Below are 72,089 nucleotides of genomic sequence, written 5' to 3'. Positions count from 1 at the left end.
AGATATTTTCACTAAGCCCCTATATGAAGCAAGGTTCCGGGAGTTAAGGCATGAGCTAAATATCATTGATTCAAGTAATGTGGATTGAAACTAGGCACTTTGCACCTCACTATGCATTAGATCTTGTTCTAGGTGTAGGCATGGACATAGGGGGAGTGTTGTTCTCTCAATGAACTTTCCATCCCCACATTATGCATAAATCGATCAAGTCTTTCACTTTGGCCATTACTAAATGGCACTTGTGCTTCAAAGACGAGCGTTGGTCATGAACCCAAGGATAATTCTTCGCGGTGTCATACCTTTGCCTCAAACATAGGTGGCCTCGGCCACCGCCCCCACCTTTCTCTCATATGAAAGAAAGGATACAAAATGACTAGTGAGTATACCTTGTTGGTGCTATCTTTTTATTACACTGACTAGTCGTTGCCCACGTCTTTTCCACGAAATCCTATGTCTCGTTGTGTCATTTTGAGCGATACTACCGCCAGGACCCCAACGGTACTACCGCCAGGGGTAGAGGTACTACCGCCAGGACCCCAGTCTATCACGACTTGACTAGGGCTTTTTAGGGCTGTCACAAGGGGAGCGGTACTACCGCCAGGACCCCAGCGGTACTACCGCGAGGGGCAGTGGTACTGCCGCTAGGTCGGCGGTACTACCGCTAGGACCCCGGCGGTACTACCGCTGGCCCGTACCCCTTGGGCTATATAAAGGAGGGGGAGCCCATTTTTTCTGCCCTCTTTCTTCTTCCTCATGGCTCTTCCTTCCTCTACCCCGAACTCCCCCCATTTGGATCTCTATCTGCGGAGCCCTTCTCTCCCTTGAGTTGGAGGGTTTGCTCCACTCCTCCTTCCTCCATCAAGTTCCATGGACACCGGTAAAGCTCCGCACTTTATTCTCTTGATTGGTGTTTCCTTGTTCTAGGGTTAGGAGCTTGGTGATTTGGATCCATGGTTATGGTTTGTGCTTTGTTTTTGGATGGAACGAAGGAGATATCCAAGGGGAGTTTAGGTTCTATGATTCATTGCTTTTATCTTGACATGCCCTAAGTTCTTCATGTTTTAGATCGTACTTCTTCTCATATTTCTCATTGGATTAGATATAAATCTTGAATCCCCTTGACTAGGCATGACTCTATCTAGATGTTCTTGAGGTTCACATGTGATTAGGGCTATGGTGTTTCTTGTAGTGATTTTATACAGTAGCCGTGGACCTCGTGAATCAACTCTAGTCGTTCTTATGGGTCTTTGTATATTCAGATCTGAAAGTCAACCCCCTAGCGGTACTACCGCCAGGGATAGCGGTACTACCGCTAGGACCACAGCGGTACTACCGCCAAGGGTAGTGGTACTACTGGAGGAGGATATTTTTCGTTGTGTTTGGCAATGTGAGTTTATTCTTATGCTTCTTTTTGACCATTGCCTTGACTCCTCCTGTTGCTCTTTTTCGGTGTGTGTCTTGTGTATCACAGGTAGTGCTCGTCGCTCGAATCCCCCACGGGACACCCAACCGAAGCAGTATTGCAGTTCAGAGGCTCCAGAGGGCTCCGCCACTTCCGGTCTGAATCCCAAAACGAGGTCTTTCAAGAAGACGGCTTCCAAGAACAAGGGGATCAACGTTCGCACTATGCCCCCTAAGGATTTTTTGTTGTTCCGCAACCGCAATCACTATCTGGAAGACAAGGCTCAGATCAAGAACATCAAGCATGTTTGGTCACGGGATCACTGCATGATCGATCGCGGCATCATCAAGCCATTCAAGAAGATTTTTGTCCCAGTACAATGGATTGACCTTGCTCACCTTCAGCGGAACCAGGATTACTTTGGTGAGGCTCTCTCCTTGATTGGTAAGCTTGGCCTTAAAGAGATCATCACCTTCAGGCAAGACTTTGACCCAGATGTTGTGGCCCAATTCTATGTCACTATTCACTTTGCACCTGATAACGTGCGCACCATGACTTGGATGACCGGTACTCAGAAGATGACGGGTTCCTGGTCAGAATTCATGCAGCTTCTCAAAGTCGACTTTCAGGGGGACGAATCTCCTCTTGGGATGCGTCCTCATGCTCCGTCTTCATCTACTAACACCCCCAAGGACATGCTGCAACAACTTTATGTGAAGAAAGGTGTGCTCCCCAAGCATCTGGATATCATGCATCGGATCTTCCGCAACACTCTCTTTCCTCGCATTGGCAACTTTGATGAGGTGCATGGTCATCTAGCTGAGATGCTTCTTCTCTGTGAGGAGGCTAAGTCTAAGGAAACTGCCCCTCTCGATATTGCCCACGTGATGTTCAATGAGCTCTGGAACTGCATCATGAACCGCAAGGTTCCCATCTACGGGCCCTACTTGTTTGCCTATATTCGCAAGAGGTGGCATGAAGTCTATCTGATAGATGAATTCCCTATTCAGGTTGATTTGTCTGTGCATGATCCTATCAAGCTCCGTATCAAAGACAAATGGGCCAACCCATCAACTTCGTCTCAACACATGGACACGGACACAGAGACTTCTACTGGCGGAGGTCCCGCTTCTCAGTCCCGCTCTTCTGATATGCTATCTTGGGCAGTGAAACTGAAGGATAAAATGAAGACTCTCTTCTGTATACAGGACAAGGGACAATATCAGTCTCATGTGGCCCAGAAGGAGAACCGTCATAGGCACAAGCGTGTCTTGAGGACCCTTGATGTTGATATCTCAAGCGGCTCAGAGGACGACATCACTCCAGAGTCTGATTGGATGCGGGCTCAAGGTTATCAGTGGACTGGGTCTGATGTAGAGGAGGAGGTGTCTGAGGAGGACAATGAGGAGGAGCAGGAGGATCCGGATGCCACGGACGAGTCTGGGGCTGATGAGTGACCACCTGTGTCGTTAGGTGTGCCCCTTTTTTGTGTCTTGTGCCAAAGGGGGAGAGAGTCTAGGAGCTGGATTTGCGCTTTGCTTTAGCTTTGCATATCTTTATCGTGTTTGCTTTGAACTTGGTTTGATCTTATTTGCTATCTTTGCTTTGTGTGATGTGAGACTTGGTCTAGTGTGAGACTTATTTCTATCATATGTTGTGAGTCATATGCTCTTCAATTATCTCTACCATTATCTTTATGTTCACATGCTATCTACTTTGCAAATCCGGTATTTTTATTAATCCACCAAAAAGGGGGAGATTGTTAGGGCATATTTATGCCTAAGTAATTTTGGTGATTGATGACAGTACCGTAAAGGACTAATCGTGTGCATTAAGATTTCAGATAACACATGTCAACGGCACAAGATGACTCGGCCCCCTCCATGGAACAGAAGCACGGTGTCCTCTACGATTCTCTTTCTTTGAGTCATAGGAATGCCGTACTATTAAGAGGGGACCCGTAGTGGAAAGGTTTGGGTGGAATCAATTTTGCACGCACACACTTTATCTCCTTTCCCTTTCCCTGCAACTTTGGAGTGGTTCCAGCCTCTAGTTTATCTCCTCTTGCAAAAAGGTCTCCCAGCGGTAGTACCGCTGTCCCTAGCGGTAGTACCGCTATAGCTAGCGGTAGTACCGCTAGCCCTAGCGGTAGTATCGCTGTGCTGGCGGTAGTACCGCCCCTGGTCAGCGGTAGTACCGCTCTAGAAACTTAGTACCGCCTTCCTAGCGGTTGTACTTCGTCGGACTTTTTGCGAAGACTTTCTTGGCGGTGGTTGGCCCGGTAGTGCATCTGCACTACCACGGGCCCAGCGGTAGTACCGCTGCAGCCGGCGGTAGTACCGCTGGAGTGCTAGCGGTAGTACCGCTGCAGTCGGCGGTAGTACCGCTAGGCTCGAGCTGTGAGTGGGAAAACGGTTAGATTTTCCCCCCACTATATAAAGGGTTCCTCTTGCACTAGAACCCTACCTTTGACCCTCCCAAGCTCCATTGTTGCTCCCTAAGCTCAAAAGTGCCCGATCTCTCTCCCTAGCCAATCAAACTTGTTGATTCTCTAGGGATTGGTTGAGAAGGCATAGATCTACACTTCCACCAAGAGAAAATTGATTCCCCACCAATCCCTTGCGGATCTTGTTACTCTTGGGTGTTTGAGCACCCTAGACGGTTGAGGTCACCTCGGAGCCACATTCCATTGTGGTGAAGCTTCGTGGTCTTGTTGGGAGCCTCCAAGCTTTGTGTGGAGTTTTCCCCAACCTTGTTTGTAAAGGTTCGGTCGCCGCCTTCAAGGGCACCAATAGTGGAATCACGGTACCTCGCATCGTGTGAGGGCGTGAGGAGAATAGAGTGGCCCAAGTGGCTTATTGGGGAGCATTGTGCCTCCACACCGCTCCAACGGAGACGTACTTCCTGTCAAAGGGAACGAACTTCGGTAACACATCCTCGTCTTCATTGGTTCCACTTGCGGTTATCTCTAACCTTTACATTGTGTATGCTTATGTGGTTGTTTATCTCTTACTTGTCTTAGTTATCTTCGTTGGTAGCATCATATAGGTTCACCTCTTTGTTGACATTTTAGAGAACCCTTATGTTGCTAACCCTAACTTGCTAAAATTAATTAAAAAGTGGTCGTTGCCTATTCACCCCCCCCCCCCTCTAGTCAACCATATCGATCCTTTCTCTAAGTGACTCTTCCATTGGTCCAATTAGTTTTTGCTCTAGTGCCTTATACTCCGCGTATTTTTGCTGCCTTGGTGACCATGTTCTTGAGCTGTGCATGCTGATTTTAGCTGGTCCCAAGTAGTTTTGATGCGTAATATGGCTTCTAGGCACTTGTGGGAGTAGTTGCTACGAGTTTCGTTGAGCCTTGTTCACTTTTCCTTAGAATCACTAAAAATTTCAGAAATTTTCAGAGATAGAAAAGGGAAAAGATGAGGATGTTCTTAAGAGGCTCTTCAAGCCGTGACCCCAAGGATGATGGAAGTGAGAACAAGCCCAAGTATCTGGTCCCTCGAGTCGCAGAAGTTTGAGCGTGCGAGTGACCAAGCGACGTGTTCTTACACGCCGCTGGAATTTATGAGGACTTCTATCGATTGGTGGAGAACGCAGGTCTTACCACCGTCGTTGAAGATAAGTGTCTGCAATATCTCCTCCTCACTAATATCTTCGTACAAAGCTTTAACTTATATCCTAGGAAGAATCCTCCTATGATTGAGTTCAAACTTTATGATATCCCCCAGCGCATGTCACTCCAGGATTTTTGCAATGTTTGCAAATTACCTTACGTTGGGGATATTCATGAACCTCGTCCAAGGGACTTGGAAGCTTTCATCGATACAATTGTTGTAGGAGAGGAGAGAGGGGTGTCTTGCGCTAGAGCTGCTAGCATTCATTTTCCCGTGCTTCGGTACTTCTCATTATTTGTGGAAAATGTTTGATTGGCCGTGGGAAAGCTGGGTCCCTTAGTTCCCCAGATCTTGCGGTCTTCCACGAAGCCCTTTATAATGATAAAACTTATAGCTTGGGCTCTATAGTAGCTCAACTGTTGAACACGAACCGTTCTAAGGGCATTGTCTATGGAGGTATTTATGCTACTCGTCTTGCTAGACACTTTGAGATACCTATTAGACTCGAGGAGGAAGAAGAGATTCTTCTCCCCGAGAGATATCTAGATTACGATAGCATGGTTCGCCATGACTTTCTTGATAGAGATATAAATAGAAGGATGATTTATAACCTGGTATTTAGTCAGGGTACTCGTGAGACTATTACTTTGCCTGCTCCTTCTTTGTTCAACCTTCATGCAGGCAGGTACATTATTTACCCTCGGACATCTACGCATATTGGGGCTTAGTCCAACCACAGGTGCCCGTGCCCGAGCCACCAGTGGAGTACCAGACGCCAGTTTATCAGTGGGGGCCAGAGGAGCTCACACAGCAGTGGCATCCTCAGTCCAGTCCGGAGTATCCCAGAGCTGGTTATTTCCCTCCATGGGAGTAGACCAACTTAGGCCAAAAGCATAAGCTTGGGGGATTACGTGTTTCTCACCGACTTTACATTCTTGCTTATGCTTTCACTTTGTTCGTCGGTATTCACACTTTGCCACTGTATCATCCATGCTAGTTTATTTTCTTTTTCTCGTTTTCTTTTCGTGTGTCTGTCTAGTTTGAGAAAAACCGAAAAGATTTTATTTTTCTTCTATTGCTTGTTGGGAGCTTTCCCGTGTAAATAGTTTTCTTTTTCTTTGGGTCAAGGTAGAAATTAGAGAGCACCAATTAGAGAGCACCAATTAGAGAGCACCAATACTGCGAAGGGCCTGTCTATTTATGTTCCTGTTGAGTCATCCTCCTCTTATAAAAGCACCAATTAGAGAGCACCTGTGTCGTTTTTATGCTTTGCCTTTAACTGTGTTGAGTATGACTGTGACTGGATCTTCTTTGCCACTAGTTACACTGTTTAGTCAGCCCTTGGTCTTTGAAGGTGCTCCGCATTTATGTTTTGCGGTCTCAGAAAGAGCTAGCGAGATACCATCTGTTCGTACTGCTTCATGTTGTTTTGATTGAAGTGTTGACATTTGAGGATTATTATTATTTGCTCGCTAGCTGATTATGCCATTGATATGAGTTTACCGTGAGACCAGATGTCATTTTCTTATGTGGTTTGCTTGTGATCTTGCTGAAATTCTAGTTATGAGTTAGACATACTTGCAACAACAAGATCAAGCAGAGTTCGTCAAAGTTTTTCTTTTGTCTCTTTGAGTTTGTCAACTGAATTGCTTGAGGACAAGCAAGGCTTTAAACTTGGGGGAGTTGATACGTCTCCGTCGTATCTACTTTTCCGACCTCTTTTGCCCTTGTTTTGGACTCTAATTTGCATGATTTGAATGGAACTAACACGGACTAACGTTGCTTTCACCAGAATTGTCACGGTGTTGTTTTTGTGCAGAAATAAAAGTTCTCGGAATGACCTGAAAATTTACGGAGAATTTTTCTAGAATTAATGAAAAATACGTGTGCAAAGATCCACCGGAGGAGGTGAGCCAGTGGGCCACAATCCCAGGAGGCGCGGCCACCCCCCTGGTCGCGCCTGGCAGGCTTGTGGGGCCCACGAGGCTCCACCGCCTCCAATCCCAGCTCTATATATTCCGTTCCATCCGAAAAAACAGGGAGAAGGATTCATTGCGTTTTATGATACGGAGGCGCCGCCACCTCCTGTTCTTTATCTGGAGGGCAGATCTGGAGTCCGTTCTGGGCTTCGGAGAGGGGAGATCGTCGCCATCGTCATCATCAACCTTCCTCCATCGCCAATTCCATGATGCTCTTCATCATTCGTGAGTAATCTCATCGTAGGCTTGCTGGACGGTGATGAGTTGGATGAGATCTATCATGTAGTCGAGTTAGTTTTGACGGGGATTGATCCCTAGTATCCACTATGTTCTGAGATTGATGTTGCTACTACTTTGCCATGCTTGATGCTTGTCACTAGGGCCCGAGTGCCATGATTTCAGATCTGAACCTATTATGTTGTCACCAATATATGTGTGTTTTAGATCCTATCTTGTAAGTTGTAGTAACCTACTATGTGTTATGACCCGGCAACCCCGGAGTGAAAATAGCCGGAACCACTCCCGGAGATGACCATAGTATGAGGAGTTCATGTATTCACCAAGTGTTAATGCGTTGGTCCGGTTCTTTATTACAAGGAGAACCTTAATATCCCGTATTTTCCATTAGGACCCCGCTGCCACGGGAGGGATGGACAATAGATGTCATGCAAGTTCTTTTCCCTAAGCACGTATGACTACATAGGGAATACATGCCTACATTAGATTGACGAACGGGAGCTAGTTACTTATCTATCCGTGTTATAGCTGTTACATGATGAATCACATCCGGCATAATCATCCATCACCGATCCAAGGCCTACGAGTCTTTTACTACTGGTCCTTGCTACGTTACTTTGCCGCTACTGCTGTCACTGTTGCTGCTGTTACTCTGTTGCTACTGCTGTTACTTTGCTGCTACTGGTTACTGTTGCTACTGCTGCTATCATACTACCTTGCTACTGATACTTTGCTGATGACACTAAATCTTTCAGGTGTGGTTGAATTGACAACTAAACTGCTAATACTTGAAAATATTCTTTCGCTTCCCCTTGAGTCGAATCAATAAATTTGGGTTGAATACTCTACCCACGAAAATTGTTGCGATCCCCTATACTTGTGGGTTATCAGGAACGGCTTTGAAAACTACTTGGGCAACTTTGGAAACAAGATGCTGGTCATGCTCACAGGTAATTTCCTCTCACCTAGTCAATTTCCACCAATTTCGCTAAATGAAAATGTGGCCCACTTTTCGTTTTCCCTTTGCGTACACTTCTGCCAAGACTTCGACAAGGAGACCGAAGAGATCGAACCAAATTTGGACCTTGCCAAGTCACTCGTTGGAGATGTGGTGTCCATGAATATGTTTTGTGTCGACACTCGTCTCAAAAAAGTTCAAGAATATGTCGCCCGACTGAGAGCCGCCTTGGAGAGGATTGACAAGGTGCTTTGGCCAGAAGATACCCTCCAGACCGATCTTGAATCAATGATGAGCCACCTTAACTAGATTCTGGATCGAGTGCAGGCTTGGAATAAATCTGCTGCACGCTGTGGAGCCGATGTGGCTCTTTCACTTGTTCGGGTCCATTGTAAGGAGGCTAATGAGGAAAAGCTGAAGGCACTCTAGGTGGCCAACACAAAGAAGCTTTAGTTTGAGAACTTCATGGAGACCTTCATCGATGCAGCTACCCGTAATGCTAATGGGATTTACATAGACACCTTCATCGAGTCTGCGAGTCCCGGTGCGCCTTGAAAAACTTTGATTACAGTTGAAATTTTGTCTGCTTCGGTATTCCGAGAGATGGTGTAACCGACTAAAACTTCATTCGGGCCTTAAGTCCGAGTATTTTCATTCGCGTAGACAACTTTAACTCGAGTTGGAGATCGTGAGTTTATCTGCATTTGGCTTTCCAGTCTTTTGCTTGACTAAATTTATTTGGTTTCTGAATGAACTTGACGTTCATTGCTCGGAAATTTTTTACTTAGGCGAAGACTGGTTCGCGGCTAAGTCCCCGAATGGGGGGATTGCTCTTCGCTCGGAGTGTTTTTTCTTTGAACTTAAGCGAAGACTAGTTCGCAGCTAAGTCTCTGAGTGAATAGGTTGCTATTCACTCGGCTAATTTTTAACTTAGGCGAAGAATGTTTTGCAACTAAGCCCCCGAGTGAGAGGGTTTCTCTACACTCAGAGCATTTTTAGAAACTTAGGCGAAATCTTTTTGACAGCTAAGCCCCCGAGTGAGAGGATTACTCTACACTCTGAGTGTTTTTAGAAACTTAGGCGAAATCTTGTTCGCATCTAAGTCCCCGAGTGAATAGGTTGCTATTCACTCGGCTAAGTTTTAGCTTAGGCGACTGGTTCACAGTTAAGCCCCCAAGTGAGAGGATTGCTCATCAGTCCGAGTATGTTTTAACTTAGGCGATTGGTTCGCAACTAATCCCCCGAGTGAGAGGATTTCTCATTACTCGGAGTGTTTTTACAAACTTAGGCGATATCTTGTTCGCAGCTAAGCCCCCGAGTGAGAGGATTGCTCACCACTCGGAGTATTTCTAGAAACTTAGGTGAAATATTGTTCGCAGCTAAGCTCCAGAGTGAGAGGGTTTCTCACCACTTGTAGTATGTTTTAACTTAGGTGACTAGTTCGCAGCTAAGCCCCCGAGTGAGAGGATTGCTCTGGACTCGGGGTGTTTTTAGAAGCTTAGGTGAAATCCTGTTTGCAGCTAAGCCACGGAGTGAGAGGATTGCTCTGCACTCTGAGTGTTTTTCAAATTTGAGATTGCACAATAGGAATTGGCAAAGACTGCGGGAGTCATCACTTTGATAAGAACATTGTCTAGAACACTCTTATTACATCAAATCACACAATCGTCAAGGGTAAAATCGCTGCAGCAAATCTGGGTTCCACGCAGGTGGTTCATCAATTCTCTTCTTGAGGTTGAAGAGGTGGTAGGCTCCATTGTTCAGCACCTTGGTAATGACGAAAGGTACTTCCCATGCGGGGGAGATCTTGTGGGGCCGTTGCTGATCCACTCGGCGCACCAGATCACCTTCATGTAACGACTGACTCTTAACATGTCTTGCATGAAAACGGCGCAGATCCTGTTGGTAAACTATCGGCCTAATCAGGGCCAGTTTGCTATCTTCTTCCAGAAGGTCTATACCGTCCTATCATGCCTGTTCAGCTTCAGCCTCAGAATAAAGCTCTACTGGGGGAGAATTGTGAAGAAGATCAATCGGCAAAACAGCTTCGGCTACATAAACCAAGAAGAAAGAAGTGCGTCCAGCCGACCGATTGGGTGTCGTCCTCAAGCCCCACAGAACAGATGGTAGTTTAGTAACCCAAGCTCCAGCTGCATGTTTTAGATCTCGCATGAGTCGAGGCTTCAACCCTTGAAGGATAAGGCCATTCGCTTGCTCAGCTTGACCATTAGTTTGAGGGTGCGCGAGGGACGTGTAATCAACTCGAATGCCTTGGGCGGAGCAAAAGTATCTGAATTTTTCCGAGTCGAAGTTAGAACCATTGTCTGTAATAATAATGTGGGGAACTCCATGTCCGAATGTTATTTCCTTTATGAACTTGATAGCAGTGCGTGAATCCAGCTTTTTTACGGGTTTGGCTTCAATCCACTTTGTGAACTTGTCGACTACTACAAGCATATGAGTGAATCCACTCGGGCCCGTTTGGAGAGGATCAACCATATCTAAACCCCACACAGCAAAGGCCTCACGAGTGGAATATTCTTCATGGCAGACGCAAGTTTATGTGACAAATTTTAGTAAATCTGGCATCCTTCACAATGATCCACCATTTCGTTGGCCATTTCATTAGCGTGTGGCCAGAAAAAATCAGCTCGGTATGCTTTGGCAACAATTATCCGAGAGTACGCATGATGTCCACACGTCCCCGAGTGCATTTCATCTAGAATCAAACGACCCTCTTTACGAGAGATGCACCGCTGAGCTACGCCAGTCACACTTTCTCTGTAAAGCTGTCCGTCCATTACAGTAAACGCTTTGGATCTGCGGACAATCTATCGAGATTCAACTTCATCTTCTAGGAGTTCTTGCCTCAATATATATGCAATGTATGGCACAGTCCAATCGGGTGTAATCACTAGAATCTCCATGACCAGATCAATAAATGCTGGAACATCAACCTTAGTTGTGTTGGAAGCGCTTATCGCTTGTGGGGGCTCTTCGGTGAAGGGATCTTCTTGCACTGAAGGATAATGTAAGTGTTCAATAAACACGTTGCTCGGTACAAGTTTCTGAGTAGATCCAATCTTGGCTAGGTCGTCAGCTGCTTGATTCTTCACTTGGGGAATATGATGGAGTTCCAAACCTTCAAACTTCTTCTCAAGCTTTCTCACTGTGTTGCAATACCCGGTCATGGCAGGGTTCCTGACATCCCATTCCTTCATCACTTGATTGACCACCAAATCTGAGTCACCGTATACCATCACGCGCCGGACGCCGAGTGAGATGGCCATACGTAACCCGTAGAGGAGTGCCTCGTATTCAGCTTCATTATTGGAGGAATCAAAGTGAATCTAGAGAACGTAGTTGAGCTTGTCACCTTTTGGAGATACCAAAACCACGCTGGCACCAGACCCTTTCGACATTTTAGAATCATCAAAGAACATGGTCCAATGTGACGAGTGGATTTGAGTCGGCTGTTGGTGTTCTACCCATTCGGCCATGAAATCAGCAAGCGCTTGAGACTTGATTGCCTTTTTTGCTTCAAATTTGATATCAAAATATAGGAGTTCGATGGCCCATTGGGCCACTCGACCAATCGCGTCTCTATTGTTGAGGATCTCAGACAACGGAGCATCGGTGACGACTGAGACTAAATGGTCTTGAAAATAGTGTGCCACCATCTTCGTTGATACATATATGCCATAGAGAAGCTTCTGATAATGAGGGTACCTTTGCTTCGAAGGAGTCAACACTTCAGAAATATAGTAGACTGGACGTTGGACTTTGTAAGCCTTGCCCTCTTCTTCATGCTCGACAGTTAGAACTGTGTTGACGACTTGATTTGTAGCTGCAATGTATAAGAGCAGGGGCTCTTTGTTGTGCGGAGAAGCAAGCATCGGCTGGGTGGAGAGTGGTACTTTTAGCTCGACAAATGCTGCTTCCGCCTCGTTAGACCACTTGAACACATCAGACTTATTCATGAGTCAGTATAAAGGCAATGCCTTCTCACCGAGGCAAGAAATAAACCTACTCAACGCCGCCAGGCAGTCTGTGAGCCTCTGGACATCGTGCACATGCTTAGGGCTTTTTCATTCGAATGATGGCGCCGATCTTCTCGGGGTTGACGTCGATCCCACGTTCGTAAATGAGGAAATTGAGTAACTTGCCACCGGGAACTCCAAAAGTGCACTTATCCGAATTCAACTTGATATCATATTTTCTCAGATTGGCGAATGTTTCTGCCAAGACAGTCAGCAGGTCGTAACCTTTGTGAGACTTGACTACGATATCATCCATATAGGCCTCGACATTCCGACTGATTTGATCAAGTAGGCATTTCTGAATCATATGCATGAAAGTAGCGCCAGCATTTTTCAAACCAAAAGGCATGGTGATATAGCATAAACACCCGAAAGGGGTGATGAAGGTCGTTTTCATTTCATCTAAACCAAACAGACGGATCTGATGGTAACCAGAATATGCATCAAGAAAAGATAAACGCTCGCATCCCGCAGTCGAGTCAACGATCTGATCGATCTGGGGGAGCGGAAAATGATCTTTCGGGCAGACCCTATTGATATGTTTGAAATCGATACACATGCGGAGTGACTTGTCCTTCTAGGGGACCATGACGACATTTGCGAGCCACTCTAAGTGGTAAACTTCACATATGAACTTCGCCTCCAGGAGTCGAGCCACCTCCTCGCTGATTGCTTTCCGTTTCTCTGTTGCGGACAGACGCAAATTCTCTTTGACAGACTTTGCCTTTGGATCCACTCTCAGTCGATGCTCACCCAGTTCCCTAGGTACACCCGTCATGTCAGAAGGCTTCCATGCAAAGATGTCTCAGTTCTCATGGAGGAACTGGATGAGCTCGGCTTCCTATTTGTTGTCGACTGTAGTCGAGATGTTAGTCGGGGCAGCATTGGGATCCGTCGGGTGGATGCTCACTTTTTTTACTTCACCTGCCAACTGAAAAGCAGACTCAGAAGCGGGCTTCTTGGAGCGCATACTGGATCAGTGTTCTTCTAGTATTCCTCCAGCTCAACCACACCCAGCTGTTGATCGGCGATCTTGGAGCCTTGTTGTAAGCACTCCTCAACCCTCTGTCGATTGCCTGTGACTGTGATGAAGCCCTTGGGACCAGGCATCTTCATCTTGAGATATACGTAACATGGGCGGGCCATGAAACGGGCATACGCTGGAAGACCAAGGATGGCATGATATGCACTCTGAAAATCCACAACTTCGAACGTTAGCTTCTCCTCGTGAAAGTTCTTGTCAGTGCCGAATACCACATCCAGCACAATCTGGTCGAGTGACCTAGCCTTCTTCCCACGGATGACTCCATGGAACTGCATATTGCTTTCGCTGATTCGGGACATTGGAATGTACATTCGCTTAACGGTATCTGCATACAGTATGTTCAAACCACTCCCTCCATCCATCAAAACTTTGCGAAGATGAACGCCTCCAACAACTGGGTCTACCACCAAAGCTTGTCGGCCAGGGGTAGCGACGTGAGCAGGGTGATCTGAGTGATCAAACGTTGTGGGGGTCTGAGACCACTTCAGGTATGATGGGGTGGCAGGAACTACCATGTTGACCTCTCTATTTATAACCTTCAATCGGCTTTTGCTCTCTACATCAGCAAAAATCATCAAAGTGGCATTGACTTCTGGGAAATCTTCTTTATCTTCTTCATCCTCCTTTTGAGGAGTTTTCTCACTCGACCGGTCTTCTTTGAACTGTTGGATCAACACCCTGCACTAACGAGTAGTGTGTTTGGGCAATATCAAATTGTCGTCTTCATCTTTCTTCGTATGGATTGCACACGGTAAATCCAGGACATGTGATCCCGACTGATTCTTCGACTTTTTGGGAGGAAATTGCCCTTTGGGCTTTCCTTCATTCTTTCCTTGTGCCACCAGGGCGGCCGCTTCTGCCGGAGTAGAACCATCAGCCTTGCACTTCTGCTTCCGATTGGAATTTCTGCCACCAGCATCATTGTCGACTGCCTTTCCCTTAACGCTGCGGAGGCGGTCTTCCTCTTCACCATTGGTGTACCGAGTGGCAATCTCCATCATCTTGCTCATGGACATGTCACCAGTTCGACCAAACTACAGATAAAGTTCTCTGTACCTTACCCCAACCTTGAAAGCACGGACTGCTTGATGCTCAGAAACGTTTTCCACCGTGTGATGAAGGGTGGTCCAACACTAGAAATAATCTCTCAAGGACTCATTCGGTTTCTGCACACAATGATGTAGCTCAGACAAACCAGCAGAGCGTTTGCACGTGCCTCGAATTTTTTGATGAACACTCGAGTCAGATCCTCCCAGCCCTAGAAGGAGCCAACTGATTCAGCCACGCCCTAGCCGAACCATCCAACATCAGGGACAAATGCTTCATGGCAACGTTGTCGTTTCCTCCGCCAATCTGCACTACCACTTGGTAATCATCGAGCCATGTATCAAGCTTTGATTCTCCTATAAATTTACTTATCCCAACCGACAACCTAAAGTTGGGGGGGAATATCAGTGGATCGAATAGCTCTACTGAAACACTCCGGGCCGAAGACAACAGTGTCGCGCGCTTCCACTCGGACGATTGATAACGACTTGATGGATATACTTCTTGCCCCTCGTTGGTTACCCCAACTGGAAGGTGGAGATGTAGTCAGCAGCAAGTTTCCCTTACACAAAGACTGTAAGGTTTATCGAACCACAACGACTCTGAGGATCAACAAGAAGGTGTTCGCTGCTCTGGCGCTAGCAGAAGACGTGGACCTGCACACACAACAAATAAATTTGCTCCTAACGAGTACAGAGAGTTTGTCAATCTCTCTGGCCTTGTAGTTTGCAAAGGATCAAAACACAAGTGGGAATAGTGATAGTGATTGCAACGGAAAAGTAAATAAAGCAGTAAATGATGGAGGTGTAAGCAATGGTGGTAATATGGAGCGGAGTCACATGATGTTCACTAGTGATGTCTCTCTCCCAAAAGACGATAAACAACTATGCTTGGGTAAACAAATTACAGCTGGGCAATTGATAGAATTATAAACGCACTGCAATGCTAATTATGCTACTTGAAAGTTAGAGACTCAATAGTAATGGACAGTACACAAGACAAGTAGACCGTTTATTCATCAACATCTACTTACTAATCATCCACCTTGAGATATCTATCCAGAACATCTCGCTGGTATTAAGTTGCGAGCCCCACCAAAAGTGTAAACTCAAAGAAACGGACAACTCCATTAACGAACTATGTGTAAGGTAAAGAATCCTTGCAATCGTGGTCACAAGCACCGTTTTTCTCTCCCTGGTGGCAACAGCACATCCCCTAGTCTCATGTTTTTGTCACTCAAGCTAGACATCAGGGGGCATGAACCCACAGTCATGCATAACGCTCCCTCTTGGAGTTACAATCTACTACTCAGCCAAAGCAATAAAGAGCAATGGAGAACATGCATGAATCACTAAAGAACATAATATAAAAGGATAATCAAATATATAACTCATCACAATCTGAACATAATCTCATAATCCATCGGATCCCAGCAAACCGAGCATAGCAATAGAAGGAAAATTACGTAGATGCCTTGATCATGTAGGGCAGCTCACAAGGGCTAATCATTGAAGCACAATATATGAGAGAAGACATCACATAGCTACTGGTCATGGAATCATGGCAATTGATAGAATTATAAATGTACCACAATTCTAATTATGCTACTTGAAAGTTAGAGGCTCAATAGTAATGGGCAGTACGCCAAGACAAGTAGACCGTTTATTCATCAGCATCTACTTACTAATCATCCACCTTGAGATATCTATCCAGAACATATCGCTGGTATTAAGTTCGAGCCCCACCCAAAGTGTAAACTCAAAGCAATGGACAACTGCATTAATGAACTATGCGTAAGGTAAACAATCCTTGCAATCGTGGTCACAAGCATCGTTATTTTCTCCCTGGTGGCAACAACACATCCCCTAGTCTCATGTTTTTGTCACTCAAGCTAGACATCATGGGGCATGAACCCACAATCATGCATAACGCTCCCTCTTGGAGTTACAATCTACTACTCGGCCAAAGCAATAAAGAGCAACAAAGAACATGCATGAATAACTAAAGAACATAATATAAAAGGATAATCAAATATATAACTCATCACAATCTGAACATAATCTCATAATCCATCGAATCCCAGCAAACCGAGCATAGCAATAGCAGGAAAATTACGTAGATGCCTTGATCATGTAGGGCAGCTCACAAGGGCTAATCATTGAAGCACAAGATTGGAGAGAAGACATCACATATCTACTGGTCATGGACTCATGGTCCAAGAAGGACTACTCACGCCACGTCCGGGAAGCGTCCATGGCGGTGGAGAAGCTCACTGAGGTCAATCCTCCCTCCGCCAGGGTGCCGGGAAGAGGTCTCGTGACGCTCCTGATCTCGGAAGCGTTGCGGCGGCGGAACAATGGAGAAATTCGCGATTCTGGATATGATGGAAGGGTTTCTGATCGGAGGGGTAAATATAGGCCAAAGGAGGGCGTCATAGGAGGTGAGGCCCACCTAGGCGACCTGTGGGCACGGCCAGGGGCCAGTCCGTGCCGGGAGGCTGTTTGGGCAGCCCCTGGCTCCCCTCTGGCCCATCTTCGGTGATATGGAAGCTTCCGTCACGCTGATTTTTATATATTTTTCTCGGGATTTTTGGGGCTCCGGAAATTTGGGCAAAAGCCCCTGCAAAAAATACATCAACACACAAAAACTAGCACTAGGTGCACCGATTTAGTAGTTTAGTCCAAACATGTGTGAAAAGATATGAAAGTGTAGCAAAACATATAACAATGTCACCCAAAAGATCATGGAACAAGTAGAAATTATAGATACGTTTGGGACGTATCAACATCCCCAAGCTTAATTCCTACTCGTCCTCGAGTAGGTAAATGATAACACAAATAATTTCTGTGGTGACATGCTAACACACATATAATAACTTCAAAGTAAAGCAAGTAAGATATGCAATTCAAGTCAAAACAATAACAAGCAAGAGTCTATATCTAGTATTGAAATTAGCAAAGTAAGAACACAAAGGTGCAAGAGCTCTCGTTGTCCGTGACTCGAATATCTCCAAATGATGTTTACGTGCAAGAAATGTGAGATGGTTTTAGAGCATAAAATATTTTTTAAATTGAGAACTCAATCTACTAAACTTCACACTTGGTCTCCTTCAGAATCTTATTTTGACTCATTCCGAGACCACTAGTCACGCACAAGTCAAAATGATCCTCTCCCTTTCGACTTTGAGCACTCATGCAATGGATGAGCGCAAGAAGATATGTTGGCACTTAGGATGGCAAAGATAATAATGATGGGGAAGGAAAACAACAAGGTGTGAAAGGCTCACATCAATGAGGACAACCATAGGCGAGAGAAAGCCAAATGATAGATATGATGTGAGGAGTAGGGATTGCCATGCAACGGATGCACATATGAGCTAAGGTAAGCTCTCCAATGGAACTAGTGGGGGTGCATCCAACTTGCTTGCTCATGGACACCTAGAGCTCATTTGAGGAGGCTCATCATTGGAATATACAAGCCAAGTTCTATAGTGTAAAGGTCCCCGAATTGCTATGCATGAATGATAATCTCTATGGAGTACAAATATAACAAAGAATACGAGTGTGGATATTTCAAAAGGAATAGTAGTTTTTCCCCCTTCTCTCTTTCTATTTCTTTTTTTTTCTTTTTTTGTGGCCTATTTGGATCTTTCTATTTATGTCTCATTTGTCCTCTTTGGGATCTTTTCATTTGTCCTCTTTGGGATCTTTTAATTTGTCCTCTTTGGGATCTTTTCCTCACTTAATGGCAACACTCTATGTTTTACAAGAATAAAAAGAAGATCATCACACTTTATAAGAAGTACTCACATAAATACAAATGAAAACTATCATGATGTATACAAATGTATGCCTCTGCCAGTGTAGCAGGATATGCAATGAAACTAGTGCGTCATGTAGCAATAATAAGGGCAAGGCCCAACTATCATGCGGCTCCTCGATCAAGCAAAAGCATGTATGACATGAAGATCAAGTCATGAGATGGTGGATGTTGCATGGCAATGTATCTCGGAAAGGCTATGGAAATGCCTCAATAGGTAGGTATGGTGGCTGTTTTGAGGAAAGATATAATGAGGCTGATGATGACAGAGTGTATCATGCCAAGGGTTTGGATGCACCGGCGAAGTTTGCACCAACTCTCAAGGTGAGAAAGGGCAATGCACGATACCGAAGAGGCTATCAAAATATGGTAGGTGAAAGTGCCAACAATCGAATACTCGCATTAGTCCGAAGAACTCATACACTTATTATCGGTAACTCTCTATCTAGTTAGGAAATTCACAAAGAGACAAGTACCCCGAGGAGGCGTGTTTGGGGGTTTGGTTATCCTTGCGCATCCTCGACCCATGGTAACGTGAGGGTACTTTATATATTCCAACCCCTCCAGAGGTTAGCGATCAATCTAGTAGCTAGAGTTCTCAACTAATTTTTAGGTTTTGAAAAACACATGGATTTCCTAAAATACGACACCTATCACTAATAGGCTCAAGCTCTTGGCACCAATGGTCCAAACATTACTCAAATCAATACCTCAAAACTATTGCAAGTTACTACTATACTTAAATAGCAACCTCAATTACCTACTCATGCAAAACACACAACTCAGTGTAACAAGCCAACTCTCCAAAAAAGATAAGTATGGTAAATCAAGAGAGTTCCAAAAGAAACCTAAATAAAAGCTCTTAAAAATATATAGCATGAAAACTAAGAGCTAAAAAAGACAGCAGCTATGAAAAGATAGAGAACACACAAAAAGATAAGCATGATAACCTATGTTGTATTCTAGAGTGGAATGGAGCGTGTTTCTCTCTCAAACAAGGAAGGATAGGTTCCTACTTGTTATGAACAGCAAGCAAAACTAAAACAAACTAAAAATTAAAGAGCGGGACGCTCCAAGTATAGCACATAACATATGAAGTGATAAAAATATAGCATGGAGATGGACGAACTGATGATTGTTGATGGAGAAGGGGATGCACGGGGGCATCCCCAAGCTTAGATGCTTGAGTCTCCTTGAATATTTCTTGGGGTGCATGGGGGCATCCCCAAGCTTGAGCGCTTGACACTCCTGGATCTTCTTTCATCATCTTCCATCGCATAATTGAAAACTCCCTTCATACAAAACTCATCATAAGCTGATTAGAGCGGTTAGTACCCATGATAAAATAATTTATTCCCTACTGGAAATAAAGATTTTCATGAAAAGCTACTGTTTCTTATGATTGCCCAAAGGTTTTTGCAAAGGAAAAGCAAGCTTAAGCTTTGCAAAACAATGAAAACACAAAACATGGCAGAATCTGTGAAAAAACAGAACAGCGGGTAGTAAACAATTTTTTCGGGGCACTTCTGAAACTCAAATCAAAAAACTCAAAACAGATGCTAGAAACACAATTATATAGAGCATACTGTCAAAACAATTCAGATCAAAAAAATGATCTGGTGATTTTTGGTGAATTTTTCCGTCAAGCAGACATAATCTGTTTCTGGACAGCATGTCACAACTTTTGAACTTTCTTGCAATCGGAGGCTAAAACTTGGCACAAAGCAGGAAAATAAAGATACGATGATGTTGCTACAGTAGTAGCAAGCATCAAGACCACTAAAACTGAAAGTAAAAACAAATTGGGTTGCCTCCCAACAAGCGCTTTCTTTTATGCCTTTGAGCTAGGCATGATGTAAAAAGGAGGATCAAAATGCACCAAATTCATTGGAATCATCAAAACCTTCAAACGGATCCTCAACAAGTTTGCCCTTATTTTTCCTAGGGAACGGGTATGTACCTTTCGCTTTCCGACGTCAGCGTATGTGTCCTTTACCTATATCAATGAAGCCTTTCATGGCTCGGAGGAAGTCCCTTCCAAGCACTATGTTTCCTTGGTTTGGCTTCATGATGAAGAAATCAATCGTTGCATTCCTTTTAGAGAATGTAACCTGGACATCTTTTACCTTTCCCTGGATTTCAGAAATATCCCCATTAGCATGTTCATGATAAGATGAAAAATTGTCTATGTTTAAAAAGCTTAGAGAATCATAAACAACTTTTGGCATTGTAGAAACCATGGATCCAATATCACAATAAGCAAGGAAGTCTTGGTTAGAGATGCTAATTCTAACAAAAGGCTCCCAGTCGTCATCTATTTTCAAAATCTTTTTCTTATCAACCATGGGTTTCTCTCTTTCTCTTAAGTCTAGAGAATCTATTCTTCTTTCAATGGCAGCAAGTCTATCTATGATAGAGTCAAATCCACGACCATAATCAAGGTATTTAGATAGACCATGTATAATATCAAGAGCTCTAGCCTCATCACACTCTAAAAAATCTCCTTTAGCTATAATATCAAGAGAGTGTTTACACCAAATAAAAAGACCATGATCTAAATTTCTAAGCACAATTTTGATAGGTATCCAGGGCATAATTCTTTTATGTACTTCAGAAATTCTATCCCAAGCCTCCTTAATATTCTCTCCATTCCTTTGGTGGAAATCTAGGACCCCGGATTCCCTCAAAGCATCAAACCCTAACATGCTGGACTAAGCAGAAAGGACAACTAAAAGCAAATCAACTAATTTTTTTGTGGTTTTTGGTATAAGACTCTAAAGCAAAAACTAGAAAGCAAACTAACAAGACTAAAAAGCAAAGGTAAAAGATAGCGTGCAACTCCCCTATCTTGAAGACTGGAGTCCCCGGCAATGACGCAAAAAACTTGCTTGATGACGAGTTGATGGATATACTTCTCGTCCCTTGTTGGTTACACCAAGTGGAAGGTGGAGATGTAGTCAGCAGCAAGTTACCCTTACACAGTGACTGTAAGGTTTCTCGAACCAGGAGGACTCTGAGGATCAACAAGAAGGTGTTCGCTGCTCTGGTGCTAGCAGAAGACATGGACCTGCACACACAACAAATAACTTTACTCCCAACGAGTACAGAGAGTTTGTCAATCTCTCCGGTCTTGTAGTTTGCAAAGGATCAAAACACAAGCGAGAATAGTGATAGTGATTGCAACGGAAAAGTAAATAAAGCAGTAAATGATGGAGGTGTAAGCAATGGTGATAATATGGACCAGAGTCACATGATGTTCACTAGTGATGTCTCTCTCCCAAAATACGATAACAACTATGCTTGGGTAAACAAATTACAGCTGGGCAATTGATAGAATTATAAACGCACTGCAATGCTAATTATGCTACTTGAAAGTTAGAGACTCAATAGTAATGGGCAGTACACAAGACAAGTAGACCGTTTATTCATCAACATCTACTTACTAATCATCCACCTTGAGATATCTATCCAGAACATCTCGCTGGTATTAAGTTGCGAGCCCCACCAAAAGTGTAAACTCAAAGCAACGGACAACTCCATTAACAAACTATGTGTAAGGTAAAGAATCCTTGCAATCGTGGTCACAAGCACCGTTTTTCTCTCCCTGGTGGCAACAGCACATCCCCTAGTCTCATGTTTTTGTCACTCAAGCTAGACATCAGGGGGCATGAACCCACAGTCATGCATAACGCTCCCTCTTGGAGTTACAATCTACTACTCAGCCAAAGCAATAAAGAGCAATGGAGAACATGCATGAATCACTAAAGAACATAATATAAAAGGATAATCAAATATATAACTCATCACAATCTGAACATAATCTCATAATCCATCGGATCCCAGCAAACCGAGCATAGCAATAGAAGGAAAATTACGTAGATGCCTTGATCATGTAGGGCAGCTCACAAGGGCTAATCATTGAAGCACAATATATGAGAGAAGACATCACATAGCTACTGGTCATGGAATCATGGTCCAAGGAGGACTACTCACGGCACGTCCCGGAAGCGTCCATGGCGGTGGAGAAGCTCCCGGAGGCTAATTCTCCCTACGACAGGGTGCCGGGAAGAGGTATCCTGACGCTCCCGATGTCGGAAGCGCTGCGGCGGTGGAACGATGGAGAAATTCCTGATTCTGGATATGATGGAAGGGTTTCCGATCGGAGTTGTAAATATAGGCCAAAGGAGGGCGTTAGAGGAGGTGGGGCCCACCCAGGCGACCTGTGGGCGCGGCCAGGGGCCAGGCCGTGCCGGGAGGCCGCCTGGGCAGCCCCTGGCTCCCCTCTGTCCCATCTTCAGTGATTTAGAAGCTTCCGTCACGCTGATTTTTATATATTTTCTCGGGATTTTTGGGGCTCTGGATATTTGGGTAAAAGCCCATGCAAAAAATACATCAGCAGACAGAAACGGGCACTGGGTGCACTGAGTTAGTAGGTTAGTCCAAATATGTGTAAAAAGATATAAAAGTGTAGCAAAACATATAACAATGTCACCCAAAAGATCATGAAACAAGCAGAAATTGTAGATACGTTTGGGACGTATCATAGGGGTGTGGAGAGCTTGATCGTTCCTCCGCCGAAGTTCCTCCCGGTGCTTCCCCTGCCAGCCTCTAAATTTGACGGTTGAATGGAATCTGCTATCTTAGCGGCGGCTGTAACATTTAGAACCGGAGTACAAAATACCTCGACGTTGTTCTGAGGTCCACTCGGAAACATCTTTTGCTGAGGTTGATCGGAAACTGGAGGACGTTGGCGGGCGTGTCCGCTTGACGGCTCTCCAACCTCGCGTCCGCCTCGGCCGAACCCTGGTGGGCTCTCCATAGAACCCACCATGAAAACCTCAGCTACAGCATCGCAACTCTCGCACTCGGAAGGGACATCACACTGATGTGACGCCGAGTCGAACGTGTCGCGAAGTGATTCAGCGGGCTTGATAGCTGTAATCTGTGAAGACTATGCCTGGCGAGCCACCGCGTGCTTCATCCACCGCTGGAGTCGTGAGCGACCGGATCGCTTGTGGCGACGAGCAGCGGGGAGAGCAGTCGACACCGGGGTCAATGGCTGCGGAAGGAGAACGTCGCAGGAACTTGCACGGAAGTGCGTCGCCCCATGGATCGGGACCCCCTCAACATTGAGAGGCGCCTCCTGAAGCCATGACAAGTTGTCGGCAACAAAGATGAGCACGCCGAGACAGATCTCGCGGCCCAAGAACAAATCGCCGCCGGAAGACATGAAGAAGAATGAAAATCGCAAACTTGTCGGAAGTTGCTTAGACATCTGCCCCATGATGGGTGCCAACTGTCGTGGGAACGAACCTGACAGTAGAGGCGAGGGGTACAAAAGGAGAGGGCAGAGTCCTAGCTACGGCAAGCTTGTACAGATGATGTATGAGTTCAGGGCCCTCTCATGGAGGTAATAGCCCTACGTCTTAGTGCTCTGGAGCTCTTGTCGTGTGAAGTGTGTGTTACAAGGGTGTGAACCCTTGTACCAGAGGGGAGGGGTGGCTTATATAGAGTGCGCTACCCCTCAGCAAGGCCCAGGCAACCAAGGGTTCGAGTAATAAAGATAAAGGCATGCGTTACTAATAACGTAGGTAATAAATGATACTTATGGCGACCAGTCGAATGCCTGCTCGTTGGCCTCCCTAGAGTGGCTTCTAAACTTCTGCGGTTGACTGGCTTCTAATTCTTCCGAGTGAAAGTCTTCCGTCGAGTTGATGTTCTGCCGAGTGACCCATGATGAGTCAGTCGGAATCTTCCTTGAAATCTTTAAGTCTTTAATGTTGCGTCCTTGGGTAGGACATGTAGGTCAGTCCTATGACCCTACCCTAGGTACATATCCCCATGAACCATGGCTTCCTCGCTCACGCGCTCGTCATCGATCTGGGCCCAACGTCAACCGATGTTGCTCTAGCGCCTGCTCTAACATCGATGTAGGCGCCAACGCAGGTTGCCGCTCCGCCATGACGGTGTTTTAGTATGCCTGCACCTGCTCCATGGTGAACCCTACGTGCACAGACGTGGGCGCCGAGTTGGTGTCGTCAGAGCTTGTTTCCATCGTGGCATCGTCCTCGTCGTCGGAGACCTCAGACGAACTAGCCAGCAAGCATGCCTCGTTCCGCCTGGCATGGTGGCGGCGGCAAGGGAGGACACCTCGTTCTTCACCTCTGTTTAGATGCTCTCCCATAGAGCTTTGCCGCTTGCATTCATGGAGGATGCGGCGCAAGGAAGGAGGATGGGTATCGACTTGTGTTGTGGCGTGGAGTTAGCCGGGTGTCGTCGCCTTTGAGTAGTGGATTCTCGTGAGGCTAGGCGTCAATGCACGGTGCCGGAGTGGGTTTCTCGGCTGAAGAACCTGCTTAATGGCGGCGTACAGACATACAGAGCATTGAACGGAGGTGGTAGATATCCGCCACGTCCCATTCAGTCACACGTCCCCAACATTGGACAAGTGCGGACACCGAAGACGCGTCGCGGGTGGTGTCCTCGGCCAGCGCGTCACTTCAATGGCGAAGGCAATGAGAGGTCTCGTCCGCCCTAATTTGTCTTCAATGTGGAGCGGTGCACTCTACAGATGTATGAATGTACGAAGGAGGAGTTTGGGTGGGCCATGAGAATATGGCTTGAGAGCAATCCAGTCTCCCGCAAAACTTACCACATTTTTCTTTGGATTGCAGGAGAAACTACGTTTGTACCATGCTGCGGAGCAATACAGGACTGATCTGGACGTTTTCCGTGGTCCGGAACCATGCGAGAGGTTTATGGGTCGGGCACTGGGATACCCAAAGAGCATCTCTAACAGACCCCTATAATGCCTCGCACCACAAAAGAACTGCCAAAATACGGGTCGGCGCAGAAAATGCTGCCCGACGAGACCCCACAAACGCCTCCGACCCATAAATTTTTTTTGTGGGGCACGGCAAAATGCCCACCCCAACCCGCGAAAACGCGGGTTCTCCCCCTCGCCCCATCGGTGCCCTGTATATATCGGGAGTGGTTGATGGGTGGGACATTTCAGCCCGCGCTTTTCTCCCACCCACTGTCGCCGGGCTGCCGCCTACGATTCCGGTCATACCAGCCCCCGTAATCATGCCGACGGGCCGCCACTCGCCCGAGATTGACATCCACCACTCCCTCGTCCATTGGCTGGCTGGAAAGCTTCTGATCGGTGGATGTTTGTCGCAGCCATCGGATTTGGCATTTTCGGCCACCAGTAGCTGCGCCAAGCCATGGATTGGTTGGGGAGCACCCCGCACAACCCCGGCAAAGCGCCAGCGCCGCATGAAGGTATTGGTTCGTCCTCTAGTCGTCGTCGTCGGTTTGCCGACAGGGACTCTTCCTCCGTCGCCCAAGCTCGGTGCTCGTGTAGCGGCTCGCCGGCTTGCCGATGTCGCTCATACAGTGCGACGACTGCAGAGAGACAATGTTGCGGCTTACATCTAGCACGCGGCAACACCTCGGATGGGTATTCTTCAAATGCAATAACGACGAGGTATGTTCTTCTTTCTTTTCGGTTTTGTCAACTTATTTGGTTAAATTTCGGTAGCTTATTAAGGTTTTCATGTGCTTAGGAAGGTGGGTGCTCATTTTGGTATTGAAAAAAAAATACATCGATTTATTGATAGGAAGAAACTTAATAGATGTGCGTGCACTTCTTAGTACAACTGAGACTAATAATGCGGCTGCATGTGTAATTGAAAAAAAATAAAGGGGAAGCAATGTCTAATTTTTTAGAATCCAAGCCGAAGAATAAAAAATGTAAGATCAAGAATCCACATATCAACAATGAATGCATGCAGAAGATGTTAGTCCAACTAGTGGGGACATTTATGGAAGTTGGATATCTTCTAAAGTGTTTAATTGTGTTTCTTGTTTTCTTTCTCTTGCTATTTTAACAAAAATTTGATAAATTATTATGTATCCAATGCCTTTAAAAAAATAAAGAAGCAAATAAATATGTTTCCATGCTTCAAATTGTAATGCAAATAACTGATTTATGGGTCGGCGACGGACGACGGCTGAGCACATCCCGCAAAATGGACCCGTAACTTTTTGCGGGTCTGCTTGACTGTCGCCCACGCCGACCCGTAAAAACGTTTTTTCGTAAATTGTAAACGATTTTTGCAGGTCGGCGATATACGGGGTCTCCTAAGGATGCTATTATAGTCGTATTGTGCAGTGGATAAATACAGTGTTAGTCCTTCAGCGCTTGTGTTGTTGTGTCTTGGATCAGATTTTGGGCCATGAACGGCAGGACCTGGCTACGCCGCTGCTGTTGGCCATGCCCATGCCAATTCCTATGCCCACTTGAATCATCCATCTTGTTCCGCTGATTCGCTCGTACCGCAAGCAAAGCATGCAGCCGGCGCCAGTCGGAGAGGCTGATCCATCTTGTCTTCCATACGAGCATGACTCGCCAACTGAAAAAAAATCATGTCCCCGGCTTCGAAGCGTGGCTCATTCACTCATTTGGTCCCTTGTCACGGTCGGAGACAGCTCAATATCCGTCCCTGGAGGGCCTCAAGGTTTGTCGACAACTTGACAGGCTCTCCACGGCCGTGACCGATGGGACCGGGCGTATCAAAGAAAGAAAGAAACAACCACACAGAACGCGTGGTTAGCAATCACAAAGCTTGATCCATACATTGGCAGGACCCTTTGGAACCATGGGTATCACTGTTGCGTCGCCTTGCGTCGCGTCGGAGGCCTTTCCGTATCAAAGCTGAAACGGAGCGAAACAGGGAAGCAATCAATCACAAAAAATATCTCATAGCATGTGTAAGATTATGTGATGTCGCCGTGTGAATCACTGTTGCGAGTGTTCGCACGGCAACTCCAATGCGGATCATCAAATCCGACACATCAAACATCATCAACTGCGTTCAGACACGTCTTAAACACGGGTAGAGGAGCCTGCCATATAACGTCATGCACCAAATGTCTCAGTGAAGAGCGTTCCGGGGTGGATCCGATCATCTGGCAACATCTGCGGCAGAGCGCCGCAGCGGCCCAGGCAGCGGTGGCGGCCTCCTCTACCTCGTCCCTGCGGTGGAGGAGCGGCGGCTTGCCATGCGTTGGTGGTGGATCAGGGCTTCGCACTCAGATCCGGTGGACGCACGCCGTAGCCGGGATGTGGTGGTGCTGGCCGTCCTGGATCGTGCGGATGCGCATGCGGGCTGGCCATCGGCTGTGGTCGACAGAGTGTGGTTGGAGCTGCTGCTCAGCTGGGTGGTTGGGTTGATTTCTGGCGAGGTCTGGTGGTGTGCTCCGGCTAGTGTGGTACTAGCTGGGGCTTCGGCCGGTTCTGGTCTGTCGTGGGGCTGCCCTGACTGGGGTCGTGGTGGTGTGCGCCGGCCATGCTCTTGAGGTCTGCGGTTGTTGGGGCGGCGGCCCCGGACTTGGTGGTGGCGGCTTCGGCCAGGGGGCAGTGCGTCTAGTCATCGTGGATCGTGGGATCCCGTGGTCAGAATAAAGTAAGCCTCGACAACTGGTGATTGATGGACGGCGGTCGATGGCGGCGGATGTTTGACGCAGCTTTGGAAGAAATCTTTGCTCCGGTCTTCATTGGAGCCGGCGACGACGCCGCGGGTGTCGTTATCTTTCTAAAAGCGTTGTCGTGGAGGTATGCTGCTCCTTCCCATGGCCTGAGCTCTGGAGGGAAACCTCGGATCCCGTGGATCAGGCGATGGAGGCGTCATTGCGTCTTTTTCCTTCTTGGGGGCATCGCCTTGGAGTCGACTACGACTCGGAGACTAGCGTATTGCGGCATCTTCGTCGTGGTTGGCGGCATCTTCGCCGCATGGTTTGCTGAGGTGGGACGCTGGTTACTGTTTGACAACGAAGATGGCGTTGCGAGGAGCTCGGGTCACAGCGTGAACTTTGGTAGTCGGTTCTTTCCAGCGTGTCTGAAGTGGTATTCCTTGGGTTGCTTGGTTGCTTGAAGTCGAAGTTGCGATGGAGCGAGTCCAGGCGGTGACGATGTCGGGCGCTCGGTGGTCCTTTGCGAAGGGCACGGTCGGCGCAAGTCCTGCATATTTCCCTTGTGGTACTCATCGTCAAGGTCGAAGCTGTCGACTACTCGCGCGTGTGATCATCTGGTGGCATGTGTTGTTGTGGTTTCTTTGCAGCTGTTTGCGGAATGGCTTCGATGTTGGAGCTCAATGGTGAAGTCGGAGTCGCTCATTCGAGGCAATCGATGATGACGATGATGCTTGCGACTCCGCGATGGATGTCTTTCTTCTTTGCAGCGTCAGGTCCCATGTCGATGGTCAGGTTGACCGGTGGTGCCCATGTCATATGGGTTATGTATTGTATCGGTTTTAGCCCAGTTTTCCGTCAACTAACTGGGCAATTCTCTTTTTCTTAATTAATGAAAATGGCAAATCTTTTGCCTGGTTTCAAAAAAAATGTCCGTCCCAGTAGGTCGAAGAATTTTGATGTGCACCAAACTGTGTGGCGGTGGACTGCACGCACCCCCTCTCCTCGTTCACCTTCTTTGCGAGGCGAGTGGCGACTGACCCGCTGCCGCCATTGCTACATCCCTGGTCGTCTGTTTGTAGCGGTGCTCGATGTGTGTTGCAGAGTTGTCCTTGCGAACGGCCGTCATTTTGGGGTATCGGCTCCGGCTCCGACGACACGACAAATAACTTCATAGGGCATTGTGACTTTATCATGAAGGTGAACGGCCAAAAGGGCGAGAACTAGGGCGGAGGACGGCGACAATCAAAGTGTAAAGGGTAGGGAAATGTGATCTGTCTTACAAAAACAGTATGAAATGATCCAAATATGCGGGTTCTGCCTCATTGATAGGTCCAAGATATCTTTTTTTAAACTCGGTCCCTTAGGCCCCGATCCAATTAAAAAAGGTTGAAGAGGTTGTCCGGTTAGTGAACGGAAAATCGGGCTAAAATCGTCGCAATACGTCCGTCAAAACAAGGCACACAGGGCGATCTCGCAACCTACACAAGAACGCACACACGTCGCCAGGGGAAGGGCTCTATCGAGGTTGTAATCTGGCGTCGTCGTCATCACGTCTCCGCGAGAGTGAGTCCGACTTCACCATCGACGACCACCGATATAGCCTTCATCGCAGACGAGCATACAGACCTGCGTCGGACAATGTCAAACAGTCCACCACACGCGCCGGCGTTCAGGCAGCTTCGACTCTATCGACAAGCATTGTATGGTAAAAAAACGCTGGACGCCAAGCCAGCGTCAGAATTGATCATCCATCTCACGTCATCAAAAAAATTGAGCGCCTAGAAACGTCCGCGGACGTTTAGGGCATAGCGTTGAAATGGCGAAAAAACAATCGGACACCTTAGTCCGAACGGATTTAGCGGCAATTTAATTATCAAAAATGTTGAAGTTGCCCTCAGGGACAAGTAAGAGCGTCTCCCTCCCGTGTATCATCAACATGAGCTGCAACGCGTCACGGAAGCCACGGATAACAAGACACCGGCGAGCACGCATTGAGTCGTTCCGTTTAAGATCTCCCTGCTCCCTGACACGGCACGCATCTCGTTTCAAACGTCACGTGCAAATGCCAGGAAATGCGTACACACGCTCGGTGGCACCACGACGGCATTGCACTTGTCTGGTTAACCCTACGTTTCGGCGATCCCGGCAGGAAGTCCGTAGTGCGTGCATTGAAGCCTTTGCTCATGGCACATGGGACGGGATGGGCCGAGAATATTGCCCGGCCCCCGTCTACGCACATCAATTCTTGCATCGTACAGGCATGGGCGATAGATAAATTTTGTTTAGGGTAGCTCGTGTTTGCAAGACATAGTTGAGGCTCCCACGAGGTGGGCTCAAAGATGATTGGAGAGCATATAAAGCCAGACCCTCCTTATCTTCCTTAAATGTCGTAATTTTGCTTGTTGGAGGGTCATAATTTTAGTCGGTTGTCGAGGCGTCGTAATTTTGCGTGAAGGGGCGTTATAATTTTGCGTCGGTCGTCGGGTGTCGTAATTTTACGTGTCATGCATCGTAATTTTGCGTCGGTCGCCGTGGTGTCGTAATTTTGCGTGTGTAGACGTCGTAATTTTGCTTGAGCGAAGCATCGTAATTTTGCACAGGTCACCGAGGCGTCGTAGTTTTGCATGCTAGTGTGGATACGAGAGACCGGATATAAGATACACGAATATGGACAACAGGATTTGAGGAGTGTTCGGTCAGTGTCCGCGCACACGGCTGGGCGCGTCCGCAGATGTTTGTGAGTCCGAATTTGCAAGTCGTGAGAGCATCTTCAGTCGGACTAGGCAAATCCGGCCCACGTCTGCGGACACGTTCGAGCACGCCCGGAGACACCGGACAGTCCTTATATTTCGCTCCGTGCATCCAGACACCTCATATCCGGACACTCATATCTATACAAAGTTATGCACATTGATCATTCGATACAAATTGTCTGAACTCAACAGTTTTAAGCAAAAGCAAATGATATCATAGTTCAACAGGTGTTGCTTGACCGGAAAGCTCACCGGAAGGGTCCAACAGGCCGCCTCATCCTCCTTGGTATCGACGGTGTCGGGCGGCACAATCCGCGGTGGCGCTTGCATGGATGGGGTACTAGGAGCCCGACGGGCCGGAGGAGACATCTCGTCGTCGATGTACCAACGCCGCCAACTCCGCCTCCCTCTGTCGCTGCCGACAACGACGCATCTTACGCGCGATGTTCTCCGGCTTGCAAGACGAATTGAAGGAAGGGTCACCGACGGACGAGACAGACCGTCTCGGTCGCAGATGGGCTGGAAGACATCACGACGGCGAATCTAGAAAGGTGGTGGGGATGAAGAGCAAGGGTGCCCCGTCGGGCGCAGGAAATGTTGGAGTGTGGCGGGAGGAGGAGGAAGGGTTTGGAGGACTCGGTGCAATTTGAGATAGGGTCGGGTTGTCGAATCCGACGTGGCGGACGTGTTCGGACACCCCTATATTCGCCCCATATTTAAGCAGGAAATGATGGTACCGGTTAGCTCGGACGTTTAATTCCGGTTTGAGAGGTCCGTTTGGGTCAAATTTTTATGACCGGTCAATGACTGGGCGACAAAGACGGACCTAGCCCGTTGGGCCAGGGTGGACCAGCAGTGCTACTGTATACATATATTATTATTATTTTTTTATTTTATCACCTTTCTACTATGATATTAAAGGTATTTTAAAAACTCAGGATGGACCATGGACAATCGTCTATCTTCGTCACTGTCGTGCGGCCTATTCGGATGTTTGAGAGGGTTTGAGGGATCCGGTTGTAGATGCAGACGGGTTTGAGGGGTCCGGTTGTAGATGCTTTAAGGTCATGTCAGCACTGCAATCGCACAGACAGGCCAAAATTGTTGGATTTGGACTGCTGGCTAGTTGAAACGTTCGGCGCAGCTTTCACCATTACACGGCTGTGCAAATTGTTGCATTTGGACGGCTAACAACGCACAAGGTAGCTTTCAGCGTTACAAGGTGCAAAATTGTTGGACTTTGGACAGCTAACAACGCTGGCCAGTGGCCACCGCTTCAAGGCTGGACCACAACGTGACAGTGAGATTTAACTTGAAGTAGGAAGCACAGAGGACTCAAAACTGGCGAGTACTCAAAAAAGTAGCCCTTCGATGATCAGTTATTCCGCCATAAAACACGAAATGGTCTACAACAACATGACACGGACGGGGGGAGATGACGCCAATGCAATGACAGACGCACACACAACACACACGGCCATGTCAATGGCCACGGACACCAACAACGACCGCCGGCGACTAAGACGCAGGAGGAAAGTAAAGAAGGAACTGACAAAAGTCACGGACACGCTACTCCTCCTTGCACCACTCAACTCTTTCTAGCATTGGCACGGTAATAGTAGTCTTGTTTGTGCCCAAATGCCCTCTGCTATCTAAAAACTAACCATATGTAGGTAGATGGATGGATTACTTGTAAGGACCTCTTCTCTGAGTTCTTCCTGGAACACGGCTGATGACGATCCTTGCGGCTAGAACTTGTTGCTGTACCAGAAGACCCCCTTGCGGTCCTCGGGCTCAACGTAGATGCACTCCTTGGCCTCGCGCCATGTGGCCTTGGCGACCGGGGTGCCGTCAAACTGGTAGTACTCGCCGAGGATGGGCTTGATCGCCTTGGTGGCCTCCATGGCGTGGTAGTGCGGCATGTTGGAGAAGAGGTGGTGCGCCACGTGCGTGTCCGTGATGTTGTGGAACACGCGGTTGAGAATGCCGTAGTCCCGGTCCATGGTGGCGAGCGCCCCCCGCAGCCAGTCCCACTCCGTCGAGTCGTAGTGCGGCAGCGCTGGGTGGGTGTGCTGCAGGTAGGTGATCAGGACCAGCCACGCGTTCACGATCAGCAGCGGCACGCCGTAGACCCGCACCACCCACCAGAACCCAAACGACGACACAAGCTTGAGCAGGGCCAAGGAGACGGCCAACACGCCGACATCCGAGATGAAAATCTGGGCTCGCTCCCGGTCGTTGTAGATCGGGCCGTAGGGGTCGAAGTGGCAGGCGAAGCGCGGGTACGGACGGCCTGAGGCGTTGAGCGCCAGGTACAGCGGCCACCCGAGGGTGAGCTGCACCACGATGTGCACCAGACGGCCGATGGGGTTGTTGTAGATGTAGGGAGTGTACCATGCCAGCGCCTCCTTCTGCTTGGGGACAAACACCTCGTCGCGCTCCAGCGACCCGGTGTTGGAGTGGTGGCGACGGTGGCTGTACTTCCACGAGAAGTATGGGACGAGCAGCCACGAGTGGAGCACCAGGCCGACGGTGTCGTCGAGCAGCGAGTAGTCAGAGAAGGCATGGTGGCCGCACTCGTGCGCGATGACCCAGACGCCGGTCATGACGCAGCCCTGAACGATCCAGTAGAGCGGCCACGCGCCCAGCTGCAACACGGTAGGGAGGGTGGGGATCCAGACCAGAGCGGCGTACAGCAGGGCGGCGATGATGACCAGGTCATGAACCACGTAGGAGAAGGACTTGATGATGGAGCGCTGGAAGCAGTGAGGCGGGATCGCCTTCTTGATCTGACCGAGCGTGAACGGCGGCTTGTCCGTCGGCGAGCGCTGGAAGGCTGCGCCGCCGCCGGCGCGGCCGAGCTGCTCCTGCTTCTCCCGCTCCTTCTCGGTCATCCTGCCGCCGGCACCCATGATGCTGCTGACAAGAAAAGGAAACACAGATGGTCAGACGTCACGAACGAAGTTATATTGTATTCCAATCATACGAGATCAATAAGAGAACAGTATATTCTAACTGCATGATTCTCACAATACTGCTATGAACGAAAATATCTAGCAAGTTGGTTAATACTTTATTTCAGTTCTGCTGGTGCACGAGGGGCAGCTATGCAAGGAAAACAAAACACGGCACGAGGGGGTGTTATATCATCGCCCACGGTAATGGTGGCGTGCCCCGATGCTAACAAGATAAAGTATTCCTCTCTTTGAAGAAAAAAAAAGTAAAATATTCCTGGATGACATGACAAGTGGGGCGATCGCGGCATGTGCGAACCCAATGGCATGTTAAGATTCCCTTTGGGTGCGTGCACCGCAGCTGCCCCACATGTACTACTGCTAAGCTAAATTCAGATCTGCCCATGCCTCTGAACCATCAGAGACAAAATCGTCTGTCGTACTGGAGTAAAACACAGGGCGGTGGAAGATGGAGATAATAAGGTGACCAATCCAATGGTCAAAGTAAAGGAAGTATATGCGCCAGAAACTCGTTCAAAATGAGGACATATCCAGTAAGATAAGGCGATCAAATCCTACCAGACACACCTTGGACGGTCAAATATAAGCCATCCGCCATCTCTTCAAGGAGGACGCCAATATGGACGAATACGTCTCTCTCTCTCTCCCGCCCCTGTGCTACGACCACGACACATTCGGTCCGAGAACGCCGAGTCACCCACCAACCACCACCCTCTCAGTCTCGGGCACACACTTCCCCACCTCAGCTCGGCGCAGCAGTGGGCGACCGAGACCAAGGAACAGCAGTAAAACGAGATACCACGTTGAACATGGCGCATCTCCAGACGGTAGGTGGACTTTCAATTCAGATGCCATCAACAAAGTGCTAGTGATTTCCTTCTCGCTTTGAAGAGAGAAAAAGAAGTCCCACGGCCAAACCATAATAAAGCTCCGGATCGCGACGTTCAACTTTGCTGATTCAGGGCAATAAACCCAGCTTAGCTGATTGATTAGGACTTATTTTGCAGATTCGGGGCAGGCATTAAGCCTGGATTACACGCTGTAGGCGAGGAGGACCAGAGCGGGGGCAGCACATACAGGGCAAGTACAGGGCTGGCGTGGTGCTACTGCTATCCAAGTTTTTTTTTTTGAGGGGTACTGCTATCCAAGGTGGAAGAGGGCCATGGGCACCCAGATCTGCGCCTTTGTTCGTTTGTGCGCGTCCAGCTAGGCTGGACGTCTGCGGCCGGAAATACGAAAAAAAAAAGGTGGTGCAGGCCCGCCTTGTGGGTGTGGGCCTGGATCCGTGGAATATTGTGCAGCTCTGACCCACGCAGTCTTTTCTGTACCTTAGCGCAGGCACGCGGTCGTGGGGTGACGAAACGGAAAGGGACAATCGCCACCGTCCAGGCGCCGGCGACAGGATATCTGACGGGGTCGTGAATCACGATGACCTTTTCTAGGTCAGGAGCAGCAGCGCGCCAGCCGCCGCCGCCGCCGACGACATGCTGAAAGGAGCGGCCTAACTTTCTTTTTTTTTCCCTCTTCTTTCTTATGATAATATCCCAACGACATGGGCACGAGAAGCATATGGCTGAGGCTCCGCCTGCCGTGTTTCGCTGGACAAACGGATTTTTGTGTGTGCGTGTGTGTGTGTTTGCGATAACGGCTTGCCTCTTTGAAAACTGAAAGCTTGCGTGTTGTCAAAGGCCAATTAGTTTTGTTACGGCCTAATCAGTAATCACAGCTTTGTGATTCTGTTTCAAGTGATTGTGGATGGAAAGTGGTTCTCTCATCCTTGATCAAATCAAAAAGAAGAAACACATGGTGCTACAAATTTAGCGCGCCGGGGGTGAAGGGGAGGCAAAGGTAGGTAGCAGCTTTTCCAACGAAACTAACGGGAGCTGCCAAAAGCATGGCAGATTTTACGAATCTAAAATGAGTGCTAGCGGCGAAGGTGCAGGGATCAGGGCCCAAAAGGCGTACCGGAATATCTGGACACCGTCCGCACCAAAATCCTGCAGATCTGGTGGCAAGATGCAAACAGAGCCCGAGTTTGTAAATGTCAACGCTAACCAGAGGCGATCGATTGCCGTGGTGCCCGTCAGCAACCAGGAAAAGGGGTTGCGCTTTTGGATTTGGTACGCCGCTTCCCGATCTCCGCCTCGTTCGTTCGTTCGTTCCAATACTGCTCGCTGTTGCCTCCGGTGAAACCGTGCATGGGACACGCGCATTTCGCTGGGAATTCGGTCGGGGGTAGGTGCGGCGTCTAGCGGAGCAACGGATTGACGGACCGGTGGCAGGAATCAGGTGCGGCGGCAAAGGGGGGAGAAAACAGCAACCTGTCTGTCGAGCTCCTCTCACGGCGGCGCCGGCGGAGGCTCTACGAGGGGATACGGGACGCACGCGGCATGGCGCCCTGCCTGCTCGCCATTCCCGGCGGCTTAAAACGCCCGGAGAACCAAGCAGATTCCGCGCGAATCCGCACCGAAGAAAATGAATCTACTACCAATTGAGCCAGACAAGCGATGGATTCGGACGAATGGCGATACCTGGTAGGGGTGGTGGTGGTCGAGGCGGCGGATCGGGCGGACGGACACCACGCGAGCGAGCGAGCGCGCGCGCGCACCCTCACCGGCGCGTCTGCTCCTCTTGTGGACGGGACGAACGAGTGGTTTGTGCGGGGGGGAGGAGCAGGCCGCCTCCGAGTCCACCGGTGGGGGATGCTATTTAAAAGCGCCCCGTCCCCTCACGCGCGCCCACTGGCGTGCGGGTCCCGGGAGCCAGATGGGGCGCACTGACCCAAGAAATCTGGCCCCGTACACGTGTCGCGGTTTGTATCGCTCGTCTGAGGGGGCCGTGACCCGGATCTCGCATGGCGGGCCGTCGGCCGTCCGTTCGGGCCATCCGACGGTCCGGAGCCTGCCACCAGAATGGCGTGGGATTCACCACTAGATATAGTGCCAATTTTGTCCGTCAGCTGAGGCCTCCCCTGTACAGAAATACAGCAAACAGACCCCGTATGAAATATGCTTCCTTCGTTTTTTAAAATATAGGTTTTTTTATAAATTTTATTATAGACTACGTACGAAATAACATGAATAAATCTACACTCTATGAATGTCTATATACAAATCTTTAAAAAACTTATACTCCGACGAATGAAGTACATGTAAAGATTACAAAAACCATTGTTTTTGAATATTACGAAACATGTGATAATAATTATTAGTGGATGAAAAGGACCAAACACATGAAAATTTTGGTGAAAATATAATTATTAATTCATGGTAGAAACTTTCCTGCAAAACAATTATGGTATATATGTATGTTTATATCATGTTGTTGTAATTTAGTATAGAGTAGTATATAGAAGGGTGTAAACGAACTTAAATCATTATTATTATATCTAACTTGACAATTAGCCCTTTACTTACCGAGTTAGACACTTATCTTTGTGCGTGTGTATGTGTGTGTGTACATTTTCATAAAAGAAAGTTACATATATACATGCATTATTTATTCACATGTTTTTAATCTTGTTGAAATGAATTATCGCTCAATTACAATATCATATGATTCCTTGGGTTGGGAATGGCATGTTCAAGATGATAAATATATGTCGTTTGCATAAGAAATATTGCAAGGGCTTTTCTGTAGGCGGATTATTCTTTCTCATATCTATGCAACATACGGTACCCATATGTCAAGGCAACAAAAAATTATGTTGTTTTGAATGATTTGCATAGTTTATAGATTTGAAGGTAAAGTTTGAAGGTAAAGTGGGAAATATTGCCATCTGCGACCACTTCAAAATGCCATCAACAGCCAACCCCCTCCAAGGGAACGTTTGTGAGTTAGTATTTCCGTAAATAATAGGATCATGATATCATGCTATCATGTACTCCCTGTTTTCACAAATTTAAGATGTTTAGGGATAATCTCAACGGCGCCCATTTTTTTCTAAAAAGACATTTCACTCCTCGATTTCAAATTTCATCCCAACGTGATCCTCGCCGCACCCAATGTCTTCAATTCTAGGATGTCAATGTGCTCACGAGACATTGCTCCTCGCCAAGCGTGCCGACGTGCCTCGGCGCTCATCAGCGAGTATGTCGCTGCGCCCAGCGCTCATTGGTCAGCGCATAGTCGAGCTAGGTGCTCTGTCGAGCACGAGTCACCAAGCGCTCGTCATCGCGCTCACTAGGCGCTCATTGTTGCCGAGCACCAGACGCTCCTCGTTGCAAGTTGTAGCAACATTTTCCGGCAGCAATTTCCGTGAACCGGCAGTAGCAACATTTGGTGTGTGCATCACCAGCTCATATGCATCCACTACATCGACATCTCCGCTGCATCCTCTACATCATCGTCTCCTTTACAAATTTAGCCGTGAATTAGTCCCAACAACCGCTATTTATGCTTCTCCTCATCATCAGGAGCAGCAGCATGGTGCTCCTAGACCTGCATAACACTCCATCTGAAGAAGAATCACCCGGAGGAGAAGAGAATGGCGATATAGAAGAACCAAAAAGATGTACTATCTGTTTACTCCACGTAGTTTAAGTACCCCATGAATCTGTAAGTTAAAGTACTCTATGAATTAGCAAGGGTAAAGTGAAGTTTTATAATATATTGGGATTAAATCCTCGAGGAATCCATTGAGAGGATCGATATGGTCGACTGGAAGGGCAGTTGAATAGGCGGCTAACAATATTTTTAACTTCTTTTGCACAATATGCTCAACAAAATAAGAGATTGAGTAGATACGCAACTAGGTGGACAACCTATATGACAAGCACAACAAAACGAGGTAATAAAAAGCACAAAGTAAAAGTGAAATAATCGCATGTGGAGTCGATGGAGACGAGGATGTGTTTTTTAAGTTCCCTCTTTTGGGAGGAGGGTATGTCTCTGTTGGAGGGGTGTGTAGACATAATGCTCCCCGAGGATCCCAAAGACTCACCCTTTTCTTCTCGCGCCCTCACACAATGCAAGGTTTCGTGGATCCACAGGTCATGCCATTGAATGCGACAATCGGGACATTTCAAAATAAGGATGTGGATCTCTACATAATTTAATTGGAGGCTCCCAACACTATCATGAAGCTTCACCGCAATGGAATGCAGCTCTGAAGTGACCTCAAACATCTAGGGTTCCCAAACACCCAAGAGTAACAAGATTTGCAAGGAGTCAAACAACTAGGGTTTGGTTTGGATGGACGTGTAGATCGGGTATTCCACTTTCTCTACCTAAAATATGAGCTGGATTGGTTGGCTAGAGAGGGAGGAATCAAAGGTTGAACCTCTTGGATCAAAGGTGAGAATGGTGATATGTTCATCAACTGCCAAAGGTGTAATAAGACCCTATTTTTGCTCAGCTCTAGATTTTGCTCGTTCGAGCCTGCTACTTGTAAACTGCATTGGAGTTTTCCCCGAAGAGGAAGGGAGATGCAACACAATAGAGATAAGTATTGCCCTTAGTGATAACCAAGGTTATCGAACCAATAGGAGTATTAAGAAAACTCTCATCGTCGGCACCTGCACACAAAGAAGCAAACACTTGCACCCGATGCTGATAAGAGGGTTGTTAAGCCCCTTGAACTCGTTACTTGCAAAGACTAAATTGTGATAGATAGATAATATAAATATAAATAACACGAAATAAAATGAAGCAATATTTTTGTGGTTTTTGTTATATAATTTGAGTAGACCCGGGGCATAGTTTTCGCTAGAGGCTTCAAACTTGAAGATAGCATACGGTGCGTAGACAAGTTATTGTTGGACAATTGATAGAACAGCGCATAGTTATGACATATTATTCAAGGCAATGATCATGTGTATAGGCATCGCACCCTTAAGCAAGTAGACCGACTCATGTCAGCATCTACTATTATTACTCCACTTATCGAACGCTATCCAGCATGCGTCAAGAGTATTGAGTATGAAACACTGTAATACTTGGGGCAAGATATCATGATGTAGACAAAGTAAGCTCAAGAAATATGAATAAACCTCGTCGTATTATCCTTCATGGCAGCAATACAAATGTGTGTCAATTCCCTTTCTGTCACTAGGATTGTGTGCCGCAAGATTGAACCCATCACACCGCACCACTCCCACTAAATACATATCAATCTAGGCCAAACCAAACCGATACATCGAAGAGAAATATGAAGCTATAAAATCATGCATAAAATAATACAGAGAAGAAACAACTAATATTAATGAACAATTTTATTATAAACCCACAATTCATCGAATCCCAACAAACACACGACAAATAAGATTACATTGAATACATCACCTCGAGAATTGCAGTTAATGATGTATTGAAGATGAACGGAGAGAGAGAATAAGCCATCTATGTACTAGTTATAGACGCGTAGGTATGTGGTAGACTACTCACACAACATCATGGAGGCAGCAAGGTTGATGTAGATGAACTCCATGATCGATTCCCCCTCCCATAGGGCACCGAAAAAGGTATCTAGATGGCCTACCATCGCAACAGAGACAGGCGGCAGCGGAAAAAGTGTTTCTGTTCTCTCTTTGATGTCTTCCTAATATTTGAGAATTTATATGGGTGGAATTAGGTTAGACGGAGCCATGAGAGGGCCCACAAGGTAACAAGGCGCACCTACCCCCCCCTCGGCACGTTCTATTGCCTTGTCGCCTCCTTTTGCAACTTTTGGCCTCCTTCTCGAGCTTCTAGGTCCTCTGTTGTCTAAAAAAACGGCAAAAAGTTTCATATCTTTTGGACTTTGTTTGGTACTCGTTTCTTGAAAAGCGAAAAACATGCAGAAAACAACAACTCGCACTAGACACTTGATTAATAGGTTAGTTCCCAAAAATGACATGAATCAACATATAAATGGGAATAAAACAACATATAAATGGATATAAAACAACCAAGATTGACAATATAATAGCATGGAACAATAAAAATTATGGATACGTTGGAGGTGTATTAGCATCCCCAAGCTTAATTCCTACTCGTCTCAACATGTAGTCTCTTTAGGTATGATCTTGAGAAATGATAAAAATTATGATAAAAATGTATTTTTTATATGACATGGTACCCAACATGTAGTGTCTTTAGGTATGATATTGAGAAATGATGAACTAACTGATATCAACATAATAATATCCATAAACATAAACAACATAATCATTCATATTTAAAATATACGATCCTTAAAGAATATTATTCTCTACTCATTTTATCATATAAGCATGGCATGACTCCATCCTCACCATGTAAGTACAAATCATGAGCACCTCGGTGTCAAGTCGGGTAATTGGGTCGTACTTCTAACGTGCTTCAACATTTTCAACCTCGCTCAATACATGAGTGTGAACCATGGGTATGGCATATGGGTGGATAAAATATGGTGTTAGGGATCAAAGGAGTCAAAGTGGAAAAGAAAGTATCACATCAACTACATAGACAAACGAGCTACGGAGATGCCCATCAATCGGTATAAATGTGAGGAGTAGGGATGGCCATGCAACGGATGCACTAGTTCTATAAGTGTATGAAAGCTCAACAGAAGGTACGTGGGTGCGCATTCAACTTGCTTGCTCATGAAGATCTCATACATTTGAGGAAGCCCGTCATCGAAATACACAAGCCAAGTTCTATAATGTAAAATTTCCACTAGCATATGAAAATGACAAATCATGAAATTCCCTATATGAAGAACATGGTGCTCCCTCTAAGCACAAGTGTGAACAAAGAAGATAGCAGCACTGGCCCTCTTCTCCTTTCTCTCATTTTCATTTTTTTCTTCATTTTTTCTTCATTTTTTTTCTTTTTTTTCTTTCTCTCTTTCTCTTTCTTTTTTCTTTTTTTTTCTTTTTCTCATCTGGAGTCTCATCCCGAATTGTGGGGGAACTATACTCTCCATCATCCTTTCATCACTCGGAGTGCTCTAATAGTGATGATCATCACACTTTTATTTACTTACAACTCGATATGCAAAACTATTATACAAGATGACTATATGTGATGGCCTGTGGCGGTGTACCAGGATGTGAAGTGATCTAGCATAACATGTAGGTAATGATGAACGGTGGCTTTTCCACAAATACTACGTCAGCTACATGATCATGCAAAGCAATATGATGATAAACACACAAGTCATGAGACCGAACGGTGGAAGTTGCATGGCAATATATCTTCGAATGGATATGGAAATGCCATGATAGGTAGGTACGGTGGCTGTTTTGAGGGAGATATAAGGTGGCTTGTGTGTGATAGAGCATATCATATAACAAGGTTTGGATGCACCGGCGAAAGTTGCACTTATCCTCGAGGTGAGAATGGGCAATGCGCGATACGAAAGAGTCTAGCAAATATGGAAAGGTGAGAGTGTGCATATCCATGAATTCACATTTTTCATAAAGAACTCATATACTTATTGCAAATCCTATTAGCTCTCTCAAATAAAAGTAGTACCGCATACGCGTAGGGATAAGGTTGTTAGGAGTTAACCATCGTGCGCCTCCGACCCAAACAACACATAGGATTTCATTCGGACATAAGAACACTCACACATCATCATAATGCCATAACCAAGATTTAGATGAGTAACAGTCATGTATTCATGTTCTTTCATATTACTACATCAATATAATTGACCCACAGTTCTCTTCAATGTGCTACATGAAAGTTTTTATTATATCCTCCTTGAATACCTATAATTTTTGGAGTAGTCTTATAACCCGTACATATTGCCATTTATCCCTGATAGACTTTAAAAAAGATTTAAGTGAAGCATGAGAATAGAGTTATTTTTTCTAAAATCTACACGTGCTCGTGCTCTAGAAGATATAAACGAAGTACTAGAGCAACTGCCTAGCTCAAAAGATATAAGTGAAGCACATAGAGTATTCTAACAGAATATGATGAAGATATGTCTCTCTCAAATAGGTGTGTCCAGAAAACAATCATTATGGCAAACTAAAATAAAAGCAAACTATAATACACGACACTCCAAGAAACACACATTCATGTGAGGAATAAAAATATAGCTCCAACTGACTATTGGAAATATGCCCTAGAGGCAATAATAAATTACTTATTATTATATTTCCTTGTTCATGATAATCTTTTATTATCCATCCTAAAATTGTGTTGATTGGAAACTCAAATACATGTGTGGAGACATAGACAACACACTGTCCCTAGGGAGCCTCTAAGGACGAGCTCGTTGATCAAGGATGGTCAAGGTTTCCTGACCATAGGCATGAGTTGTCGTTTGATAACGGGATCACATCATTAGGAGAATGACGTGATGGACAAGACCCAAACAATAAATGTGGCATATGATCGTGTTAGTTTACTGCTACTGTTTTTTGCATGTCAAGTATTTGTTTCCATGACCATGAGATCATGCAACTCCCGGGCACCGGAGGAATGCCTTGTGTGTATCAAACATCAGAACGTAACTGGGTGACTATAAAGGTATCCTACAGGTATCTCTGAAGGTGTATGTTGGGTTGGCATGGATCTAGACTGGGATTTGTCACTCCGTGTGATGGAGAGGTATCTCTGGGCCCACTCGGTAATACAACATCATGATGAGCTTGCAAGAAATGTGACTAAGGAGTTAGTCACGGGATCTCATATTACGGAACGAGTAAAGAGACTTGCTGGTAACGACATTGAACTAGGTATGGATATACCGACGATCGAATCTCGGGCAAGTAACATACCGAAGGACAAAGGGAACATCATACGGGATTGATTGAATCCTTGACATCATGGTTCGACCGATGAAGATCTTCATAGAATATGCAGGATCCAACATGGACATCCATGTACCACTATTGTTTATTGACCGAAGAGTGTCTCGGGTCATGTCCACATAGTTCTCGAACCCGTAGGGTGTGCAAACTTAAGGTTCGATGACGTTTCGGTATAGTTCAGTTATGTATGTTGGTGATCGAAGGTTGTTCGGAGTCCTAGATGAGATCGTGAATATTAAGAGGAGCTTTGGTATGGTCCGGAGGTAAAGATTGATATATGGGAAGTTCCGTGTTGGTCACTGAAAAAACTCGGGCGTCACCGGTATTGTACCGGGGGTGCGAGAAGGGTTCTCGGGGTCCACCTGAAGGGGCCACCAGCCCCGGAGGGGCCACATGGGCTAAGAGGGATGCACACCAACCCCTGGTGGGCTGGGCGCACCTACCACCTAAGGCCCATGCGGCTTAGGCTGGTGGAGGGCCAACCCTAGGGGGTGGAGCCTGTTGGGGAACATAGTAATTTCAAAAAAAATCCTACACATCACAAGGATCTATCTATGGAGAAACCAGCAACGAGCAAAGGGGTAGAGCATCTTCATACCTTTGAAGATCGCTAAGAGGAAGCATTGCTAGAATGCGGTTGATGGAGTCGTACTCGTAGCGATTCAGATCACGGTGGATTCCAATCTATGCGTCGAACAACGGCGCCTCCGCGTTCAACACACGTGCAGCTCGATGACGTCTCCAACGCCTTGATCCAACAAGGATGGAGGAGAGGTTGAGGGAGAGCTCCGGAAGCACGACGACATGGTGACGGTGGAGCTGCGTGGTACTCCGAGAGGGCTTTGCCAAACACTAGGAGGACGAGGAGGACGAGGAGTAGGGCTGCGCCGAGAAAGAGAGAGAGATTGTGTCTCAAAACAGCCCCAAAACCTCCACAATATATAGGAGGAGAGGGAGGAGGGGTGAGGCAGTCCATCTAGGGCAAGGGGCGGCGACCAAGGGTGGAGGAGGTGCCCTAGGGCGGGCCTTGGGCCCAAAGGTGCCCCTCCACGCCTAGGGTTTTGCCCCTCTCCACCCCTTGTGCGCCTTGGGCCCTTAGTTGCGGCGCACCACCCCACCTAGGGGCTGGTTCCTATCCACTTTTGGTCCATGTAGCACTTTGGGGCTGGTGGCCCTTCCCGGTGGACCCCCGGAACCCTTCCGGTGGTCCCGGTACATTACCAGTGACGCCCGAAACACTTCCGGCAATAAAATCCTCACTTCCTATATATGAATCTTTACCTCTGGACCATTCTGGAACTCCTCGTGATGTACAGGATCTCATCCGGGACTCTGAACAAGCTTCGGTAACCACATACACTATTCCCATATAACCCTAACATCTTCGAACCTTAAGTATGTAGACCCTACGGGTTCGGAAAGCATGCATACATGACCGAGACACCTCTCCGGTCAATAACCAACAGCGGGATCTGGATATCCATGTTGGTTCCCACATGTTCCACGATGATCTCATCGGATGAACCACGATGTCGGGGATTCGATCAATCCCGTATGCAATTCCCTTTGTCTACCGGTATGATACTTGCCCGAGATTCGATCGTCGGTATCCCTATACCTTGTTCAATCTCGTTATCGACAAGTCTATTTACTCGTTCTATAACACATCAACCCGTGGATAACTCCTTAGTCACATTGAGCTCATGATGATGATGGATTACCGAGTGGGCCCAGAGATACCTCTCCGTCACACGGAGTGACAAATCCCAGTCTCGATTCCTACAACCCAACAGACACTTTCGGAGATACCTGTAGTGCACCTTTATAATCACCCAGTTACGTTGTGACGTTTGATACACCCAAAGCACTCCTACGATATCCGGGAGTTGCACAATCTCATGGTCTAAGGAAATGATACTTGAGATTAGAAAAGCTTTAGCAGACGAACAACATGATCTAGTGCTATGCTTAGGATTGGGTCTTGTCCATCACATCATTCCCCAATAATGTGATCCTATTATCAATGACATCCAATGTCCATGATCCGGAAACCATGATCATCTATTGATCAACGAGCTAGCCAACTAGAGGTTCACTAGGGGCACATTGTGATCTATATATTCACACATGTATTACGGTTTATGGTTAATTCAATTATAGCATGAATAATAGACAATTATCATGAACCAGGAAATATAATAATAACCACTTTATTATTGCCTCTAGGGCATATTTCCAACAGTCTCCCACTTGCATTAGAGTCAATAATCTAGTTACATTGTGATGAATCGAACACCCATAGAGTTCTGGTGTTGATCATGTTTCGCTCGTGGAAGAGGTTTAGTCAACGGATCTGCGACATTCGGATCCATATGTACTTTACAAATATCTATATCTCCATCCTGGATTTATCCACGAATGGAGTTGAAGCGGCTCTTGATGTGCTTGGTCTTCTTGTGAAACCTGGGCTCCTTTGCAATAGCAATAGATCGAGTGTTGTCACAGAACAGATTCATCGGTCCCGACGCACTTGGAATCACTCCTAGGTCGGTGATGAACTCCTTCATCCAGACTCCTTCCTGTGCTGCTTCCGAAGCAGCTATCTGAGCTATGTACTCCGCTTCACATGTAGATGCTGCCACAACGCTTTGCTTGCAACTGCACTAGCTAACTGCCCCATTATTCAAAATATACACGTATCAGATTTGTGACTTGCAGTCATCCGGATTAGTGTCGAAGCTAGCATCGACGTAACCCTTTACGACGAGGTCTTCGACACCTCCATAAACGAGAAACATATATTTAGTCCTTTTCGAGTACTTTAGGATATTCTTGTACGCTGTCCAGTGATCCACTCCTGGTTCACTTTGGTACCTCCCTACCAAACTTATGATAAGGTTCACATCAGGTCTGGTACACAACATGGCATACATGGTAGAGCCTACGGCTGAAGCATAGGGGACGGTACTCATCTTTTCTCTATCTTCCGTCGTGGTCGGGCGTTGAGTCATACTCAACCTCACACCTTGTAATACAGGCAAGAACCCCTTAGCCTTATCCATATTGAACTTCTTTAATATCTTGTCAAGGTATGTGCTTTGTGAAAGACCTATGAGGCGTCTCGATCTATCTCTATAGATCTTGATGCCTTATATGTAAATAGCTCCTCCAAGGTCCTTCATTGAAAAATTCTTATTCAAATAGGCCTTTATGCTTTCCAGTAGTTCTATATCATTTCCCATCAACAATATGTCATCCACATATAATATGAGAAATGCTACAGAGCTCCCACTCACTTTCTTGTAAATACAGGCTTCTCCATAAGTCTATACAAATCCAAACGCCTTGATCACCTCATCAAAGCTAATGTTCCAACTCCAAGATGCTTGCACCAACCCATAGATAGAGCGCTATAGCTTGCATACCTTGTTAGCATTGCTAGGCTCGACAAAACCTTCCAGCTGTACTATATACAATTCTTCCTTAAGAAAGCCGTTCAGGAATGGCGTTTTGACGTCCATTTGTCAGATTTCATAATCATAAAATGCAGCAATTTCTAACATGATTGAGACCGACTTCAGCATCGCTACGAGTGAGGGGGTATCATCATAGTCAATCGCTTTAACTTGTTGATAACCCTTAGTGATAAGTCGAGCCTTATAGATGGTCACATTACCATCCGCGCGAGTCTTCTTTTTAAAGATCCATTTATTTTCTATGGCTCGCCGATCATCGGGCAAGTCCACCAAAGTCCATACTTTGTTCTAATACATGGATCCTATCTCGGATTTCATGGCCTCAAGCCATTTGTTGGAATCCGGGATCGCCATCGCTTCTTCATAGTTCGAAGGTTCACTGTTGTCCAACAACATGATTTCCATGACAGGGTTGTCGTACCACTCTGGTGCAGAATGTACTCTTGTGTACCTTCAGGTTCAATAGCAACTTGATCTGAAGTTTCATGATCATCATCATTAACTTCTTCTTGAGCCGGTGCAGGCACCTCAGAAACATTTTCTTGTGCTGCACTACTCTCTGGTTCGAGAAGAGGTTCAATTACCTCATCAAGTTCTATTTTCCTCCCACTTACTTCTTTCGAGAGAAACTCTTTCTCTAGAAAGGATCCGTTCTTGGCTACAAAGATTTGCCTTCGGATCTAAGATAGAAGGTGTACCCAATAGTTTCCTTAGGGTATCCTATGAAGACACAATTTTCCGCTTTGGGTTCGAGCTTCTCTGGTTGAAGTTTCTTCACATAAGCATCACAACACCAAACTTTCAGAAACGACAGCTTAGGTTTCTTGCCAAACCATAATTCATACGGTGTTGTCTCTACGGATTTAGACGGTCCCCTATTTAAAGTGAATGCGACAGTTTCCAATGCATATCCCCAAAATGATAGCGGTAAATCGGTAAGAGACATCATAGATCACACCACATCCAATAAAGTGCGATTACGACATTCAGACACACCGTTACGCTGCGGTGTGCCAGGCGGCGTGAGTTGTGAAACAATTCCACATTTCCTTAGGTGCATGCCAAACTCGTGACTCAAATATTATCCTCCACGATCAGATCACAAGAACTTTATTTTCTTATCACGTTGATTCTCCACCTCACTCTGAAATTCCTTGATTTTTTAAAGGTTTAAGACTTTTGCTTCATTAAATAGACATACACATATCTACTTAAATCATCAGTGAGGGTGAGAACATAACGATACCCACCGCGAGCCTCAACGCTCATTGGACAGCATACATCGGTATGTATTATTTCTAATAAGTTGGTTGCTCGCTCCATTTTTCCGGAGAACAGAGTCTTGGTCATCTTGCCCATGAGGCACGGCTCGCAAGTGTCAAATGATTCAAAATCAAGAGACTCCAAAAGTCCATCAGTATGGAGTTTCTTCATGCCCTCGACACCAATATGACCAAGGCGACAGTGCCACAAGTATGAGGGACTATCATTATCAACTTTACATATTTTGGTACTCACACTATGAATATGTGTAACATCACGATTGAGATTCATCAAGAATAAACCATTGACCAGCGGGGCATGACCATAAAACATACCACTCATATAAATAGAACAACCATTATTCTCAGATTTAAATGAGTAGCCATCTTGCATCAAGCGAGATCCTGATACAATGTTCATGCTCAAAGCTGGTACTAAATAACAATTATTAAGGTTTAAAACTAATCCCGAAGGTAGATGTAGAGGTAGCGTGCCAACGGCGATCACATCGACCTTGGAACCATTCCCGACGCGCATCGTCACCTCGTCCTTAGCCAGCCTATGCTTGTTTCGCAGTTCCTTCTTATAGTTGCAAATGTGAGAAACAACACCGGTATCAAATACCCAGGAGCTACTATGAGTGATGGTAAGGTACACATCAATAACAAGTATATCACATATACCTTTGACGTTGCCGGCCTTCTTGTCCGTTAAGTACTTAGGGCAATTATGTTTCCAGTGACCGGTTCCCTTGTAGTAATAGCACTCAGTCTCACGCTTGGGGTCCTTTCTTTGGCTTCTTCCCGGCAACTGGTTTACCGGGCGCGGTAACTGCTTTGCCGTCTTTCTTGAAGTTCTTCTTACCCTTGCCCTTCTTGAAACTAGTGGTCTTATTGACCACCAACACTTGATGTTCTTTCTTGATTTCTACCTCTGCAGATTTCAGCATTGAATACAAATCGGGAATAGTCTTTTCCATCCCTTGCATATTGTAATTCATCACAAAGCCTTTATATCTAGGTGGGAGCGACTGGAGGATTCTGGCAATGACCGCATCATCTGGAAGTTCAACTCCTAGCTGAGTCAAGCGGTTGTGCAACCCAGACATTCTGAGCATGTGCTCACTGACATAACTATTCTCCTCCATCTTACAACTAAAGAACTTGTTGGAGACTTCATATCTCTCGACTCGGGCATGAGCTTGGAAAACTAGTTTCAGATCCTCGAACATCTCATATGCTCCGTGTTTCTCAAAACACCTTTGGAGCCCCGATTCTAAACTGTAAAACATGCCGCACTGAACCACAGAGTAGTCATCACTCTGCGACAGCCAGGAGTTCCTAACGTCCTGGGTTGCCGCGGGAATGGGAGGATCACCTAGTGATGCATTAAGGACATATGCCTTCTTGGAAGCAGTGAGGATGAGCTTTAAGTTACGAGCCCAATCCGCATAGTTGCTCCCATCATCTTTTAACTTGGTTTTCTCTAGGAATGCGTTGAAGTTGAATGAGACATTTGCGTTGGCCATTGGATCTACAATATTTGTAAGGATAATTTTTTAGACTAAGTTCATCATAATTAAGTTCATATAATCAAATTACTAATGAACTCCCACTTAGATCAACATCCCTCTAGTCATCAAAGTGTTACATGATCCACGTCGACTAGCCCGTGTCCGATCATCATGTGAGACTAACTAGTCATCAATGGTGAGCATCTCCATGCTGATCGTATCAAACATACGACTCATGTTAGACCTTTCGGTCTCCCGTATTCGAGGCCATGTCTGTACATGCTAGGCTCATCGAGTCAACCTAAGTGTTTTGCATGTGTAAACTGGCTTACACCCGTTGTATGTGAACGTTAGAATCTATCACACCCGATCATCACATGGTGCTTCGAGACAACGATCCTTCGCAACGGTGCACACATAGGTGAATACATATCTCAAAATTTTAATGAGGGATCATCTTATCTTTGCTACCGTCGTTCTAAGCAATAAGATGAAAAACATGATAAACATCACATGCACTCATATAGTGACATGATATGGCAAATATCATCTTGCTCCTTTGATCTCCATCTTCGGGGCACCATGATCATCATTGTCATCGGCATGACACCATGATCTCCATCATTGTGTCTCCGTGAAGTCATCACGCCAACTATTACTTCTACTACTATAGCTAATGTTTAGCAAAAAAGTAAAGTAATCACACGGTGTTGCATCTCATACAATAAATTAAGACAACTCCTATGGCTCATGTCGGTTGTCAAACTCATCGACATGCAAGTCGTGAATCCTATTACAAGAACATGATCAATCTCATACATCACGTATGTAACATCACATCCTTTTGGCCATATGTAGTGCCCCAAGTGTAAAGCTTTCCCTTTCTGTAACCTTCCATGTAGGACCACCTTGACTTTGTTATATGAGAGGTCCTTTTGCATGTATGATTTCAGGTGCCCTTATGTCTTCATTGCATGCATGCATACCTTATGTTTCATGCCATGTCTTGCCCTTGTGTTGCGTTGTGTTTTCAAGAGATGTGTGTGGATACCTTGTGATCTCATGTGATCATGTATGTTGATGTGTTGGTAGGGTTATATGCATAGTTGGGTGGCTTGATATTGGTTCATTTCCATTTGCTCTCTTTCCATCTCAAGTTCAAAAATTCCACCTTTATATCCCTGTTTAATAATATCTTTTGTTTAGGGAATATTGTGGAGATGTTGGGGTGCCATATTTGGTGATTTGTAGAGTGTCCTAAAGGTGCAATAAATCACAAAACAGATAATACAATTGCTGTTTTGTAATTATTTAGTTGCTCCAAAATACCATTTGTATTTTATTTAAATAGGTTATTTATTTTCATGACGAGGGACATTTTTAGTTTGATTTTTCCCACCACAGATAACACTGTGTCTATTTTTCTTTCTCTGGGTTTCTTTTATAAGGAAAACAGTCCAAGGAGCCTTTTCTTTATCTGTCGCACTAGTTGGGCCTCCTCCCACCTAGACGGTCCGTTTCTCTCTTGTCTCTCGCAGCCAAGTGGCGTGTCCTGTAGACGGCGTCTTGTTCGCCTCCTTCCTCCGTCAATGTTCCTCTCTAGCGGGTTCAGAGCAACGGCGTCTGACGGCATCACGGACGTCGAGGAGCAACCCTCGCCCCTCTCCTCCATAAAAGGAACCCCCCTTGGCGTCCGTGCATATAGGGTTTCCCCTCTCGCGCCGCCACCTCCATTCCCTCTCCATCTCTCTCTCTGTCGAAGCGCACCACGTAAGGGAAGGGCTCCTCCGCCATGGCCGTGGGTTGAGGTTCTCCTCGGCGTCGCGTCCTAGCCTCTTCTTCCCTCCGACGACTCGGCGAGCACGCAGGAACATCCAGGGTTCCATCCCCGCGGCTAGGTCGACGAGAGCGCCCCTGCATCCTCTTCTCCACGACGGCGACACCCTTCCCCGACGAGCAGACCAGATCGGCGGCCTCCTCTTCTTCCCCTGCTTCCTCTCCGTCCACGGCCGAGTTCTTCTTCCGTTGGGTGAGCAGATCCCTCTCTTGCCCCTTCCCTCTCGTAGTTCTTCGAGTAGGAGCCATAGGTCGCTGACGAGCTGCTTCCCTGTCGCCGGCGCCGCTGCGCACCGTAGCTGGGCCGCTGTGGTTCGTCTCGGGCGGAGTTAGCATAGGAAATGGGTTCGTGGGAGCGTAGGCGTCCTCCCATAAATGAGCCGTTGCTCGATTTGATCTGTGCCGCCGGCGGGATAGTTCCCCTGTTCCGGCCGCCGTGTTCCTCCTGTGTATCTCGAAGGGGGAAGGCTCAAAAGGGGTTATGCCCCTTCTCTGTCAGTATCCTTGCCCGTAGCGTAGTGGTACCGCTCGCTGTGTGCCTGTTGGAAGGCGCGGGTTCGATCCCCCCTCGGCACTCTTTTGTTTTTCTGATTTAACTGCACAGTAGCAACAGGGACATGTTACCTTGTTTACTTCCCCTACCCTGTCGACAAAGTGGTAGTGGCGTAGTGGCTTGGTGCTGTTGCTGTGCACCAGAGGTGTTGGGTTCGATTCCCAGGAGCCCATGTTGCATATTTTTGTCTTTTATTTTATTTTTCTATTTCTTTTGATTGATCCAACAGTTTGTGCCTAATTCATAGACATCAAAGTGGCCATTTAATTCTTCTTCTTGCTAGTGTAGCTAGGTGCATGTTGTATTTGTGTGTGTGTTTTGCACACACTAGAAGAAGTGATATGTGTGTGTGAATGTGGCCTAAGTGATGTGTGTGTGTGTGTGATCTTGCTAGTATATGTTGGTGGTGTAATTGCAAGTAGGCATGTGTGCATAGGAGTTGTGAGTGATGATGATGGTGTAGGTATGGAGATATGTGTGTAAGTAGTGCACACCACATGTGGTACCTACTAGAAGTGTTTGAGATATGATGCTTCCATGTTACTTGCATAGTAGTTTTTCACCCTCATGTTGTTCTTGGGTTTAAGTGCTTGTGATGAGGTTTGTGGTGATGATATGTGTGTGTGGTGAACAGCCCCATTGGCAACACTTGTGCACCTCCTCATGTTCATATGAGAGAGGGCATGATGTGTGAGTGTGTGTGTGGGTGATCTAGTGATTATCTTGATAAAATTGCTTGTGATGTTGTTGTGCATGACACAAACATGGGGTTCAAACCCTCATGTCCATATTGTCTTTGTGCACATGAGCATAGCTATGTGGTAATTGATCTAGTGTGTGCACATGATATGTTGCACTATTTAATTTGTAGGAATCTATGTAGTTTTCCTTCCAAGTTTGTGGCCACTTAATCTAAACAAGTGTATGCATCTTTTATATGTTTTTGGGGTAGAATCTCCCAAGGAATCCATTGGTGAACTCAGTTTTTCCATTGGAACATTTTCTGGAGATGACATATTTTCATTTTCTTCTATGTTTGGAACTTGGTTCCATGAGTTGTGGTGAGCATTTGTGATTGTTTCTTGGTTGTGCTAGTAGAGGGTGACCCCATCTACCTCTTGTTGGTCTCGTCTCATGATTAGGATTCCATATGTGCAAGTTATGCCCACTCAAAATAGGCATGTGGCTGAAATTCCAGATTAGTGAAAATCTGATTTTCACTAAGTCTGAGAATCTGTTTATATTTTCTTCTCCTGAAGATGAGGTTGTGCTGGTCATTGTGTTGTGATCTAGCCTTAGCTTTCAACTAGAAAGTTGGACCTGATATGTTTGTCTAGCTCAGTGTAAAATTTCATGTCATTTGGAGTCCTGTAGATATTGTTTTGGCTGCTGTCAAAATGCTTCAGAGCATAGACAGAAAGTGAGAATCTGGAATTTTCACCAAGTCCCTGAAAACTGATGTTTTTGGGCAAGTTTGCAGCCTTATAACTTTCTGTGATTAATTACTTTTTTTGTGTGTTTCTTGCTTGTGCTTGTAGTATTCTTGGCTAGCTGCAGCCACATATATTATTTGTCTTAGTTGGGTGGCTGTAGGTGCTTTGCATGTAGCTCACAAAGTGCTATGATGCAGTTTATGGCAGATTGTGTAGTTTTGTCATTTTGATGTTTGTGAGTGCTTAGTTGATGTTGTGGTGTTCTTCTTTGCTCCACCCCATCCATGATGGTTTGTTTTATATCTTGGCAACCCGGGAATACCAGATTTGTGCCATTTGAGTGTGTGGTGATGATTTTGCTACGTAGGGCTTCATATCTTGTTTCGTTGATTCCCGTTGATCCGTAGCTCCGTTTGTAATGTTCTTTATATGCTTTTGCATTGTTTTCTCGAGACGCATCTGATCATGTCATTCTCATGCATGTCAAATTAGCTTATGATACAGTTCTGTCCAGGGACATGTATTAGCTTCTCATGCTTGTGCTAGTGATAGATATGGTGTTGCATGCTCGTATTCATCTCATGCATCATGTGCTTGTTGCATCTTGAGGTGCTGTTGTTCATTGGATGTTATTATTATGTTGGGTAGAACCGGGATCGGAGAACGAATACGTCGAGTCAGGAGAGTACATGCAGGACGATCAAGAACCATTCCAAGCTGAGGACATCACATGCAAGATGATATGACCTTGATTCGATCTCTAGACTTGTTATGCTAGATTACGTTTCCTTTGTCATATGCTCGCTGCCTACCACTGAAATATTTGCCTCTTGATATGCCATGAACCACTAGTGGGGACGGGGCCTATAGCCCCGACCCGTAAGGGGCTTTAGTCCCGGTTCACCAACCGGGACTAAAGGGGCGGGACTAAAGGCCTAACCTTTAGTCCCGGCCCTGTTACAAGCCAGGGCTAAAGGTGCTCCACGTGGGCGCCTCTTAGCGCCCCAGGGGCAGGCCCTTTAGTCCCGGCTCGTTACATGGACCGGGACTAAAGAGTTTCAGATTTTGCTTATTTTTGGGTTTTTTTTGAATGAAATTATTTTTGGGTTTTTGGGTTTTAGGGTTTAGGTGTTCGGGAGATTAACGTGATGCCTCGTTTGGTGTTCGGGAATTAGTTTTCATATAATTTAAATAGAAATAATTATGCATATATATAAGATTAACTTATCTTACAAGCGAGCATATATATACAATTATATGGAGATCTGAATTATCGGGACTAGAGCCCGTCTATTTGATTACATGGACGAACATCAGTAATGGCCCCTAGCTACACTAAATCGTCCTTTGTCATCAATAGCTTCCGTCCTCAGAAATCACGCAAGCTCCTCTGCAACAGCAATCGCGCGTTGCTCTGGTAGGACCTTCGTCCTCATGGCCGTGTGCTATATAAGAAGAGGAGATGAATATGAATATCAATCATGATAACAAAGAATGACGGGTAAAAATAGAGGTGTGAATGTTCATTGCTTACGTCGAATCTGTGATCCTTGTGCTCAGAGGTAAACGTGCGAATGGTCTCGCAAACATAGTATCCGCATAGATGCGTTCCCCGTGGCTGCTGGTCGCACTTTACGAGAATAGAATATATATAATAAAAATAATAATCTAGCATCATAAATGTATTGAAAATAGAAGTATATCATACTACTACTTACCTGAGCCGCTCTAAAGGTCAGCTTCTCAGGAAAGTTACCGGGAGTCACGCACTTGAACCGCTTCCAAACCCTGCCCGACAAGGATAATGATTTGCTAAGTTTTTCATTAATTGATGTATCAGAAAATCATCGAAGAGACCGATAGAGCGCAAGAATGATTGTAATTACCCTTGGAGCATGTCCTGCAGGCTTTGGAACTGTTCCAAGGGTCTCGATAATGGGTCGAAGGCATCAACTCTTCCCTTATCAATTTGAATGTCCAACAGAATCCAATGGAAGCTGCACATGTGTGTGTGTGTGTGTATATATATATATATATATATATATATATATATATATATATATATATATATATATCTGTGTGTGTGTGTGTGTGTCAGTAACTTATCAATTACACTTATAGGTGAATGGACACAACAGAGTAAGACCCTCACCTGAAGTTGTATGGAAACAGTATGTGGTCACAGAAATTTTGATCTATTAGAAACCTTAGAAGGTTTTCCTCCGTCTCCTTGGGTTTATCAGTTAGCGTCGCTATATGTATTTTATCTGGGTCAATAAACCCAATATTTAGGATGTTCTTACTTTTACAATCCAGAATCTTCATTCTACATAATAGAGTACAAGTTATATATAGACAATGAATTGAAATAACTAAACAAGTTATATGTAGACAACGAATTGAAAAACTTACAGACAATAGCAACTCATAAGCGATTTGTCGAGGGCGTCGCCATTGTACATCTGGAAGAGTTCATCAAAGTCGATATGGATTTCTTCGGGGCGGCCGTAGTACTCCCGTGGGACACTCAGCACGATCATCGTTCTCCCATTTTTTGATTCACTTAAGTACCATTGATGCAAGTAACGCATGTTTGTTGGGAGATCATCTTTGCTGACCAAAGGCTCTCCCATGACAAACTGTGGCTTAGGGGCTACCACAGCCTTGGGTATCCTGTCGTCTTGGGAAGCCAGCAAATCTTCAACCGAGACACCACATTCAGCCGCCCACTCCTTTGCTATTTCAAAAGCTTGCCCCTGCACCGGAGGGGGAACATTCTCGGTTAACACCTTGAGGGGTGGGATCGACTGTTTGGCCTGTTGTCCAAGCTGAGGAACATGTGATTTTTTTCTTGCTTGTAGTTGAACTTGATTTGCTCCCACTTGCACTTGCACGTGATCTGCTCTTTTTCATTTCCTTCTGCAATGTGCGTGTATAGTCATCAGGCTTATGGTGTAAGTCATACTGTGATGGAAGGGTCATGAAGTCTTTTGCCCATGCTGTTTGCTTCTCGGTGTATTCCGGGCGGGGCTCTGGTTCCTTCTTTTTCATCTGCGCATCATGATGTTCCTTTGCTATCGTGGCGTTTTCCTTGGGGGTACGATCATAAGGTCTGATAGGAAGATTAGCATGAGGTACCTTTGGGAGGGGAGACCGTTTGCGCTTTGGGGGGCTCCGTCGCTTAGGAATCGTCGGTGGAGCGTTCTTGGTGGCACGCTTCCGCTTAATATCCTGTGCGGGCGGCGGCGGAGACGGACGACCCAAGTCCGGCGGCGGTGATCGAGATGGACTCGTGTTGTGCTGGCCGACGTCATGTGGAGGGCTTGGAGGTAATGGAGGTGTAGGTGACCTGCGACGACTCGGAGGCGGTGTTGTCCTTAGGGCCGAGCCTGGAAGCTTGATGTAGTTCTTGTCCCATAGGATGACTCCACCCAGTACTTCTCTGAGTGTCCTCTCATCTTCGGGTCCAGCTATGTCGAGCTCCATATCATGAAACCCCGTCATGATTTCATCCACCCCAACTTTAGCAAAGCCAGCTGGAATCTCACGGCCATGCCAGCGTGCATCAGGGCTAGAAGGTAAAGCTTGTCCGACGGCCACCTTCATGGATATGTTCTTGAATTTCTGATGGAGTTCACATGATGTTGAATCCTTGATTCCATCCACGGGGTAGCCGGGACCGCCCTCTATCATTCTTCATGCATCGTCGGGCGGGGCCTCAGATTCAGCCACGCTGCTTTTCCGCTTAGATGGGGCGCCGGTAATATCAAGTGCAGGATCTTCCTGGCGCGCTACTCCTCTAAGCTCATCAATCTGCTTCTGTTGCTCGTTAATCCTGGCAAGCAACTGGTTGAACTTGTCATTCTCCTCATCCTGCTGCCGCTTCTTTGCTCTCTCTCAGCTTCTGTAAGTGTCTTGGTCTTTGGCAAACCCAAGCCACCATGGGTAAGAAGGACCGAAGCCTCGCGTTCGTCCTCCATGTTCGTCATTGCCGAGGACCAGTGTGAGCAAATCTTTATCTCTATCTGCAGTGAACTTTCTTTTTCCCTCCTTAATTTCTTTCACTATCCTTTTCCAATTCTCCCTGGGTATCCTAAGACCGTCACTGCAGATGAGGTCCCCTGTTTCTTCGTCGTACGAACCACCATGCGCAAGGAACCAATTTCTTACTCTCAATTCCCACTCATCACGGAGTGGTTCAGGTACGATGCCTTTATCTAGCATATCTTGCTCTTTCTTATCCCACTTTCGGATGGCAGTCTCATAGCCCCTGGACCCAGCTTGTGGTGATATTTCTTCTTGTCGGCATTTATCTTGTTCTTTTCTGATAATGCCTGGGCATCTTCTGACTCCTTGTACTCTTGAAATGCCTTCCAGTGATTCGCCTGCTTGGCTAGATACCCCTCGAATACTGGCACTTTCTTTGTCTTCAGATAGTTTTTCCATAGCTTCTTCTTCCAGCTACGAAACAGTTCGGCCATCTTCTTTAGAGTCCACTGCTTGACTTTGGCCCTCAGTTTGTCTGCGGCGTCTTCATTCTCACATTCTGGCAGGTTGAAATGTGACATGAGATCATTCCAAAGATTATCTTTGTACCTTTCGGCGACATAGTCACTATCGGCTGCCCCTTTGCGCTTGTTCCACTCCTGAACGCTGATCGGGACGTGATCCCTAACGATAACTCCGCATTGCTTCTTGAATGTGTCAGCAACATTCTTAGGAAGCTTGGGTTCGCCCGTAGGCAATATCACCTCAAAGGTGTAATCGTCCGTGCATCCAACTTTCTAGTCGGGCCTCGTTTCGTAGCTTTGCTCGATGTGGAGGCCTAAGAGGGAGAAACATTCGTCAAATGAATGTATATGTATACAACATAGAGCTATCTCCAATATTTTTCACATATTACAAGTGATTGTCGAACTTCATATGTATACCTCGCCGGACTTTATTATTTCTTCACCGGCTTCTCCACCGGCTTCTCCATCAGTGGAGCTATCACCTTCTCCATCATTGGACCTATCTCCTTTCCCATTGGCTTCATCTTCGTGTCGCTCGACCTTCATTCCAACGTCGGGGTTTAGATATGACGACAAAGATTCAGCTGGTTCAACGTCGGGGCCGTCTTTGATTATATCTTCGAGAAGTTCTTCCTCTTCGAGGTTCCTGATATGTGGATCCATAGTTCTGCAAAAAAAACGGATTCTCTTAACCTTTGTACCAAAAAAGAATTATTCTATCAGGAACTCCGTTCCAAAACAACTTTAGTCCCGGGTCGTGGCTCCACCTGGGACTCCTAGATTTCTGCATAGTATTCAAAGTAGGAGTACTTTTCCAATTTGAGAATTCAATAAGCAAAACCAAATCGTAAAATAAAGTAGTATTCAAATTAGCATGCATTCAATTATAAGCAAATACATCATCTCTTTTGTCCGTACATCGTCGAATATTATCACTAATACTCCTCGAATACTATCATACATATAGCATCACTGATACATCTAGAACCGTAGCGCCCGACGGGTATCGGCGCGGGCGGTGGACACCCAAAGAGAAGGAACCATCACAGGATCATAGCTCCAGTGAGATCCCCAAAGAACCTGCCAGGTATGCTCGAACCTTCCCTCCAACGCAACCATTTAGCGACGGACGTGCTCATCCTCCTCGCTGACACGGTGACGTACCACCTCCGCGGTGTCCGGAAGCCTCGGCACCCTCACTGGCCCACACGACTGCCACCAAACAAGGATCGGGTCAACGACGGGCTGGCTCCTCACCAACCTACACCCCCCGGAAGGTAGCACCTCCCAATACCAGCCGGGCGGAGCCCAGTCCCGGACAGGGCCCCTCTGATCAAGCAGGTGTCCTCCGCCGAGTCGACGACGAGGATGCGGGATAGGCATCGTAAAATGAACTAAAATATAAACTAGTTCTATTAATTTTCGTGCTAAAAATAAACTATTAACACTTAAGCATATACAATAGCAAAATTAAACTATTAACACTTAAGCATATACAATAGCAAAATTAAGCAATAATCTAAGAAACACTATTAACACTTAAGCATATACACTATACAATATTTCTTCTTCTTGTAACCCTAAACTAATTTTTCCTCTTCTTCTATTTATCCTCTTCTTCTACTTCTTCTTCTACTTCTACTTCTCCTCTTCTTCTACTACTTCTCCTCTTCTCTTCTTCTACTTCTCCTCTCCTCCTCTTCTAATTTTTTCTCTTCTTCTACTTCTCCTCTTCTTCTATTTTTCCTCTTCTTCTCCTCTCCTCCTCTTCTTATTCTCATTTTTCTTATTTTCTTCTCCTCCTCTTCTTATTTTCCTTTTTCCTAATTCTAAATATTACTAACCCTAATAATCTAGCACAAACCTAATAACATTTTTTTCTTCCTTTCTTCTCCTTTTTCTTCCTTTCTTCTCCTTTTTCTTCCTTTCTTCTCCTTTTTCTTATTTTCTTCTCCTTTTTCTTCTTTTCTTCTCCGTTTTCTTCTTTTCTTCTCCTCCTCACCGGCACGACGGCGGCGGTGGCGTCCCCGCCGGCGGCTCGTCCTTCGTACGTGTTCGACATGGGGAGGAGGGGGTGGGGGCTTACCGGAGTGGGAGGGCGCCGGCGAGCAGGACGGCAGGGCGTCGACGACGGGGACAAGGGCGCGCGAGGAGGTCCGGCGCTGGCGAGGAGAATGGCAGGGCGACGGCGAGGAGGACAGCAGGGCAACGGCGACGGCGGGCAGCCTGGCGGCGTCGAGGAGTTCGTCCATTGCCGCGCCGGGCAGGAGAGGCGAGCGAGAGGAAGAAGAGAATGAAATGGCGTTTGGATTTGGATTTTCGTCCGCGCCGTATATATAGTAGGATCTTTAGTCCCGGTTCGGGGCTCGAACCGGGACTAAAGACACCCTTTAGTCCCGGGTGGAGCCACGACCCGGGACTAAAGGCCCTTTTTCGGGCAGACCAGAAGGCGGGAAGCAGGGGCCTTTAGTCCCGGGTGGAGCCATGCACCGGGATTAAAGCCCCTCCTTGGCAGGCGGCAGGCGAGGGGCTTTAGTCCCGGGGCGTGGCTCCACCCGAGACTAAAGCCCCTCCTCGGCTGCACGATAAGTTTAGTCCCACCTCGCTCAGCGAGGGGGACTAACACTTGTTTATAAGCCCCGTTGCAGCTTGTCCATCGAGGTCCTCTCTAAAGCAGGCTTACGGGCCTAAACTCACTGAAAATTGAAACTATATTCGAAATTATGGAGAAAATTCAACCTGAATTCAAAGTGAGTTCACTTTGAATTTAGATTGAATTTTCTCTATAAATTCTCATATAGTTTTAATTTTTTTCTATTTTCATAATTAATAATTTTGACTATCCAAACTATTATCTATTTTTGTTATTTTCAATTAAAAACTATGTTTATTAAAAATTCTTTTTGCATATTTGAGAATTTGACAAAACTATGATAATGAAAAGTGTTTGAAATTGAATAAATAATTCAAAACTATTTTCTATTTTCAAAAGTAATTATTTTGACTATCCAAACTATTAACAATTTTGTTATTTTTAATTAAAAACTATGTTTATTAAAATTCTTTTTGCATATTTGAGAATTTGACAAAACTACGATAATGAAAAGTGTTTGAAATTAAATAAATAATTCAAAACTATTTTCTATTTTCAAAAGTAACTAGCAGTGTTACCCTCGCATTTGCGCGGCTAGATTTTCAACATGTATCTGCACATGTAATTTTAGATTTGTTTTGGATCTCCGGATCAAAGGTTTATTTTTTCCATATGAATATGGTATATAGCAAAATTGAAAGTAAACAATTCATAAGCTCATTCAGTTTCAGTTAGACAATCAAAATATAATTGATATAATAGCAGCTAACTTATAAATGGCAACACCAATTGTTCCTGCTCTTGATTGGCCGTGAGGCCAAAGGAGGCATGACTCATTATAATATATATTTTATTTTTACAAATAAACTCCAGACAACACCAATATATATATATATATATATATATATATATATATATATATATATATATATATATATATATATATATATATATATATATATATGTAAAATATTTGAGGCACCTATATACATTGTTTTCTTATGCCTAAACATGGTTTATTCTTCTTCCCTAAGCTGCGTCATTAACATTGTGTTTGCTTATACATTCATGCCCGTAACTTTTGTTGGTAATTAATTTGCCCTTCTATGCTAACTATTGTTAAATGATATTTATCTATATGTTGGCGTATTCAATGTGTTACCAAGTGGTCAGTCTGGTAAGCTCCCAACCAAAACTGCAATCAATGATAAACGTGTCAAAATATAGATAGAAAGTTATCAAAAATTATATTCCGAGGAAACATGTGAATTAGGTCGATAGAATATTATTTTTTGAATTTTATTTTAGTGTCCCTATCACTGATATTTTTATTCCACTATCTCTACTCCTGCTAGTGGATTATTTAAGTCGCAAGGTATCATCAATGTGGATTATTTGACAGACCTTGGAGAATAAATTTAACCATCACATATAAGTAACATTTGAGTTATTACTCTCTAAGAAACAATCACTGATGTTTCAATCCACAATTTAGTTTATGGTTTTCGTTTATAGTACATAAAAAGGTAAAATGGCATATGGATGAAAAGCACTTTGTTGTCAATATGTTATTATTCTTACATGTCCCGTCCATATAATTTTACATTTAGTATAGTAAAGAATTTAATAATAACTATATGTTTTGTTCGCACCTTATATTCTGTGAATGAAGGTATATTTTTATTTTGCATGTACATTCTATATATATTTGCCGCAATAGAAATATAAATTGTTGGCACTTACATGTTCGTTAATTTTATTCTCGGTTGTCCATTCTATATATATTGTCTATTATAGACAATATATCATCCTATTGTAACTGTATTATTAATAAAAATATTTGGTAACTTTATTTTATCTTTTGAATTATTTAAATTACTTACCACATATGTCGCCTAGTTATTCGGTAACTTATTTACCTCACACCTTATACTATGTACTACCCGTAAAAAAGTTAAAAAAAATGCTATGCACGTACGTATCTGATTTTTTAGATGTACATCTACATCTTTTTACCTGGTACATAAAAGTTTGTTATGCTAACGTGAAGCACTACTGTAGGAGTCCCAATTGATTTTCTTTTGATGTAAGAAAAGAAATCTGGATTAATAAATGTTATAATCATTGATTACATTTAAGTAGTATTCGGCCTAGACTCTTCACATTTTAGGGGTGGTCGGACTCTTCATTGTAGTTTTTTTAGAACTCTTCCATGTAGTTGGCTGCAATGGCACACACACACCTTTCTATTAGTATGTAGAGCTATGTACGTGTACATGACATGCAGACGACTTTATTTGTATGTAAAGCTACATGTACGTGACATGCCAAACTATTTGTACATGGCTTTATTTATATGTAACACCACATCTTTAAATCATATGTATAGACTTTTGACCAGATAGATCTTAACCATATAAATAATATAACTTTAGACCGGTGAATCTCTACCGTTCCTTTTCTATCGTTTTAAGTATATAATAATAGATAGATTATTTTGACTATCCAAACTATTAACTATTTTGTTATTTTTAATTAAAAACTATGTTTATTAAATCATATTTAAGAATTTGACAAAACTATGATAATGAAAAGTGTTTGAAATTGAATAAATAATGCAAAACTATTTTCTATTTTTAAAAGTAATTATTTTGACTATCCAAACTATTAAATATTTTGCTATTTTCAATTAAAAACTATGTTTATTAAAATTCTTTTTGCATATTTGAGAATTTGACAAAACAATGATAATGAAAAGTGTTTGAAATTGAATAAATAATGCAAAACTATTTTCTATTTTCAAAAGTAATTATTTTGACTATCCAAACTATTCACTATTTTTTTATTTTCAATTAAAAACTATGTTTATTAAAATTATTTTTTGAGCTAGTTGACCCTGAAATTGAAAAGCACTACAAATGAATTCTGAAAATGTTGAAAGTTGGCATGCTATCATCATTTCACCCACATAGCATGTGTTAAAAAGTTGAGAGGGCTACGACAACAACTGGATGCACTTCGTGTATAAAATGGACAATCTCTCTTGAAGTATCAGAGTTTCGAACGAGAACTCATCTCTTACGAAGGGATTTCATTTTTCTGAACTTATTTGAACTCCATACTTTTTGTGTGTTCAAAATGCACCATTCAAAGGCACATCACAAAATTTCAACAAATTCTGACTTCATTTGTATTCTTCGTGCATTTACTTTTTTTTGAGCTAGTTGACCCTGAAATTGAAAAGCACAACAATGAACTCTGAAAATGTTGAAAGTTGGCATGCTATCATCATTTCACCCACATAGCATGTGTTAAAAAGTTGAGAGGGCTACGACAAAAACTGGATGAACTTCGTGTACAAAACGGACAATCTCTCTCGAAGTATCAGTGTTTCGAACGAGAACTCATCTCTTACAAAGGGATTTCATTATTTTGAACTTATTTGAACTCCATACTTTTTGTGTGTTCAAAATGCACCATTCAAAGGCACATCACAAAATTTCAACAATTTCTGACTTCATTTGGTATTCTTCGTGCATTTACTTATTTTTTTTGAGCTAGTTGACCCTGAAATTGAAAAGCACTACAAATGAACTGTGAAAATGTTGAAAGTTGGCATGCTATCATCATTTCACCCACATAGCATGTGTTAAAAAGTTGAGAGGGCTACGACAAAAACTGGATGCACTTTGTGTACAAAACGGACAATCTCTCTCGAAGTATGAGGGTTTTGAACGAGAACTCATCTCTTACAAAGGGATTTCATTTTTTTGAACTTATTTGAACTCCATACTTTTTGTGTGTTAAAAATGCACCATACAAAGGCACATCACAAAATTTCAACAATTTCTGACTTCATTTGGTATTCTTCGTGCATTTACTTATTTTTTTGTGAGCTAGTTGACCCTGAAATTGAAAAGCACTACAATAAACTCTGAAAATGTTGAAAGTTGGCATGCTATCATCATTTCACCCACATAGCATGTGCGAGAAAGTTGAGAGGGTTACGTTAAAAACTGGATGCACTTCGTGTACAAAATGGACAATCTCTTTGGAAGTAGAAGCGACCCCCACAATAAGAGACGACATTCTTCTTCTCTCATATATGGTGGACACTATCTCACCTGATTTTTCAACCGTCGACGATGGTCGCTACTCCTACTTCCCCTAGTGCATAACCAATATCTAGCACAAGGAGAAGAAGGAGAAACGACCCCCCACAGCAACAGTCGACATTCTTCTTCTCTCATGTATGGTGGACACTCCCTCACCTGATTTTTCGACCGTCGATGATGGTCGCTACTCCTTCTTCCCCTAGTGCATAACAAATATCTAGCACAAAGAGAAGAAGGAGAAGCAACCCCCACAACAACAGTCGGCATTGTTCTTCTCTCATGTATGGTGGACACTCCCTCACCTGATTTTTTGACCGTCCATGATGGTCGCTATTCCTTCTTTCCCTAATGCATAACAAATATCTAGCACAAGGAGAAGAAGGAAAAGCGACCCCCACAACAAAAGTGGTTCCGCGGCACGACACATGGTTCCGCTGCACGCCACGTGGTTCCGCTGCACGCCACGTGGGACTAATGGTCTTTCATTTTTAAATGACTGTTTTAATCAAAAACAGATCTGTTACAAAAGGGATTTCATTTTTTGAACTTATTTGAACTGAAGAATTTTTGTATATATATATATATGTGGTCGAAATGCATGATACCATGAAGTTAGAAAGGGCTAAACAATTCAAAAGTAGCAAATGAAGTTAGAAAGGGCTAAACCATTCAAATTTGGAAACTATAATGGCACAAATAGAAACTAGACATATATAAATTGGTCCAAGCAGTACATGATACTAGTCCAAACAGTACATAATAATAGCTACCATAGATATATATACAAGTGTTCGATGTTGAGAACACTACTCGTCTGAATCGTCTGAATCAGAATGTCCACCTTCCTCGAGGTGACGCTGGCCATAGTTGACGACTCGAATCTTGCGGTACAACTCGTATGAAACGTATGCATCTTTTGCTGCATACTCAATGTTGATACGATCAAGTGGGGCCTTCTCCCAAAGTTTGTGCTGAGACTTTGGGAAACTGGTCTTCATATCACCATATTCCTCGTCGATCAAGGCAACTGCCATATGAGCCATCGAAGTCCTGACATGTCGAAGCCTGAATACCGTTTGGAGATCAATGAGGCAACCAGTTGGTATCTCAATACCAAAGCTGTACCTCATCTTCAGCTTGTCGTTCCTTATGTCAACGCTAGCAAAAGTGATGCCGTTGCGAAGGAAGTCCATGAGTTCTGGACAATGCTTGTCACTACTGCAACAGAAACAAATTAAAATGGAACAAATGTTACATACTGCTGCAATAAGGAAACATGTTTCACTACAACTAAAGAGAAAATTATCTTTAGGATTCAAATAGAACATATGCAATGGAACCTAGAGAGATCACTATAGCTATCCAATGGAACCTAGAGAGATCACTAGCTATATGCAATTTTCATGACTATGACATATCATATTGCTATCCAATGGAACCTAGAGAGATCACTAGCTATATGCAATTTTCATAACCTTGGATCAAAGAACACTGCATAAAATTGTATCACTACAACTATGATTTCAATGGAACATATTGAACCAATCAGATTTTTCAGATTGTGGAACACTATTCCAATCAGATTGTGTTCCCTTCAACTAATCAAAATTGTTTCACTACAACTATTTGAAGCGAACCAACTATGATTCCAATGGAACATATTAAACACTAGTTGATTCTAATTCGATTTTTCAGATTATGGAACACTATTCCAATCAGATTGTGTTCCCCTTCAACTAATCAAAATTGTTTCACTACAACTATTTGAAGGGAACCAACTATGATTCCAATGGAACATATTAAACACTAGTTGATTCTAATACGATTTTTCAGATTATGGAACACTATTCCAATTAGATTGTGTTCCCCTTCAACTAATCAAAATTGTTTGACTACAACTATTTGAAGGGAACCAACTATGATTGAAACAAATAAACTTACAATGTCATTATCTTGGATCAAAGAAAGCCTCAAAACTTACCTCGCCCATTGGAAGATCAAGACATGGTGTGCGAAGCATAGTTGGATGACGGCAACACCGCGTTGATCGGCTCCAGATCAAGCCCCAAGAACTTCTCGTGATCCATTGCGGCGTCAAGCCATCGTTCCTTCAACTGTTCAAGAAAAAACGGCATCTCCCTGCTCTCGTTCGTGTACACGACATCGAGCATGGTCGTTCCATGTGCGAGCACCTCTTCAAAGCGAGTTGGCATGATGGAAGAAGAGAAGGGAAGAAGAGAGGAGAAGAACAGAGAGAGGGGAAGCGAGAGAGGAAGAAGAACAGAGAAATGGCGACTCTGCTTCGGTTCGTGCTTTTCATCGCCCGAAACGACGCGGGATGCAAACCGTTTGGGCCTTTAGTCCCGGGTTGAGCCACCAACCGGGACTAAAGAGGTATACCAACGGTTGCCACCACTACGGCAGGCCATGTGTTAGGCCTTTAGTCCCGGGTTGAGCCACCAACCGGGACTAAAGGGGGATACGAACGGTTGCCACCACCACTGCCCGCCGCGTAGCCCTTTAGTCCCGGTTTGGGACACGAACTGGGACTAAAGCCTCGAGGGAGGCATTGAGAATTGGGGCGACGTGGTCGGGCCTTCAGTCCCGGCCCAGAGGCAGACCGGGACTAAAGGGTCCCGGCCAAAGGCCCGTTTTCCACTAGTGAACCCAAACACTGATCCCTTCCTAGCAAACTTGAATGGCTAAGTAGGCTTACTCAGCTACTAATGTTAGCGTTGCTAGATGCAGGTGGTTTGACTCATGTGATAACATGAGCTTGATATCGTTATCTTAAATTCTGTTATTCAATTAATGCACCTATATACTTGGTAAATAACGGAAGGCCTAGCCTTTTGCCGGGTGCTTTGTTCCGTTATTGCCGCCATAGCTACCGGCTACCGGTGTTTGATTCCATATTGACCGCTCCTAACACGTTCGGGGTTGTTATGGGGACCCCCTCGATAAATCGTGTAGTGTTATGGCTTGTCCGGAAGGACCGAACATTGGTGTTAATTTGCTAATCACTTAATAATAATCTGCATAGGGAATGGCCTACCCGAGGAATTTAATCAACAACCAGGGCCAGTGCTCCTCATGAGTGTTGGTCCACACTAGAGCACCGTGCGGGGCCATCCCGGGGCAACTCGGGAGATTTCTCTGGCCACTGTACGCTTCGCTTATCCTGCGTGTCCTGAGACTGAGATACGCGGCTCTTATCAGGGTTGTCGACACGTCGGGAGGTCCTGCTAGTCTTGCCTTACCTTAGCGATATATCTTGCGTATAGGAATCCCGGTGAAGCTTTGGTTCTCCCCAGAGTTGAGGTTTTCCTCTAAGGAATCCGACGAGATCACGAGATTCGTGATAGAGGATTACTTTGCGGCCTGTGTTCGATTGTGATGGACTAGTTGGGGCACCCCTGCAGGGTTTAATCTTTCAAAAAGCCATGCCTGCGGTTATGTGGCAACTTGGAATATTTTGTTAACATCCGGTATTAGATAACTCAAACAAAAGTTAATAAAATTGCCAACCATGTGCGTAACCGTGACTGTCCCCTCGAAGATCTCTCTTCGATCGGGAACACGGTGGGGTTATGATTGACGTAGGTAGGTGTTCAGGATCACTTAGTGATCAAGTATTCTCGACCGCTAGTATAGTCCATCTTCATAAATGTTCTATGTAAGTTAGCCACCATATCAAGCTTAGGATGCTGCAACCTTATACACTCCACCCTATCCAACCTAATAACTTGAGTAGTTCTGGCACCAAGGTCATAGATTGCTGAGTCCCCGTGGCTCACAGATTGCTTCACAACACCAGCAGGTTCAGGCACCCCGGAGACAGGTGATCCCGACGGCACGCAGCTGGCGTGGTAGTACGACGAGGAGTCCGACCGCCTGTACGTGAACTATCCAGAAGATTGAGGCGTGGTCGTGATCGTGGGCCAGCAGGCAGGGTAGCATAGCTTTTTCCCTTGTTTTGTAGTCCGTAGCGGTACTACTTTGATTGTATGCGTGATGTACTCTGATATATTTATGAGAAGGCAATTGAACCCCTGATTGTCTATCTTTATTATTATGTATGTGCTGTTTAGATGCGCTCCTTTCCAATTCGGGGCCTCGATCCCCAGATCGGAAAGGACCGCATCTTGGTCATTACAAGTTGGTAATCAGAGCCTTACGATCATAGGAGCCTTTGTGTGATCGTACTTGGCCGAGTCGAGTCTAGAAAATGTTTTGAGTCTTAGTTATATCGGAGAGTAGGATTCTTTTTTCTCCTCTTCCATGCTCTGGTGAGGTTCCCGACTGAGGAAATCTTTAATTCTACTCCTCTTCTCGCTCAATTTTTTTAGGATCATGCGGGTATTTATGAAATCTATATGATTTGGATGTGACGGAGTTCTGTCTTGGTGTCTCCTGTCTGCTTTGAGTTTCTTCCAGGGAGTTGAGCTCCAGGGGATTCTTGCGCACATCGCCATCATTTAGATTTCTGAGTATCTTAGAACAAAGGATGTTCGTTATTGCTTCAATACTGGTAGTGGCGAGATAACCCCGATGTCCCCAGTACTGGTGCAGATTGTTCGGGAGTACTACCATACTTAGTATCGTTGTGATCACGAGGGTCTGTTGTAGAAGAAGGTCCGAGATGCTGGTTGTGTGTTGAGGGATGTGATACAGGTGATGGGTTAGTTTAGGAGTTGTGTGATATACTCCTTGTATCCGTGCACCAGATTGCATGACCAGTTATTTCGGGAATTCATAGGTGGGATATCAAGTAGTATCTTATAGGACTATCTTCTTACAGATGCATGATTGAGGTTGGGATTCGATGTTCAGTGGGTACGTTTGTTGACGGTCGTCTTACAGCGGTTCTCGTTGTGTCTTAAAGAGTCCTTGTAGCTCGCTACGACTCGGGGATACTTCGTATGTCGTGTGCACTGCCTTGCACAGGATGGCTACTGTAAATGCGAGCCCGTGCGATCTTATCCACGAAGATATCGGATGAAATCTCGATCATATGTTTGTTCCGAGCAGTTCTAGCTCATACTCGTTTGCAGTGGTCTTAATCAGAATTTTGTCGTCCGTCACTTTGAGGAAGCATTCTTACTATTTTGTTCGAGTGCAATTGCTTATTCCTGTTCAGATATTCCTGTCTTTTGATTCAGCAATATCTTCAATTTATTATGTGGGCTAATATGATGTCCGTCTTCAGGATGGCTCCAGCGACTTGTCAGAACCCATGGTGTGAGGATATGCCGCCTCCACCTCCTGCTCCGGAGAATCCTCCGCCGCCGCCGCCTCCTCCTGCAGAGGCCTGGCAAGCGGTGATGGCTGCTACTAATGCAAACACCCAGATGCTGATACAGTTGCTGCAAGAGAGAGCCAACCAACAACAAGGCAATTTTCAGCATGGTGGAAATCAGTTTGCGAGCCTGAGTCAGTTCCTGTCAAACCAGCCAAAGACGTTCACTTCATGTGACCAACCATTTGACGCAGAAGATTGGATCCGTGATATGAACAAACATTTCGAGTGTAGCAATGTGCGTCCGGAGGATTATGTCAAGTTTGCAACGTTCTAGTTGAAGGGGCAGGCTTCTATATGGTGGCAGCAGCTGAAGGACTCCAGAGGCGCCAGGGTGATTTATTGGGATGAGTTCTGTCGTGACTTCAGGTCCCACTACATCCCTTCCAGCTTTGTGGAGGAGATGCGTGAGAAGTTCAGGCGTTTGAAGCAGGGTGGCAATTCCGTGTACAAGTACAACGTTGAGTTCCACGAGCTGGCCCATTACGCGCTGCAGGATGTCCCGGATCAGAAGAGCAAGATTTATCAGTTCAAGGGTGGCTTGAAAGAAGATTTGCAGTTAGCTCTTGCCTTGCACGATCCTGAGGAGTTCGACAAGTTCTACAACCTAGCTCTCAGAGCAGAGGCAGCCTTGCCCAGGGTGGAGAATTCTAAGAAGCGCTTCAGAGATTCCAGCTCTTCCTCGACTGAGGTGGTTCAGAAGCAACATAAGTTTTGGGTTTCTCCTCTTCCTCCTCGGCACTCGCAGCAGCTCAAGCACTCTGGTGGTCGTGGTTCTTCCCACCCACCCAACCCTGGCTTCCAGCAGCGATACCAGCATCAGAAGCAAGGGCCTCCTCAGACTCAGTACCGACAGCCAACAAATGTCACTTGTCACAAGTGTGGGCAGAAGGGTCACTATGCCAACAAGTGTACTTCTCAGCTCCGACTTCCTCCTCCTCCTCCAGGCAAACCTCCAAGCAACGCTCTTGTCAAGTTCAACCCCAAATCAGCTCGAGTCAACATGGTGAACGCAGCTGAAGCAAACAACTCCTCTGATGTGATCATGGGTAATCTTTCAGTCAATGATTTTCCTGCTAAAGTCTTGTTCGATTCTGGTGCTTCGCATTGCTTTATGTCAAAGTCATTTTTCATCAAGCATGATTTTCCCTCGACAATTTTGCATAGACCTTTGGGTGTTGTTTCTCCGGGTGCTCAGATGAGGTCAAATTGTAGAGTTCCTGATGTCAATGTCAAGATAGGAAGCTATTCTTTTCTGGCTTCTCCGTATGTCTTGGGCAATTCCGACATTGACTTGATTCTTGGTATGGACTGGCTGGCCATTAACAAGGCGTCAATTGATTGTGAAGAGAAAGAAGTGAAGCTTACCCACTCTTCGGAAGACGTGATTATATTCGCGGCGCGCGATGATACAATCCGTTTGTTCTCCTTGAATGAAAAGGGTGAGATCAATCCTATTTCGCAAGTCCGAGTGGTCTGCGAATATGAAGATGTGTTTCCTGAAGAGCTGCCAGGCATGCCTCCGCACCGTGAAGTTGAGTTTGTCATTGAGCTTGAGCCAGACACAGAGCCAGTGTGCAAACGGCCGTACAAGCTGGGTCCAGAAGAATTGAAGGAACTTAAGAGGCAACTCGATGAGCAGGAGCGTTTGGGTTTGATCAGACCGGGCTCGTCTCCGTGGGGCTGTGGTGTTCTGTTTGTCAAGAAGAAGGATGGCACGGACCGGCTGTGTGTCGATTACCGTCCGTTGAATAAGAAGACAATCAGGAACAAATATCCACTTCCGAACATAACTGAGTTGTTCGAATAGTTGAAAGGTGCTAAGGTCTTCTCCAAGCTTGATCTCAGGATGGGCTATCATCAAATTCTTATTTGCGAGGAAGATATTCCGAAGACTGCCTTCAGGACTAGTTTTGGCGCGTATTAGTATACGGTCATGTCTTTTGGTATGGAAAATGCTCCTCCGACATTCTGTCGATTGGAACTATATATTCTCTCCGTTCAAGAATGACTTTGTCTTGCTCTATCTCGATGACATTCTGGTCTTTTCTGAAACTGAAGAAGAACATGAAGAACATCTCAGGTTGGTGCTTGATAAGCTGAGAGAGTACAAGTTGTATGCCAAGTTTTCCAAGTGCGAGTTCTGGCTGAAAGAAGTGGTGTATCTTGGGCACATTATCTTTGCCGAGGGCATTAAAGTTGACCCGTCCAAGGTTCAGGCCATTGTTGAATGGGAGCCTCCACAGAATGTGAAGCAACTTCAAAGCTTTCTCGGGCTTGCTGGATATTGCAGAAGGTTCGTTGAGAACTTCGCCAAGATCGCCAAGCGGCTCTCAAGTCTTCTTCAGAAGGGTGTTAAGTATGCTTGGTCTCGAGAGTGTCAACTGGCCTTCGATACACTCAAAGAGAAGCTT

General features: G+C 45.3%; 1 protein-coding gene across 3 annotated transcripts; it reads right to left on the bottom strand.

Moving 5' to 3' along the window:
- Nucleotides 1–31,726: 31,726 nt before the first annotated feature.
- Nucleotides 31,727–36,037, bottom strand: LOC123405501 (fatty acid desaturase DES2). 3 transcript variants are annotated; one of them, XM_045099164.1, is made up of 2 exons: nucleotides 35,884–36,037; nucleotides 31,727–33,296 (listed from the first exon to the last, which is right to left on the bottom strand). In XM_045099164.1, exon 2 carries the CDS (start codon nucleotides 33,287–33,289, stop codon nucleotides 32,126–32,128), a length of 1,164 nt encoding a protein of 387 aa, XP_044955099.1. In that variant the 5' UTR covers nucleotides 33,290–33,296; nucleotides 35,884–36,037; the 3' UTR covers nucleotides 31,727–32,125. The 3 variants fall into 3 exon arrangements, with proteins under 3 accessions (XP_044955099.1, XP_044955098.1, XP_044955100.1); XM_045099163.1 differs by having other exon boundaries at nucleotides 31,727–33,293; XM_045099165.1 differs by lacking the exon at nucleotides 35,884–36,037 and adding an exon at nucleotides 33,450–33,483.
- Between the last annotated feature and the right edge of the window lie 36,052 nt (nucleotides 36,038–72,089).

Source organism: Hordeum vulgare, chromosome 6H (assembly GCF_904849725.1).
Source record: "Hordeum vulgare subsp. vulgare chromosome 6H, MorexV3_pseudomolecules_assembly, whole genome shotgun sequence".
Lineage (NCBI taxonomy): Eukaryota > Viridiplantae > Streptophyta > Magnoliopsida > Poales > Poaceae > Hordeum > Hordeum vulgare.
The sequence above is the reverse complement of the archived record's forward strand: the minus strand, read 5'-3'. Positions and strand labels throughout refer to the sequence as shown.

Coding starts and splice junctions, on each gene's coding strand:
- LOC123405501 (XM_045099164.1), bottom strand. CDS start 33,289: ATGGGTGCCGGCGGCAGGATGACCGAGAAGGAGCGGGAGAAGCAGGAG.